The following is a 72,089-nucleotide window of genomic DNA, read 5'->3' as shown; positions in this document are numbered from 1 at the left end:
CTAGAGTTCAGTCATTCAAGGTCCCATTAGGTCACTAGGTTTTATTTTCCAAGGTCCAATAAAACAACATTTCACTACATAAGGCCAGCAAAGTATAAGAGTGAAGCAAACAATATCCCTTTTTCAGTTAAATAAGGATTTATAAGCATGTAACCATGGTTTCTAAAGTTGCAAATTTGATTTTAAGCCAGAAATTCATTCCAGTTCGTAATTTTATTTCAAAAAGAGAGTTGTAATATTTTTTATTTATTTATGTAATTTTATGTTTATCATATGTAATAAGTCACTATTCTTAGCTGTTTAATCAAACTCCATTGCTAATATCATCCAAACAAAAGTCAAAAGTGAAGATTGCCAAAGCTTCAACATCATCCACCTGCAACGAAAAAGTCAGAAAGAAAATTAGCAAAGAGGCCAAAAAGGGGTCAAATGAAACATTAGAAAGTGGGTTTCAAAAGAAAAAGATCAAACTCACTCATCTATAAAGGACTTCTTGGCTTCAAAATCAACTTCATTTGCCTCCTAGCACTCATTGAGCAAACCCCAAGAGAGACTTTTCACAGATCTGGGCAAAATCAGTAGAAATAGGGCAGGCGATGCACGTTTCTTGTTGGTGATGCGCGTTCTCTTTTAGCACTATGTGTTTACCTGGCCCTGCACGTTTCCTTAAGGCGGTGTGCATTCCCTTAAGGCGCTGCACATTTGCCTAAGGTGTTGTGCACTCTGCATAGGCGTTTTGCGTTTGTCCAACAACGCTCCAGTCACCTCCTCGACTCCTCCAAAATGATTTCAACCTCAATGCAAGTAGCAACTAAGGTATGTGATTTCCCCTCTCCTCAAGTCAATTCCTAAGTGTTTGAAAGGTTTCATTGAAAATTTTGTTTAATTGTTATATCTAAGCCCTAGATCTTCCCTAAAACTACCTTCCACTCTCATTCCCTTTTGCACACTTCCCTCCACCCTCCTTCCCTTTCCCTAAATATTTTTATCCTAGATACCCTCTAACCCTTTCTCCCAAAACCCTAAGTTCTAGGTGATACAACACTACCTAGGCTCCCAAACCCCTATATTGCAAACAAATTTCCCCATCCCAAACTATCATACTACTACCGTATACCCCTCTCCAATACACATATCCCTTCACCCATCATCTTCATATTTACCCTTCCCCATTTATTATTCCCTAAAAGCTATATTCCCCCTACCTTACACCTCCCTAGGGTTTGATACTAAACACCATGGTAGAGGAGGAATACGGACCATATAGTGAGGAAGAGGAAACAGATTGAGACGAAGATAGGGAATAGAGGAGGCCACACAAAGGAGGCCAAATAAATAGGTTTGAACCCACAGTTCTCAAGGAACTCTTAGCATCCCATATGATTGTGACATCCTTCAAATGGCTAGGCTGTTATGATTTTTGTGAGCAAGTGCAGGCAATCCAACATCATCCTGAGTTGACTAAGATCTTCATTTATAAACTCCAAGACAACAAGGTCACCCTAGCAGGTATCACATTTACTCTATCTACTTCCATTATATCAGCTGCCATCGGGATCCCAGATGTTGGGGAAAAATGGTTTAAACAAGGTGATTTGGAGAGGCATTATTATGAGCCTTACATGAAACCAAGGTACCGAAATGAAAGAAGGGGCTATTTTCCTTTTTCACACCTCCTTGACAAATATTCTCCAATGATGAAGATTATTATGAAATAATTTTCATGTGAAGGTAGATTCTCCAGGTTCTATTCTTATCATATCCTGCTCTTAATGCATTTCACTAGGGTAAAAATGCTCAATATACACTACTATCTTTTCCGGAGTGTTGAGAAGATGGCCTACATTGCCCAAAAGAGGGAATATAAAGATCAAATGAAGAGCCTATTTCATCATTCCCTCACTAAGATTATAGTCCTTTACCATCTCAAGGAACTCAACATTGCATGGAGTACCTTCATAGCTAATCCCATATTCACTCATCCATCTACTCAAAATATTCAAAGCATCCCTTCATCATCTCATCCATCCACCACCATTCCTCCATCTCAGCCCGCACATTATTCATCGTCATCTGATGAGTCAGCCACACCATCACCTCCATCATCACCATTTCATGATCCTATTCATTCACCTAGCAGAGATGATGGCAGAGAGCAAGAGCACATTGAACATGGTGAGATCAGCAAGCCTAAAGGGGCTGGTTTGGGTACCTTGACACATACATATCAGAGAGGGCATAGGAAAGTGTTTGCCCCACAGATTGTGGGAGGGGCCCTGCCTTCTTCATCAGCAAATCAGGTACAGAAGGGCACAGAAAAAGTGATAGAGGCAGAGATCCAATAACAAGAGGAGGCCCTCCATGAGATAGAGAAAGATTTTCACTTAGTTGACCTAAGTGAAAATGATGATAGTGAGAGCACAACCATTGCCCTCAAAGAGAAAGAAGCACTCATAGGAGAGCTCTAGGTCAATTTGCAAAGGGAAAAATATATCATCACATACTATGAGCATGAAAACAAGCAGTTAGAGACCAAACATGAGCTCATGGAGATTCAGCTCATCAAGTAAAGAGGGAGGTTGAAAAGGCTAAAGCCTTACTTGATGAAGCATATGGATAATACAATGATCATCTGGAGGAACAGTTGCCAAGAAAAAGGCCAAGGACTAGAGGCCTAAAGAGAGCTTTGGAGGTAGAAAAACAAAAGGAGGCTGAACTAGCTAATGAGCTCACTCTAAATGAGCAATTTTCCAAAACGGTAAATGAGAACTGGGAGAATTAGCTTGAGAGGGTGAACACCCATCTTGAAAACCTCTTAGATAAGGCCAAAAGAGACACTGACATTCAAAGAAAGATCAGAAAATATCATTTCCGAAGACACCAAATAGCAGGGGCAAATCTCAAAGCTGCTAAGGCAAGAATTAAAGCCCTAGCTCACCATGAGGAGAAGAAGAAGCTTGATATACTTGTAGATGCTTCACTCCATGCCTATCCACCTTATACATCAGCTTCTTGAACAATTTTGAAGACCCTTGACTCAATTTTTATCATCTTGCTTTTCCTGTCTTTTTAAGGCAATTTTTGTATCAACAGTTTGGTCAAACGCACAACGCCTTAGGCGTTATGCACTTTTTGGAGGAATGGCCACCACCATTGGATTCAGAAGGACCAAGAAATCTAGGAAAACCATGTTTCCAACCCTGGAAAGCAAAACTGGTGGGTGAAAAAGGAAAAAAAACCACCTAAAACTCATGTTTCTGCCTCATTTCTGGACCAGGCATTGCGTGTTTGAGTAGCCTTGGGAGAAAGGAATTTTGGAGGGGAAAATCAAGCCCATTTTGAAAACCAAGGGAAATTTTAGAAACTAGACAGGATAAGATTTCCAAGGAGCTATCCTAGGCTATATTTGGACATCAGCAAGGTGGGTGAAAGTGAGCTTGAAGATGGCAGTGCGCGTTTGACAGTCCGCCCAAATTTTCACTGTTTCTCTCCAATTTGATTTTTACCTATGGGAAATTAGTGTTTTACTAATGTAATTGATAAGGATGATGTAATTATTATGTTTTTACTCTTACTGAGGGTAACTACATTAGGTAAATGGCCTCTATGACTTGTAATGAATCATTTTTCTTAAGTTAGGGATGAGTCACTTTGACCACCCTACACTATAGCTATCAGTTCAGCTTTTGTTGCAACTACTCCTCTTCTCATGGATTCGACACCTAAGGCTAGGATGAGTTGGTTTGAGGCCTATATTATGTATTTTCTCAGTCATTCTACAAGTTGGACTCTATTGGATGTTGTACTAGTGTTTCTGACTTTGGCATGAAATATATTGGATGAGTTGTAGCTATTTTGGTGGGATTCCTGTGGCATGGTATTTTGATGTTGTTTCTTCTTCAGTTACATATGTATGAATGTTGCGTACCTCTCATGATTCATTTCACTCTAAGTATGTTTGATTTTCAAGGTGTGATAAGCAGAATTCATCTTGCATGCTCTTTTTTGGGAAAATCATCATAGATTGTTTCATTTCTTCAGTTTAAAAATAATTCATGATCCTCCTCCTCTTTTTAGAACCTCACTAGTCTACATCATCTCATCACTATACTACCATGTGTTAAAGTAACTTGCCTACCTTTCCCCATCAAATGTCTGCAATTCTGATTCTCTCTTGCCCTAACCTAGTTCACTTTCTGACCTAATTCACTCATCCAGTGACTACCCCAACCAAATCAAATCAAACAACCCCCTTAGCTACTATAACTAGCCTAAAACCCTAATCCATCTAGCCCTCTTGGCTGTGATCCTTTTGAGAGAGCCCTCTCTGGCTTGGTAGGGCTAGCTACCAAGTTAAAAGATTGGCCTGTGGTTACCTCAGCTGGACTCTTCCTCAGCCTTAGAGATCCGAAGGAGTATGTTAACATACTGGCGCCGTTGTCGGGGAACGAAAGGTTCATTTTCCATGGGTGTACGACTAGTTTTCATTGGAGTTTGGTCCTTTGGATGATGGGACTAAGCTTCATAAAGGTTGATTCAGTAATTGCAGTGTCAAGATCGTAGAGCTGGCCTCAAGGAGACAAACGTGACAAATTCTGCATCCTAATCCAATTGATTTAGTTGAAGACAGTCAAAGCTTGTTCAGAAAGCAATGAAGGTTAGAAATCACAAGTTCGATCAAACTTCATTCCATTGGTAAGCTCTCAATCATTACCAATTTTATATTTCGCTATTGAAGACTTTCCTTTGAAAATATCTCTATTCAACTGAAAGCCTTAGGCCTTTTACCTCATATAGTTTATGACCTTGTTAAGATACTGGCTCCAAAAAGATATACCAAGTCAAACCCTGACCCAAATCCTCCTCCGGTTGATAATCCTGAAAAATTGTTAAGAAATCCTAAAGTCCCTTTCCTCGAGACCAAAACCACAAAATTGGAAAGGACCACTTCCTTACCAGATCAAATACATAGTATCGAGGATATACCTTTCGACATCAAATTTGAGCTATCCCTTTTCCGTTCAAAATCTGAGTCTTGTCTTATAGAAGAATTTTTTGATCCCAGAAAGTTTGACTCCTACCTTCCTGCCTCAAAGTCTTTGTTTAACCAAACTTCTGCTGCTTCTCAGTCTTCAAAACTTGAGCACGAGGTTTGGTCTAATTTTGAGAAACTTCAAAGCCTAGATGATCAATTAAAAATCACTGCTAAAAGGCCTATATTCAGCATCAACTTGAAATCTTATCTTCTGCCATACTCTCTACTACACCTCCGGAAACATCCACATTGCCTCCTCCATCTTCATCTCAACCAACACAACCCATTGCAATTCCCATTCACCATTCTCTAGGAGTTATGGCAAGGTTTGCACCCTTAGTATTTTCTGGTCAGTTGGCAGCTTTACCTCGGACCTATGGCTAGAGACTTCCTCTTTTTTATTGCAGCCTAGGAGTAACCACACAACAACATATTGATAAGATGGCTGATTTCATTGACTTAGAGGAAGTCGATGAATATGATGCTAAAATGAGACTAATGGCTCAAATTTTTTCTGGAGATGTCAAAAAATGGTCTCGTGGTTTGGCAGCTCACTCCGTTGGTACTCCTCAGAGGTTGAATGAGTTTTTCTTAACCAGATGGTGGGAAAAGAAGGATCCATTGCAAATCTTGGTAGAATAAAACACATTGAAAATGAATCCTAACGAGATGGTTCAGGAATTCACTATAAGGTTCAATCAGATCTACAATTCCATTCCGAATAACATGAAACCTCCACCTAATTTGGCACTTCAACATTACCCAGATGCTTTTGATCTAGAGATGGCTTATTAGTTTAGGGAAAGAGATCCCACAAATTTGGAAGACATGTAGAACAATTTGGTAAGTGTGGAAGCAAACTTGATGATTAAAAAGTCTCAGTTGAAACATGAGAAACTAGAAAAGAGAGTAACCATCAAAGAAGAACCTTCTTCTTCCACCAATATTAAGCTAGATGCACTAATCAAAACTATGGAGAGAATGGCCAACCAGATGATAAATTTGGATAGACCTCAGGAGCCCTAAGTTAGAAATCCTAACTTCAAAAATCAGCAACAACCTCAGTACAAGATAAAACAAAGAGAGCAGAAATCTTCTGAAGCATCAACATCTCAGTAGCCAATTCGGACACCCTTGCAGTAGAATTATGCTTAAGGAGAATTTGATGATGAAACATACCCGATTGTTGAGGAAAATCACTTCTTTAGGGAATATTACCATCCCATTTTCTTGACTGAAAATGAGAAGTATGTCAAGAAGGTGGAGGATCCTAAAGATGAGGACTACATACTGGCAAGTGACAATGCATTGGAGACCCAAACCAATGATTATCAAAGAGGATATTTGAATGCACTCAGTTCTCAACAGAAGCAATATTCTTTGAGGAATAGAGATGTCCCAATCACTCCTATTCAGAAAAGGACATCACAACAGAAAGATACCCAATAGAAATCAAATCCTCAAGGTAATCAAAGCAAAGGTAAAGAGATGGCAACAGTCGATCAAAGCAGAGAAAAACAACCATCTACAAGAAATCCTAACAAGGATCATGACAGTCAAAAGAAGGATCAGATACCAAGAGATCTGCCTGAGAAGAGAGACAATGTCCAAAGAGAGTTAGACAAATCTAGTTCTTTCAATCTAGAAACTGAAATTTCAAAGTTGAAAGTATCAATCCCTCTTACCAAACTAGTCAAAATTAGCCATTACAAGTCTGATATAGTTAAAATGCTCAAATTTGATCCTATGTATGACATGGTTAATATTGAAAATGACCAGCCTGAATTGATTTTTGGTCCATCCTGTTACACTAAAAAATGTCACCATGACTATTTACAGTTAGTATGGCTCAATCAACAGTCATGCTACCCTCTTAAGCAAGTCTTATGCCTCTGCTCTCCATGTCAAACTCCAAAAAGAGAGAAAGCCTTTCTAAATGTATTTATCTCTGGGGACGCAGGTTCTCTCAACCTTACCTGCGGGGACGCACCCAAGGTTCACAAAAGCTGCGTCTTTGGACGCTCTGTATGTAAAGGTGCAGGTGCGTCCCCCTGAAAAGGTTAAAATGCGCAAGTTTCATCTTTAAAAAGTCACTTGTGGTTATTTCTAGAGCATTCTAGAAGGTTGTTCGACGTGTATTGAGCGCCTCCAGATGGTTCATGCACTCCTACCAAAGAGGAACTTATCCCATCAATAGGGGAGCTATCCCATCCAAAGAGGGGACTATCCCATTGATGGTGGACCTGATTAACTTCCTCTTGAGCACTATAAGTACAGGCATTGGGCCAGAAGGAGAGGGGTTGAAAGCTATAGATTTCTAAGGGTAAATGCTGCAGGAATTAGGACTCCCATTTAGAAGCTTGTGAGGAGAGATTGTCATCTTTACTTGTTCTACTTGGAAGTGGGGTGAGCTTTGTCAAAGTAGAGGAAAATCTTGAAGGACCCTTGGGAGGAACTTGCACAACACCAAGGCGCTCAGGTTGTAATCGTTCCTTTTGTTACCTTTAATGCAAATTAGTCCATTCTTCTCAATAACTTGTTGTTTATGGGTTGTTTCATGTGTTCCTTGGTCTACATGTTGAATATGCTTTGTTTTATGTTATAATCAGGTGCTATTTAATGGTTTGACTGTTGGTAATTGCAGGTTTTGGAGAAAAGGAGGAGCTCATCCAGATCAACAAAGCTTGGACTTCTACAACAGCATTTGGACAAAGGTAAGAGCCACGTACTTGATTTCTCATATAATAATGCATGTTTAGAGAAGGATAGCTCTACTTTGTTTTGTTTGTCATTAGAATGTCTTAGACTTCTAGGAAGGTCGGTTGTGTCCGCACTCTTGACTGATTCCGTGTGACAAAATGGCGACTCCACTGGGGAATCCATTAATGTGAAAGTCTTTTCCTTTGTGTGAACTTTGCTCTGAGAAAATCATTTTTATTTTTCTGGTTTTGGCTCTGTGATCTTGTCTCTGGGTGGGTTAGCTTAGGATTAGTTTTATTTTGGGTTTTCTTGAGTTTTTCAGTAGGACGCACCCTCTGAGTGCTGCACAGTGCGTCCCTGGACGCACTGTTGCTGTGTGCACAGTGCGGGCCCGCACCTGTTCTAACGGGTTGCCTGCGTCCCCTGCCAAAATTTGAGAAAATTCCATTTTTTGCCTTTTTTGCTCTTAGATTTTGTTTTTTCTTAGTTTTTACTGCCCAGATTCATTAGTCTCTTGCCAAAGATCTTCACCTAAGCTTGTTTCATTAGCATTCCTGTTTTAAGCTTTCATCAATTGGGTGTTTTGAGTTTTTTTTTTTGAGAAATTCTTGATTTGATTTCCTTTGGTCATTACTTGGAGGTTTGTCTCAGTCTTTTCACAATTTTGCATCTTTTTGCAAAAAAAATTCCCCCTCATTCGCCGGGGGGGTCTAAATTGTGTGTGAGTGTTAATCGCCTTTGAGTGTTTTTATGTTTTGATCTTTGGAACTCTCACCCAATTTTCTCGACTTGCACTTGATTGGTTCTTAGATCACATTAGAATCATCTTGTGTTTGAGAATTCTCTTGCTTAGATTACATTTGCATAATTAGAATTCTCCTTTTCGGAATATGAATGAAAAATGTGCATAGATTACATTTGCATATTTTTCAAGTGAATTGTGCATAGATTACAATTGCATAGTTTACATTCTGAAAAATCAATTGTAGATTTAGATCAGCTTTCTTTGATTTGAATTTACACAAAAATAAAAATAAAAAAGAGTTTGGAATTGATTTGCATTAGTTTTTCTTGATGAAATTAGTGCATTAGAGAATTTGTTATATTTTCTCTTAGTGATCAATTTTTTGCATTGTTGGAAGTGAATGGAAACTCTCTCCTTACTTTAGTTAGGATTCATCGAATTGAAAAGATTACATTATCATATTCGATTGCATTCAGTTGAGTCAGGTCATAACACCATTGGTTTCGTATCCATTTACCCATTTGAGTAATAACAGCCTTAATAACACAGCGCTTAATTAAAATTCATCTAGTAATTTTTACATTTCTAGGGCTCTGAAGCACCAACATAGCTTAGGCTAGTGTCTTGGAGTAGGTGAGTACTTAACTCTCCAAGACAGTAAAACCAAACAAGTAGCTGATCTTGTGATAGAATCAAATCCAATTGTTACATTTACACTCTGGGAAAGCTCCTCTTAAAGGAGAAGCACAAGCTCGTGTCCGAACCAGTGAGGGGATCCATCCTCCCTCGTTGGGAATGACGCCAGACAGTACGTATTACAAACGGTAAACCTCGGATTAACCATTGTCGAGGAGCCAGGGGTCACTTATCGGTAAACCTTGGATTACTGTCAAGGAGCCGGTAAGGGGATTGAGCTTGCTACTCTGCCCTTGCGTGCTATCGGAGTTTAGACTGTTCCCCCAGGTGTACTTGTGGCCGTTGGTAACCTTAGTGACCATAATCTTTAGGATTCTACCCAAGGTGACGGTGGAGGGAAGATCCCACTGTACCTGGAGCAGACGTCGGTTATACTCACTTGGATTTTCCGGGGGGTTCACTTCACTCGAGACGATTAAAGTGGAGGAACTTGGTCCAGTCTATTCATTAAGCAGGTTGCCGGGGTAACTGTTCCGCCCACCACTTCTGTACTGAATTCGGCGATGTTGGATTTCATCACCAACTAGTGTTTTCGGTCCGGAAGGCTACTATTTGTGTGTGGTTTGACTCCTAGATTTGATAGCGCGTGTTAATTTGTTTGCTTTTACTTTTAGAGACCATAGGTGTGAATTGTGAATTTTAATTGTTAGGTGTGAATTGTTAATTGTTAATTTTAGTTTTAAGATTGTTAATAAAATTCACTGAAGTTGAATATAATGGCAAATGTTCCGGAATTTATCAACCTAGGAACCCCTCCTAATGAGAATCCTAGTACTTTTCCTTACTTTGGAAATGTTGGTCCTCCTTATATGGCTACTTTGTCATTACCTGGATTTACAATAGGATTACCGATATGGTTATTTTCAACTTCGTTGGCCCAGAGTACTCCAATTGTTCCATCTCAACCGGATGCTTCACCTCAACAGAGTTCACCATCTCAACATCACCAACCTTCTGTTGACCCTTTACCTTCTTCGCCTAATTTTTCTTCCTCCATTTCTTCCTCTTCGCCTGGTAAAAGTCTTGATGCTAGTAACTAGGAGGCTAAGAAGAAGAAGAAAGGGAAGAAGAAGAAGAAGAAGAAGAAGCAAGATAAGAAAGAAGTCAACCAACCAACCACGACTGTAAGTGTTAGTTGTGTTGAGGAAAATTCCGACATGCATCGTAAACCCAAATACCCTTGCAGGCTTTGTAAGGGTGACCACTTCCTTGTCAATTGTCCTGGTATTCCAAAGGTCTTGGAAGTTTGGTCAGAAAAACCTCATCAACTTTCCATTGATCCATCAACCAGTGATAGACAGGTTCCTGGGAAAAAGGGTAAAGTTAGGTTTCCTTGTAAGTTATGCAAAGGGAGTCATCAAACTCACATTTGCCCTCACATGGATGAAGCCTCAACATTATTGGAAAAACTTACTGTTCCACAGCAAGAATTTCCAACTGGTTACCGTAAACTTTCTCCCAACCTACCGTCAACTGACGGAGTGATTGATCTAGATTCAAGTACAGTCGATCACACTCTCCCGTTGGAGAGTGAAACTCATGTCACTCAGGTTGATGATCAATTAGTTGATCAAGTGGTCGATTCAATTTCACATTCGGTCGATCACACTCTCCCTTTCGAGAGTAAATTTCATACCGCTGATGTTCTTCTTGTTACATCAGATTCTTCTATGCTGGGGGGCATTTCACCTGTTTCTACAGAACCCCCACCAAGCACTGAGGTCTTTTCCTTTGATTGGAATAGACTGACAGAACCTCGTCTTCCTTCCTCTATCCCTTTCCAAATCATTGTCAAGGCAGGTGGTAGGGACATACATCGTACACAGGTAGATGAAGGTGCTTCTGTTAGTATTTTATCCTCAACTGTTTGGAAAGCTTTGGGTTCCCCTCAGCTTGCGCCTATTACGCAGAATCTGAAAGCTTTTAACAGAACCATTAGTGAACCTTTAGGGATCCTTCCTAAGTTTTCTATTACCTTGGAAGGTAAAACTGTCTGTATTGATCTTATGGTAGTTCGAGGTCCCTTGGATTTCAATTTACTCCTTGGGCGAGACTATGTTTATGCAATGAAAGCTGTCGTATCGACACTCTTTCGCGTGATGTCTTTCCCTCACAATGGCAGTATTGTGATTGTAGACCAGCTTTCATTCCCTAGTCTTGTTTCAACTACCAATAATATGACACCCCTAAATGTTCCTGATTCTAAAGTGGTATCTACCCTGCCACGGGTTAATTATGTGGCAACTGGTCCCGTGTTTTCAGTTACCGATGTAAGTGAGCCTCTCACTGTTGATTTAGATCCGGTAATTGACATGGAAAACTCTATGGGATTATTTGAACACGATGTTCTTATCCCTTTTGAGTCCCTTGACGTGTGTTCCTTCCAAAAAACTATTCTTCCTTCTGATGAAGACCTCTTGGAAGCCATGATCAAGGTGTGTCCATTGACATGTCTTTCTTCCAGCTGGAAGCCATGATCAATGTTACGAGGAAAGTTCCTGTTACTGAGTCAACCTCGTTAAAAAATGAATCAGGTGTGAGGATAGTTTCTTCTAGTCTCAACCTCGTTAAAAAATGAAACTGGAAGTCATGAGCACAGTTCCTTGTCTTGTGTCAAGCTTAGTAAAAAATGAAACAAGGAGTTACGAGGATAGTTTTTTTCCTGTATCAACCTCGTTAAAAAATAAAACAGGCTAGCATGAGGATAGTTCTTTTACTGAGTCAACCTCATTAAAAAATGAATCAGGTAGATTTTAGGATATGTAGGTAGATGGTAGAAAGTAGGATTATGAGGACAGTTCCTGTTACTGAGTCAACCTCGGTAAAAAATGAATCAGATATGAGGATAGTTCTTTTCTTGTGTCAACCTCCTTAAAAATGAAACAACTCCCTTTTCAAGTTAAATATTGAAAGTAAACCTTCATTTCATCCAGCCGGCTGAATGCAATGAAGCCTAGGGGGCATGTACCTCGCTTTGCATCATTATGCTGGGGGCATGCGAATTTTTTGAGCATAGTTCCTTGTTTTGTGTCAAGCTCATTAAAAAATGAATCAAGGTTTTTAGAGCATAGTTCCTTGTCTTGTGTCAAGCTCGTTAAAAAATGAATCAAGGTTTTTAGAGTAAAGTTTTTGTTAGGTAGATGGTATAGAGTAGTTATGAGCATAGTTCCTTATCTTGTGTCAAGCTCGTTTAAAAAATGAAACAAGGGTTTTTGAGGATAGTTCTTTTCCTGTGTCAACCTCACTAAAAAATGAAACATCTCCCACGAGTCTTTCCAAGATCTTGAAAGTAAAGCTTCATTCCATCCATCTCATTGAATGCAATGAAGCTTGGGGGGCATGTACCTCGTTTTGCGTCATTATGCTGGGGGCATGTGAACTTATAACAAGCATAGTTTTTCGTTTCAAGCTTGCGTAAACATGAAACCGAATCCGAGCATAGTTCTTTTCCTGTGTCAAGCTCGTTAAAAAATGAAACAAACCCTCCTCTAATTGAGTCGAGACTTTGACTAGATCTCATTTAGGTTAGTTATTTCAGTTTTTTGCATAAATTTCTTACAGTTCTAGGTTGAGTCTTTCAAATGATCTCGTAACTGAACCTTCATTCCATCCAGCTTGTATTTGGTTGAATGAAATGAAGCTGGGGGGCATGCGCTCTAGCAATCATGCTTAGGGGGCATCAAGCACAGTTTTATCTCTGTTTCAAGCTTGTGTAAAAATGAAACTACTTTGAAGCATAGTTTTTGTCTGTTTCAAGCTTTTGTAAAAATGAAACCTATCTCGAGTCAATTTCAGTTATTTTTCAAGACTCGTTAAACTCATGAAAATACCGAGATTATTTTGCTATCTTTCATTCTCGTAAAACAAACGAAAATGCCGAGTTCTTTCCGTCTTTTCCTGCTCGTAAATTAAATTGAAAGTCGGCCATATGAGTACATTTTTATCATTTTTTTCGAACTCATTAAAATTTACGAAAAGTGAAAACCATGAGTACATTTTTATCCCTTTTTCGAACTCGTTAAAACTTACGAAAAGGTGAAACCTTAGAGTCATCTTTTAAGCCCTTTTCTGACTCCTAAAACATGAAAAGATTGCCGAGCGTTTCTTTTACACTCATTAAAACGGAATTAAAATACGGTCCCCTTATAGCTCTTTTCTGACCGTAAAAACAGGAAAAGATTGCCGGGTTTTTGTCGTTTCAAACTCGATACGGAAATAAAACGATGTGTCCTTGATCGCTTTTTACTTTTCAGGTCAACGACACTATTATGAAAGTACTCCTTGATCGCAAGATCAAGCGGTTCCCCCAGGTATTATTTTATACTTTTTCGGGCTTGAGGGACACAAATGTACGAAAAAGTTCAACTTGGAGTCTTCTTAAGTTTTTCAGACTCTCTAAAATTGAAAAACACCGAGTTTCTCCTATACTGGGCTCATTAAACATTTCACAGTAAAGGACCTGTTCAATTACAAACAGGAACGAACCACTCCTTCCTAGGGTTCGAATCAAAACTAGGTTGGACTCATCCGAAGGATGAGCTTATAATCAAGCATATGTTATCCTCCTCAAGCTTGTTAAAAATAAAGAGGTACTTGCCAGAAATGGTGGGGGAAAAGAGAGAAGAATGAACCTGTTTGTTACCTTTTGTCTCAAAAGAAACTTTATTACCACTCTTGAACACGACACTGTTTCATTCACCTGGGTTGGGAAATCTTTTACCTCACAGTTGATCAAACCACTTTGAAAGTCTTTAACCGGGTTCCGGGGATTAACTTTGAGTTATTCGTCACCAAGCCATCTGTCGTGTCGTTATGTGTTCAAGAGGTCTACAAGCAAAACTTTCATCTGCAAAATACTTGTCATCCATTTGACCATCCCTGAGTCAGTCCTTACAGCAACATTTCTTCAACTTGAACAATGATTTCATGTTGCGGGCTTGCCTGCAACGGGTCGCTTTCTATCGACATCGACACATTATCTAGAAAGATGACTTAGGAATCGACAATACCTTGAAGTCTGCATGCATCAATGGCAGGTTTCTCGCCTTTGACGTCAGTTTACATCATTGACTTTCGATCAAAGGATTCCGTGAAGTGTTCGACATCAAAACATCTATTCACATTTCACGGGTTGTGCTTGGTACTTTGAGAACCATTGACATTACTGGTGGTCTCTCTCACGCTTGTTAACAGTTTACATCATCGACTGGTAATCAAGTGGTTTCTAACATGTTCGACATCAAATCATTTAATCACATGGCTAGAATCGTACCAATTCGGGAAGTAGAAGTGAAGACCCTGGATCTAGTTTCTACCATCCAGGCTGCGAGGAGTTTTGTATTCATTATCTATGTAGACTAATCATAAACAGATGGTTGCGTCCATACTGTGTCTACAGAAGTCTATAAAAATGATGTACTGCAAGATCATTCCTGTATCAGAGTAGTTAGTCCATTAGTTAAAGTTTTGAATCTGAGTATGGGAATGCCTACCTCAGTGATGATATAATCTTATACATGTATTTTGTGTTGAAAATTGCAAGTTACAACCAGGTCATCCACAAGACAATCCTTGAAATGATAAAGCGCTTCACCCTTCCTAGAATTACAAAACCCTAATCTATTCCAGGCTTCGCACTTTAGGGGGCAATCTGTTACACTAAAAAATGTCACCATGACTATTTACAGTTAGTATGGCTCAATCAACAGTCATGCTACCCTCTTAAGCAAGTCTTATGCCTCTGCTCTCCATGTCAAACTCCAAAAAGAGAGAAAGCCTTTCTAAATGTATTTATCTCTGGGGACGCAGGTTCTCTCAACCTTACCTGCGGGGACGCACCCAAGGTTCACAAAAGCTGCGTCTTTGGACGCTCTGTATGTAAAGGTGCAGGTGCGTCCCCCTGAAAAGGTTAAAATGCGCAAGTTTCATCTTTAAAAAGTCACTTGTGGTTATTTCTAGAGCATTCTAGAAGGTTGTTCGACGTGTATTGAGCGCCTCCAGATGGTTCATGCACTCCTACCAAAGAGGAACTTATCCCATCAATAGGGGAGCTATCCCATCCAAAGAGGGGACTATCCCATTGATGGTGGACCTGATTAACTTCCTCTTGAGCACTATAAGTACAGGCATTGGGCCAGAAGGAGAGAGGTTGAAAGCTATAGATTTCTAAGGGTAAATGCTGCAGGAATTAGGACTCCCATTTAGAAGCTTGTGAGGAGAGATTGTCATCTTTACTTGTTCTACTTGGAAGTGGGGTGAGCTTTGTCAAAGTAGAGGAAAATCTTGAAGGACCCTTGGGAGGAACTTGCACAACACCAAGGCGCTCAGGTTGTAATCGTTCCTTTTGTTACCTTTAATGCAAATTAGTCCATTCTTCTCAATAACTTGTTGTTTATGGGTTGTTTCATGTGTTCCTTGGTCTACATGTTGAATATGCTTTGTTTTATGTTATAATCAGGTGCTATTTAATGGTTTGACTGTTGGTAATTGCAGGTTTTGGAGAAAAGGAGGAGCTCATCCAGATCAACAAAGCTTGGACTTCTACAACAGCGTTTGGACAAAGGTAAGAGCCACGTACTTGATTTCTCATATAATAATGCATGTTTAGAGAAGGATAGCTCTACTTTGTTTTGTTTGTCATTAGAATATCTTAGACTTCTAGGAAGGTCGGTTGTGTCCGCACTCTTGACTGATTCCGTGTGACACATCCATAGACGGTCAGTCAGGAGATAGTGATGTTCCTCCATTTTATCTCAGTTTAAGAATCCACCAATTCATTCTTCACAACTCCATGCTTGACTCCAGAGCCTCTCATAATTTAATGCCAAAAGCCATCATGGAAAGGTTGGGTCTAGATATAACTCATGAGTACCATGACTTGTATTCTTTTGATTCCGGTAAGGTCTGTTGTCTTGGTCTAATCAAAGATTTGGTAGTATCCCTGGATCAAATCCCTGCAAAGAATGTTTTAATGGATGTGGTGGTAGCTGATATACCACCACGGTTTGGCATGTTATTATTGAGATCCTGGGGAGAAAAACTAAGAGGCACACTGCAGTTAGACTTCTCCTATGCCACCATCCCGGTTTTCAGGCAATTGAGAAAGTTGTACCGAGAAACCAAAATGAAGTTCATGATAACTAGCAAGGAGAAACCTAATAATCATCCTATAAATGTTGTACATACATATTTAGAGTCATTTATTTTATATAATGATAGTGGACTGAACGATGTAGATAGTCAGCTTGTGGAAATTAAAGATGTACCAGAAATTTTCAACACTATAAGGACAATTTCAGATCAAGAAAAATAAGAGATTCTAAGTTCATCTGCACATCCATCAAACAAGGTAGAAAAAAGGTTCAGAACAGCCATTAGAGAAGGTAATGGAAACTTCAAAACCATTCGAAGAGAAAGTTCAGAAAATTGACCTAAAACAAGAAAAAGATGAACAGCTCTTGGAAGAGGAACATGGCCTTTGGACCATGGACTTTGATGGTGCTCTTGGGAAAGATGGAGTAGGTATTGGCATTTGGATTCGAAGTCCACATCATCATCAAGGTAAGCTCCCTCAGCATGTTAGATTCTGCTCATACAAGTTAGCTTTTGATTGAACTAACAATGAGGTGGAGTACGAAGCGCAGATCATAGGTTGAAAGATCTTGAAGAGGTTAGGTGCATGAAGAATTTCGGTGTATGGTGATTCAAAACTTGTGATCAAGCAAGTTAAAGGTGAATATCAAGCTCACCATCCATGAATGAAACAATATAAAAATGCGGTTTTAGATATTCTTAGGATGTTTCCTGAGTATACACTTTTAGTTGTACCAATGACTCAGAATCTTATGGCGGATTCATTAGCTATAGCTGCAAGTAATTTTAAAATTCCCATTTTTTCAAACAAGAAATTCAAGATTCATGTGAAGCATCGACCCTTTGTTCCTAACAACTTGTGATATTGGCAAGTATTCTGGGATGAAAAATATGTGAATAAATGTCTTCAGGGTGAAGGAGAGTTTGAAAATTGTTCTATGGACGAAGTTTATGATGAAGATGATAAAGTCATCGAGGCAGCTCAATTTGATATACTACAACTGAAAGATAACAATATTCTGAAAGGTCTTGTACCTTTGGAAGACTTGTTTGATTAGGATGATGTAACAAGGAAGCCTACATTGGTTCCTATAGAGAAAGGTGTCGAATACATGAACATCAGAACAACAGACAAACCAAAAATGATCAAGCTGTCCAAAACATTGTCCCCTGAGATAAAAGAGAAATACATTCATTTACTGTCTGAATTTTCTGATGTTTTCGCTTGGGATTATGCATATTTAAAGGAGTATGACAAGAAAAATAATTCAACATACCATCCTGATTAAGCCCAATCAAAATCCCTTCAGACAAAAGCTAAGGAGGATTAACCCAAGGTTGTTGCCATCCATATAGAAAGAAGTTAATAGACTTTACAAGGTGGGCATCATTGTTCCTATCAGATTTTCTGATTGGATATCGAATCTAGTCTTGATGAGAAAGAAGACCAAGGAGATTAGGCTCTATGTAGACTTCCGAAACTTGAACAAAGTATCTCTGAAAGATAATTATCCGCTTCCCAAAATGAACGATATCCTTCAGAGAGTTGTGGGTGCTTCTCGGCTGTCACTTTTGGATGGCTACTCAGGTTACAATCAACTTTTAGTGCATGAAGATGATCAGGACAAGATAGCATTCACCACACCTTGGGGCACATTTAAATATGCAAAGATGCTATTTGGTCTAAAAAATGCAAGGGCCACTTTTCATCGTGCCATGGACATAGCCTTTTCAGATGAAAAAGATGTTTTCTTAGTTGTATACTTAGATTATGTAACCGTATTTTCACATTTAGATGACGAACATTTGAATCATTTAAGAGTCATTTTTCAGAAGTGTAGAAAGTTCGGGATCTCTCTCAATCCAAAGAAAAGTATGTTTACTATGGATGAAGGAGAACTTCTTGGCCACATCATTTAGAAAGACGACATCCAGATTGACCCTTCGTGAGTAGAAGCCATTCAACAAATTGATTTCTCTCACAGCAAGAAAGAAATCCAAGCATTCAATGGTAAGATTAATTTCTTACGTAGATTTATTCCTAATTTAGCTGAACATCTTAGAGAAATGACCAATATGTTGAAAAAGGATAATGAGGTGAAATGGTCCGAAGAAGCCCTCAAGTCCTTTCATGCGTTGAAGCTTGCCTTAACCACTGATCCTGTTTTGATTAGTCCGGATTAGTCCGATGATTTTATTAGATTTTCATTTGCTTATAAGCATACCATGGCAGCAGTACTAATGCGAAAGAGGGATAAAACCGAGCCGCCAATAGCATTTTTCAGTTGCAACATCAGGGTGCAGCCCTTAAGTACAACATCATTGAAAAACAGGCCTTGGCTTTCGTAAAGGCGATCAAAGATTTCAGAGTTTACATTTTACATTCACATACTCTTACGAATGTACCTAATGCAGTGGTAAAAGAAGTCCTTGTGCAGAATGACCCGGAAGATAGAAGAGGTAGATGGATAGCAGCATTATTAGAATATGACCTTGAGATCAAACCTACAAAGCTGATCAAGGGTCAAGGCTTAGCCAAACTCATGACCGAGTCAAACCTTCATGCTCTAGACATCAACCTTGTAGCAGCATTGTCTGACAATTAAGTAGAAGTGGATCTTATTCAGGTATCTGAATTTTTTCTATCATCTCCGTGATATTCTGATATTATTTATGTGCTTCAACATCTAAATCCCCCTCCAAGCATATCTAAGGCTAAGATCATGTCATTGAAGTTGAAGGCTTTCAAATATTGTATCATGGACAATGCACTTTATTGGAAAGATCCCAAAGGTGTGTTGCTGAATTGTTTGACTGAGGATGAATCTAGACAAGTAATAAATGACTTCCACAAAGGAGATTGTGGGGGCCACTTGTACTAGAAGACCACGGACAACAAAGTACTAAGAGCAGGTTACTATTGGCCTACACTTTTTGTAGATATCTACAAGGCAATGATGAGTTGTCATGAGTGTTAATTTTTCCAAGGTAAAAGAAAGCTTCTTCCTTTGCCTCTACAACCTATATCAGTTAATGCACATTTTCAACAGTGGGGCCTAGATTTCATAGGTGAGATCAATCCATCATCATCCGCACAACACAAGTGGATATTGATAGCTATGGACTACTTTACTAAATGGATCGAAGTGATCCCAACTAGGCAAGCAATATATTCAATTATCATTTAGTTTTTAGAAACAAATATCTTGTCCCGTTTTGGTTGTCCTAAAAAGATTACCACAGAAAACATGGCAGCATTCAAGTCCAAAAAGATGACTGAGTTTTGTGACAAATACAACATAAAGTTGGGGAATTCTACAACATATTATCCACAAGGAAATGGTTTGGCGGAGTCCTCCAATAAATCCTTAATCAACATCATCAAGAAATTGTTGGAGGCCAATAAAAAGAATTGGCACAAAAAGTTGATCAATGCATTGTAAGCAGATTGGGTGAGTAGTAAGAAATCTCTTAGGCTTTCTCCTTTTCAAATTGTGTATGGAGTAGATACTATTTTTCCTTCATCATTAGCAGTCTCGGTCATGAAATTGTTACAAGAAGTGAGAAGTGAAGAGAATCATATTCAGTTTCGGATCAATCAAATGATTCACTTAGAGCAGACACGTGATGAGGTATTTTAGAACACCTCCAAGCTTCATGAGAGGATAAAGAGGATCTATGACCGAAAACCAAAAGGAAGATGATTTCACAATTGGAGATGTGGTGCTTCGTTTGGATTCCAGAAATAAAGACAAGGGTAAGCATGGTAAATTTGAGAACCTATGGAAAGGCCCTTATCAGATTTCAGCTTTTCGAGGACAAAATACTTTCTTGTTGGATGAGATGAATGGAGAACCATACTTAGGAGGACCAGTAAATGGTAGGCTCCTGAAGCATTATCTTTTTTGATTTGTCCTGGTTTCATTGTACATATATTTTAAATTTTCTGCAAGTGTGAAGCAAAGATCATCGGAGTTTGGGGCCCGAAGTGAAGGCCATGGAGCTTCACTGATTTTCTGTCATTCTTAGTATTCAGTCCTTAGTCATGTAAGTCAGTTTTGAGTTAGTTTTGAGTCGTTTTTGAGTCAGTATGAGTTATTTGAGTTGTAAACATTTACTCATACATTCCAGTTTGAGTTTTTGACTGTATTGTCCTATATGGTTAGGGACTTGGTCTACGGTGTTCTTGGCACCTCCAAGGAGCTGCCATCCCCAAATAAGGCCAATGTTAGATTTAGTATTTGCATACTACCATCAATGATCAAAACTCCTCCTTTATATCATATTAGTGTCCCACGTTGAAATCTTTATCATTCCACCTAGGTCATCATGTAAAAATTTACTCACTGATGGTAGCCCAAGTTGAAACCCCATCCCTTCTAAAAAAAATTATATTTGCTGGCCCACCTTCATGTGTCTTGCTGAACATACATTGACTATAAAATCTTATTTCATCATGTTTTGTGTCAGTCAAGTCCACCTGGAGTTCAGTCATTCAAGGTCCCATTAGGTCACTAGGTTTTATTTTCCAAGGTCCAATAAAACACCATTTCATTGCATAAGGCCAACAAAGTATGAGAGTGAAGCAAACAATATCCCTTTTTTAGTTAAATAAGGGTTTATAAGCATGTAACCACGGTTTCTAAAGTTCCAAATTTGATTTTAAGCAAGAAATTCATTCCAGTTTGTAATTTTATTTCAAAAAGAGAGTCGTAATAATTTTTATTTATTTATGTAATTTTATGTTTATCATATGTAATAAGTCACTATTCTTAGTTGTTTACTCAAACTCCATTGCCAATATCATCCAAAAGAAATTCAAAAGTGAAGATTGCAAAAGCTTCAGCATCATCCACTTGCAAAGAAAAAGTTAAAAGGAAAATTAGCAAAGAGGTCAAAAAGCGGTCAAATGAAACATTAGAAAGTGGGTTTGAAATGAAAAAGATCAAACTCACTCACCTATAAAGGACTTCTTGGCTTTAAAATCACCTTCATTTGCTTCCTCGCACTCATTGAGCAAACCCCAAGAGAGCCTTTTCACAGTTCTAGGCGAAATCAACAAAAACAGGGCAGGCATTGTGCATTTCCTTCTGGCGCTGTGTGTTCTCTTATAGCACTATGTGTTTACCTGGTGTTGTGCATTTCCTTAAGGCGCTGCACATTCCCTTAAGACATTGCGCATTTTCCTGACTCGCTGCACACCCTGCATAGGCTCTACGCATTTTTCCAACAACGCTCCAGTCACCTCCTCAGCTCCTCCAAAATGCTTTCAACCTCAATACAAGTAAGTAGCAGCTAAGGGATGTGCTTTTCCCCTCCTCAAGTCAATTCCTAAGTGTTTGAAAGGTTTCATTGAAAATTTGGTTTAATTGTTATATCTAAACCCTAGATCTTCCCCAAAAACTACCTTCCACTCTCATTCCCTTTTGCACACTTCCCTCCACCCTCCTTCCCTTTCCCTAAATCTTTTTATCCCAGATACCCTCTAACCCTTTGTCCCAAAACCCTAAGTCCTAGGTGATACAACACTACCTAGGCTCCCAAACCCCTATATTGCAAACAAATTTCCCCATCCCCAAACTATCATACTACTACCCTATACCCCTCTCCAATACACATATCCCTTCACCCATCATCTTCATATTTACCCTTCCCCATTTATTATTCCCTAAAAAATATATTCCCCCTACCTTACACCTCCCTAGGGTTTGATACTAAACACCATGGTAGAGGAGGAATACAGACCACATAGTGAGGAAGAGGAAACAAATAGAGAAGAAGACAAGGAACAAAGGAGGCCACACAAAGGAGGCCAGATACACAGGTTTGAACCCACAGATCTCAAGGAACTCTTAGCATCCCCTATGACTGTGACATCCTTCAAATGGCTAGGTTGTTATGATTTCTGTGTGCAAGTGTAGGTAGTCCAACATCATCCTCAGTTGACTGGGCTCTTCATTTCTAAACTCCAAGACAACCAAGTCACCCTAGTAGGTTTCGCATTTACTATATCTGCTTCCATTATATCACCTGCCATTGGGATCCCAGATGTTAGGGAAAAATGGTTTAAACAAGGTGATTTGGAGAGATTATTATGAGTCTTACATGAAACCAAGGTACCAAAATGAAGGAAGGAGCTATTTTCCTTTTTCACACCTCCTTGACAGATATGCCCCAATGATGAAGATTATTATGAAATATTTTTCATGTGAAGGTAGATTCTCCAAGGTCTATTCTTATCATATCCTGCTCTTAATGCATTTCACTAGGGTAAAAATGCTCAATATACCCTATTATCTTTTCCAGAGTGTTGAGAATATGGCCTACATTTCCCAAAAGAGAGAGTATAAAGACCAAATGAAGAGCCTATTTCATCATTCCCTCATTAATATTATAGTCCTTTACCATCTCAAGGAACTCAACATTGCATGGAGTACCTTCATAGCTAATCCAATATTCTCTCATCCATCTACTCAAAATATTCAAAGCATCCCTTCATCATCTCATCCCTCCACCTCCATACCTCCATCTCAGCCCATACCACATTCATCCTCATATGATAAGTCAGCCACACCATCACCTCCATCATCACCATTTCATGAGCCTATTCATTCACCTAGCAGAGATGAAGGTAGAGAGAAAGAGCACATTGAACATGGTGAGATTAGCAAGCCTAAAGGGGCTAGTTTGGGTACCTTGACACATACCTATCAGAGAGGGCATAGGCAAGTGTTTTCCCCACACAATGTGGGAGGGGCCCTGCCTTCTTCATCAACAAAGCGGGTACAAAAGGGCAAGGAAAAAGTGACAGAGGCAAAGATCCAGTAGTAGGAGGAGGACCTCCATGAGATAGAGAAAGATTTTCACTTAGTTGACCTAAGTGAAAATGATGACAGTGAGAGCACAGCCATTGCCCTCAAAGAGAAAGAAGCACTCATAGGAGAGCTCCAGGTCAATTTACAAAGGGAAAAATATATCATCACATACTATGAGTAGGAAAACAAGCAGTTAGAGACCAAACATGAGCTCATGGAGATTCAACTCATCAAGGCAAAGAGGGAGGCTGAAAAGGCTAAAGCCTTACTTGATGAAGCATATGGAGAATATAATGATCAGTTGGAGGAATAGGTGCCAAGAAAAAGGGCAAGGACTAGAGGCCTAAAGAGAGATTTGGAGCTAGAAAAACAATAGGAGGCTGAACTAGCTAATGAGCTCACCCTAAATGAGCAATTTACCAAAATAATAAATGAGAATTGGGAGCATTGGCTTGAGAGGGTGAACACCCATCTTGAAAACCTCGTATACAAGGCAAAAAGAGACACTGAAATTCAAATAAATATGGCAAAATATTATTTCCGAAGACACCAAATAGCACGGGCAAAGCTCAAAGCTGCTAGGGCAAGAATTGAAGCCCTAACTCACCATGAGGAGAAGAAGAATCTTGATATACTTGCAGAGGATTTACTCCATGCCTAGCCACCTCATACATCAGTTTCTTGAACAATTTTGAAGACCTTTTACTCAATTTTTGTCATCTTGCTTTTCCTATCATTTTAAGGCAATTTTTGTATCAACAGTTTGGTCAAACGTGCAGTGCCTTGGGCATTGCGCACTTTTTGGAGGAATGGCCACCACCATTGGATTTAGAAGGACCAAGACATCTAGGAAAACCATGTTTCTAGCCCTAGAAAGCAAAACTGGTGGGTGAAAAAGGAAAAAAACCACCTAAAAATCATGTTTCTGCCTCATTTCTGGACCAGGCGCTGCGCGTTTGAGTAGTCTTGGGAGAAAGGAATTTTGGAGGGGAAAATCAAGCCCATTTTGAAAACCAAGGGAATTTTTGGAAACTAGACATGATAATATTTCCAATGAGCTATCCTGGGCTAGATTTGGACATCAGGAAGGTAGGAAAAAGTTAGCTTGAAGATGGCGTTGCACGTTTGACACTGGCGTTGCGTGTTTGACAGTCAGCCTAGATTTTCACTATTTCTCTCCAATTTGATTTTTACCTATGGGAAATTAGTGTTTTACTGATGTAATTGATAAGGATTATGTAATTATTATGTTTTTACTATTACCTAGGGTAAATACATTAGGTAAATGGCCTCTATGACTTGTAATGAATCAGTTTGCTTAAGTTAGGGATGAGTCACTTTGACCACCCTACACTCTAGCTATCATTTTAGTTTTAGTTGCAACTGCTCCTCCTCTCATGGATTCGACCCCTAAGGCTAGGATGAGTTGGTTTGAGGCCTACATTATGTATTTTCTCAGTCATTCTACAGGTTGGACTCTATTGGATGTTATACTAGTGTTTTTGACTTTGGCATGAAATATATTGGATGAGTTGCAGCTATTTTGGTGGGATTCCTGTGGCATGGTATTTTTATGTTGTTTCTTCTTCAGTTATATATGTATGAATTTTTTGTACCTCTCATGATTCATTTCAATCTAAGTATGTTTGATTTTCAAGGTGTGATAAGCAAAATTCATCTTGTATGCTCTGTTTTGGGAAAATCATCGTAGATTGTTTCATTTCTTCAGTTTAAAAAGAATTCATGATCATCGTGCTATTTTTAGTGCCTCACTAGTCTAAACCATCTCATCACTATACTACCAAGTGTTAAAGTAACTTGCCTACCTTGCCCCATCATATGTCTGCAATTCTGATTCTCTCTTACCGTAACCTAGTTCACTTTCTGACCTAATTCACTCATCCAGTGACTACCCCAACCAAATCAAATCAAACAACCCCCTCAGCTACTACAACTAGCCTAAAACCCTAATCCATCCAGCCCTCTTGGTTGTGATCCTTTGGAGAGAGCCCCCTCCGGCTTGGTAGGGCTAGCTACCAAGTTAAAAGATTGGTCTGTGGTTAGCTCAGCTGGACTCTTCCTCAGCCTTGGAGATCCGGAGGAGTGATAACAGGGGGCACTATTTGACTGAACTTCCATTTGTCCAAACCCTCATAAGGGGATGGTTCACACTGCACTTTGCAAGGGATGAACATACCACATGGGTTTTATCTAGATTCTGGCATATTGAGCACACCCCTGTGCTACTCAAAAGATGGAGCCCTCTCTTTGACCCTGAGAGGGAGCAGTTGGGTGTAGGGCCATTGTGGGTTAGATTACTAGGTTTTCCCCTTCACTTCTAGTCCGAGGATATTTTTCGGTGCATTGGGAACGCCTTGGGAACCTATCTGGAGCATGAAAATTCATACCTAACCTCGAGAAACATGTCCCTTGCAAGGATTCTGGTTCACCTTGACACAAGGGAGGGTTTGGAAGAGCACATTACTCTGCACTGGAAACATTACACTTACATCCAAATTCTTGATTATGAGGGGGTTCCTTTCCAGTGCAGGAGGTGCCACAAGGTTGGGCATTTATTCAAGGAATTCCCTTTGAATGGGACAGCTAAAGTAATGGATCATCGGAAGATAGAACCCATCAAAGACACAGGGGTACCTGAACAACGAGCCAACACCGATGTTGATCAGAACAAGGCAGCCTCAGAGAATCCGAAGAAGCATGGAAATGCTCCCATTTGGCCACCCTCTCCTCCTATGACCAAGGCCCGAGTGGCTGCTGCGGCTACACTCTCTTCGGGTATGTCTAAATCTACACCTTGCTCTTTTAATTTCACTTCTTCATCTTGTGCTTCTTCTGTTATCTCTTCTGGCCATCATTGTTTTGTATCTACCTACCCGACTCCTCGCTCCTTGGCCTGCTCAATGCAGCCACCCCCTCCCTCTATCTCGTGCACCCCTCCATCCTTCCCTGAGGTGACCTTCTCTGCACACTCCTCTGACTCCAATTCAGGGTCTCGCTCACACTCTTACCATCTCAAATCTCACTCTCAGACAATGCCACTTGACTCTATTGGCATTGGAATCATATCCCCTCCCATCCCTCCCAAACCTCCCCGGGGCAGACCCTCATCCCTCTCTAAGGCCAAGCAGTAGGTGGGTATGGAGGTCGTTGCAGGTCGTCAACTAGCTATTGACCAGGTTCTTAGAGCACAGAACACCCTGGTGTCCTCTCCCTCATGAAGCTGCTCTCCTTCAATTGTCGTGGGTTAGCTAGTCCCGAAAAAAACTAGCATTCCGGAGGCTCCTAAGCACCGAGTGGGTGGATGTCATTTTTCTTCAAGAGACTTTAGGTTTAGCGGAAGCCATTACTCACCTCCTTGAATCCATGCTTCCTGGATGGCATTTTCATGCCCTAGATGTACACGGGAGATCTGGAGGCATTGCGATGGGGTACAACTCCAGGACTATCAAATTATATAACATTTGGCGATGCTCAGGTGTCATTGGGGCAGACATATATACATATGATTTAGGCACTGATATAATATTGATCAATATTTATGGTCCTTGCCAAAATCGGGGCCCTTTCTGGGAGCATTTTCTCAGCTCTAGCCTCCTGCAAGTGGATAATCTCATTCTGGGAGGAGATCTAAATTTCTCAATTGGATATTCTGAATCATGGGGCCATAACGCTCAGATTGATTCACTATCAGACTACTTCGAGAAAATTTTGGAGGACCATGGCCTTATAGATATACCATCTGCTAGACTACAACCCACCTGGAGGAACAGACGGACTGGGGATGCTAGGCTGGCCAGAAGACTAGATCGCTTCCTCCTAAAAGAACGACTCCTAGGTATGGGGTGTAACTATAGGCAGTGGGTTGGATTGGGGGGTTTGTTGGATCACTCGCCCATATACCTTGAAATTAGTGGATGTGTGAACAAGCCTAAAGCGCCATATAAGTTTAATGCAACATGGTTAAAAGATGTTGACTACATTAAGCTTGTTACTGATTACTGGAAGTCCCATCCTCCTGTAATGGGAGGAAACATAGCAGAAGGATTTGCCCACAATTTAAGCAATCTGAAGCGACTGTCCAAAATATGGGCTCACAACAAGAGACTGATAGATGATCAAATCCTGAGAAGCACTGAAGCTGAGATAGCTTCTATGGAAGATGAACATGGAAGGGGATATATATCTCCTGAGCATAAGGAGAGGCTCACTACCCTGGTAGCACAAAGGGACAAAATTCTAAAAGACAGAGAAGAATCGTGGAGGTTGCAGAGTAGAGCCATTTGGCTACAAGAAGGTGATGATAACACAAAATTCTACCATAAGTTCGCCAATGGACGAAAAGCAATCAATACCATATGGCATTTGAATAATGAACATGGCATCAGGGTAAACTCCTTTCAGCATTTAGCCTCCCTTGGTACCTCACACTTCAAGCAACTCTACAAGGCCCCCCCTAATGCATCACTGGCTGAAATCATCAGAGTGGCACAATTATTCCCCTGGTTTGTTGATCAGGAGGATGCTGAGGATCTCAATAAGGCTGTCACTTTGGGGGAGCTTGAAGCCACTCTGAAATGGTTCAAGAAAGACAAGAGCCCTGGACCAGATGGATGGACGGTTGAGTTCTATACTGCTTTTTTTGAAATCCTTGGAGAGGACCTTCTCAAGGTCATTGAAGAATGCAGAACCTCAGGGCGAATGTACGAGGCCTTCAACTCCACCTTCATTGCGCTCATCCCAAAATCTGACAACCCCGACTCCTTCGATGATTTTTGCCCCATCTCCCTCTGTAATTGTATTTATAAAATCATTGCCAAAATCATAGCAAATCGCCTTCATCCCATCTTATCCTCCCACATTTCCTCTGAACAATTTGCTTTCCTTCAGGACCAACAGATTCATGAAGTTGTAGGAACTGCTCAGGAGGTCTTGCATTCCATTCAGATGAAGAAATTGAAAGGTATGATACTCAAAGTAGATCTCTCAAGATATTTTGATCATGCTAGTTGGTTATGTATTAGAATGCTATTAAATCATCTCAGTTTCCCCAAAGAGTTCATAAATTGGATTATGTGTTGCATAACAAACATATCTTTCAGTGTCCTTATCAATGGATCGATGTCCCCATTTTTTCACTCGAAAAGGGGCCTCAGGCAAGGATGCCCTCTCTCCCCTCTATTATTTTTGCTCATAATGGAGGGACTTAGCAGACTCATCTTGGAAGACCACAGGATGGGGAGATTTCAGGGAATTAAGATAACAGATAATTGCATTCTGACCCATCTTCTCTTTGTTGATGATGTCCTGCTTTTCCTTAATGGAGGTATTGGGGACCTGACAGATTTGCAAAACATCATGGCCATATTCAGAACAGCAACAGGAATGGAGATCAACTGCATAAAGTCCACCATCACTGCTTCGGGTTGCTCACCTCACGAAATACAGTATGCTCTCCATATATTCCCATTCACTCTTCAAAATCTGGATGATGGACTTAGATATCTAGGTTACAGACTAAAACCTCACTGTTACAAGATTGCCGATTGGATATGGCTGGTATCCAAGCTTGAGAGAAGACTTAACATATGGCATCATAAATATCTCTCCAGAGCGGGACGACTGGTCCTTATTAAAGCCATTCTCAAAGCCACACCTGTATATTGGATGTCCCTAGCATGGATTCCTAGGGGCATTCTCTCCAGAATTCAAAATCTTTGCTGCAGATTCCTTTGGAAAGGCAAACAGGCAGGAAGAATTTTTGCCTGGGCTAGATGGGAGTTACTTTCTCTACCAAAGAAGTGGGGAGGTTGGGGAATTAAAAGTCTGGATCATTTTTCAACTGCTCTGGCCGCTAAATTGGGATGGTAGCTGGTCACTTCATGCAGTTTATGGATGAGGGTGGCCTACTCGAAATACATATTTCCCCACAACTTGATGGATTGGATCAGACAACCCAATTGGAACAAGACAGGGATATCTATCATCTGGAAAGTGGTAATCAACTCCCTGCCTCTCATCCGAGATGGGATCACCTGGAAAATACATTCTGGCTCCTCGGTGCACATTGGTTTGGATCCCTGGATTGGCAGTGGCAACTCACACAAGCTCCCACAAGATTTAACCATGTTACTCAACAATTCTGGTATCATCTATATTAATCACATTGCGGATTCAGAGAACACTACTCTTTTCCAACAGGCATGGAAGACCGCTCATCGTCTAAACCTCCCACAGATATGGCATCACTATTGGGATAATTACATCTCTGCTCTTGCTGAATCACATGTCAGGATCACAGAGGGCAAAGATGAACTAGTATGGGCCCAAGAAAAACATGGCAAATATTCACCCAAAGAAGGATATCTATGTATCTATGCAGACCATCGACCACCAATCACTGAGAATTGGTGGAGCCAGCTATGGAAACTAAAGGCACCCCCCAGAACATGACTGTTCATGTGGACAGTGCTCAGGAACAAGGCCCCCATGGGGGACAATCTCAATAAGCGAGATTTTCATGGTCCATCTTGGTGTTGCTTCTGCAAGAATAGTTCAGAATCCATTGACCACCTCTTTCTATTTTTTCTGATCATTGTGGACCTGTGGCTTACAACCCTCCTCGCCATTCACATCCATAGATGATGGCAGGGCACATCTATAAAGGATGCCTGGCTATCCTGGTGGACATCAACTGACCCGACCAAAGCCAAAAACCTTCCCCTCCTTATTTGTTGGGCTATCTAGTTAGCCTGGAACCAATACATATTCCAGAACATCACTCCTAATTGGCACTCTATCTCTGCTCGCATTTTGGCCACCTATTATATCATCCTTGATGACGACGCTACTCCACCCACTAGAATTATAGTACCTGAGGCCATCAACCGAGACTACCCTTGGGCTTATTTTGACGGGTCTGCCCAGGACGGAGGGTGTGAGGGGGGGGGATATTCTCTATCTCTCTGATACACATTTCTTTAAAATACAAATGGGGTTGGGAAGGGGCACCAATAACTATGTCGAGCTCATTACTCTCAGACATCTCCTTCATTTTTCCTTGGAAAAACAATGCAGGAATATACAAATTTTTGGGGACTCAAAGATTGTGTTAGGTAAACTTGACTCAGGATAGAGTCAAAGTTGACTAGGTTAAACAATGATGGTTTTGGGGCACATGGTATTGTGCACCCATAGTATTCTTCCTGTGGTATTATATGTAATGGAGCTTATAAAAGGTTGGAGGGACTTCATTGTAATGCAAGACCTGGAGGTGAGCGATGAAGGCTCACTTGGTCAGATTGGCCAGGGTTTTGGCCAATGCTAATGAGATCTTATTAGGTTGGGTTTTTCCCCGGATTTGGGGTTTTCTCGGATAAACATTTGTGTTTATGTGTTTATGGTTGTTGTTGGTTATTTTTATATTTATTCCTCTCAGTAATTATTTATGTTTTGCAGTAAATTTCTTAACAACTGGTATTAGAGCCAGATATTGGCTTTAAAGGGATTCTTTGATGCCGGGGGTTTATAGTGCCTGATGAGATCAATGTAGCCTTTTTACAGATCTGAGTCTGAAAATAATGGTGGAACAATCGTACGCAGAAGAACCTTGAGGACAATGTGCGGAAGATAGTGCCGTAACTACCAGGGATTGCAGTAGGCGTGGGCTGCATGCAGGTCAACAGAAGAAAAATTTTCATGCGGCTTCGAAAATTGTTCGTTTTCTACTACGTGAGGCCATCGGTGCTGGAATCTACGAGGTTCTCATTGAGCTTGCAGTTGGAGTAGTTTGATAGAAGTTTTTGAGCAAATCAAATTGAGGGAGGATGGATCAGAATCATAGCAACAATAAACAAATATATATATATTTAATGAAGTGAAAATTATTACATGTAAATGGGCATACTATTGTAAGACCTGGTAAGGCATGTGTACCCCTCGGTGATCACCAGTAAAGTCCGGGTTAGACCTAGGTGATAGGGGGGATGTCAAGTTAACAATACCCTGGGTAAAAACTCTGAGGGGGGTAAGAGCTAGAGTGAGCGGGATTGCCTCACTTAGCAAGTTTGGCTGGAGTTAGTTAAGGAACCCCAAGTCAAGTTTAAGGGGGGAATTGTTAGGTAAACTTGACTCGGGATAGAGTCAAAGTTGACTAGGTTAAATAGTGATGGTTTTGGGGCACATGGTATTGTGCACCCATAGTATTTTGCCTGTGGTATTATATGTAATGGAGCTTATAAAAGGCTGGAAGGACTTCATTGTAATGCAAGACCTAGAGGTGAGCGATGAAGGCTCACTTGGTTGGATTGGCTAGGGTTTTGGCCAATGCTAATGAGATCTTATTAGGTTGGGTTTTTCCCCAGATTTGGGGTTTTCTCGGATAAACATTTGTGTTTATGTGTTTATGGTTGTTGTTGGTTATTTTTATATTTATTTCTCTCAGTAATTATTCATGTTATGCAGTAAATTTCTTAACAGATTGTTATCAACTGGATAAACAATACATTTAATTGTCATGCTTATACTCTGAGACCCATTCTGGAAGAGGCACATAGATTCATTGCACTTTTTGATCACTTTGTTTGTCGCCATATATACAGGGAACGCAACCAGATTTCCGATCAACTTTCCAAGGAAGCTGCGAACCAGCCTCGAGGTACATGGATGATACAGGAGCAGAGGGATGGTGATCACTATCAATACTACCACCACCCATACATGGACTTCAGAGCATAATTTGGGCCCGGAGGGGCCTGTCTTTACATGGTTTTATTTTTCTGCATAATTTATCAGTACATATGTATATCTCGTTTATATTAGTTGTATATATTGGCAGATTAAAAAATTGTACTCCCTGTGTGGAGCCACATAGACCTATGATATATTTTTATATATTGATGGGCGAATCGCCTCACTATATAGCATATGTGACACAACATCTACAATATGTAATTTTCTTACTATCAATGAAAATTACGATTTTTCCTTAGGGGAAAAAACCTCCTTTACATTACACAAATGAACAATTCTTGGATGATACAAATGACAAAAACTCCTTTCTATAAATAGGATTCTAAGGGGTCACAATATAATCCAAGCCGACATAACAATAATAATATAAGGGCACAACAATAACAATAGTGGGCTTCTATGGGGCACAACAATAACAATAAGGGCTACAATGACAATAGTTAATGGGGGAATCACTAGTATTATAGGGACTTAACATGCCCTTCTCCTTTAAAAAAGTGTTGTCCTTAATGCTTGAGTAGTTCTGGATGCTTATGTATAAAATTCTCATCCTCCCATGTGGAATCTTTAGTGGGTAAGTTCTTCCACTTGACAAGATACTCCAAAATTGATCGATTTCACAACTGTTGAGTTCTTTCTTCTGTGACTGCTTTAGGTTCCAATATGATTTTTCCTTCCTCGTCAAGTTCTGGTAATATTGTTTGAACTAAAAGCTTGTCACCAATAACCTTCTTTAAGCATGAAACATGGAAAACTATGTGCACTCGGGAAGCTGCAAGAAGCTCCAATTTGTATGGCATAGTACCAATCTTTTGCAACACCTTGTACGAACCATAATACTTTGGTGATAATTTATTATCCTTCTTAGCTTGCTTGAGGTACATTTGTTTATATGGTTGTAGCTGTAGAAATACCCATTCACCTATATCAAAAATTCATTCATTGCGATGTTGATCTGCCTGTTGTTTCATTCTATTTTGTGCCAAAGTTAGGTTATCCTTTAAGAGTTGGAGAACTTGTTGTTGATGTTCGATGTGATCTTCCACTACTTGAACCTTAGAATTTTCTCTTAAATATGATGTGATGGATGGTGGGTGATATCCATAAAGTGCCATAAATGGGGTCATTTTTGCTACAGAATGGAAGGAAGTGTTATACCACCATTTAGCGAAAGGAAACCATTTGACCCATTGTGTCTATTTATCAGATACAAAGCAATGAAGATATCCTTCCAAACATTTGTTTACTATCTCATTTTTCCCATCAGATTGAGGATGATAAGATGAACTATGAGCTATCTGAGTACCAAGACAAGAAAATAATTCTGTCCAAAAATTTCCAGTGAAAGTGGGATCTCTGTCGCTTACAATAATCTTTGGGTTTCCATGTAGCTTTTGAATTGTTTCCATAAATGCAGTAAAAACTATACTAGCTTTAAATGGATGAGATAATCCACTAAAGTGTGCATACTTGGTAAGTCTGTCAACTACCACCATGATGACACTATTTCCTTCAGACTTGGATAAACCTGTAATAAAATCCATTGGAACCTCCTCCCAACGTTGACTTGGAATTGATAAAGGTTGTAATAGACCCGAGGTCTTAATTGTTTCAACTTTATTTTGTTGGCAAACCAAACATTCCACCACAAAATTTTGAATATCAGATTTAAGGCCATCCCAAAAAAATTCCTTCTTAACCGTGTCGTAAGTTTTTAAAAATCTTGAGTGCCCTCTTAAGGGAGAGGCGTGCAATTCCATCAGAATCTTTTGTTTGATTTGGGAATTTTGACATAGGTATAAGTGATCTTTGTACCATAACGAATCATTTTTCTAGCTAAATGTATCAAATGTACTGGGATCTTGTTGTAACATTTGAATGAGTGCCCACACTTCTTCATCATTCTTCCATTCCTCCCTTGCTTCGTTTATCCAATCTAGTTGGATAGTGGAAATGGCACAAAGCAATGCTTCCACATCCTCATGCTTTCTTAAGAGTGCATCTGCCACAACATTTTGCTTCCCCTTTTTTTATATGATTTCAAAGTCATAACCCAACATATTTGGGACCCATTTTCGCTGCTCTTCTAAAGATAATCTTTGTTCTAAAAAGTATTTAAGACTATCATGATCTGTTTTTATTTTGGAGTGTCTTCCCATTAGGTAGGGTCGCCATTTCTTAAGTGCACGTAGTATTGCCAACATTTCTTTCTCATAAATAGCTTTGTGTAAATACTTTCCTTTGATTGGACGATTTTTGAAAGCAATGGGTATTTCTTCTTGCATTAAAACAACACCAATTCCATTTCGCGAGGCATCACATTCCACAATAAAGGTTTTTGTGAAATTCGGCATAGCTAAGACCAATGCTTGGCACATTGCCTCTTTAAGGTGTTCAAAGGCCTTCATTGCTTTTGGAGTCCATAAAAATGCATCTTTCTTCAATAATGTTGTTAGAGGTGGTGCTATTCTCCCATAATCCTTAACAAACTTGCAATAATGCCCTGTCAACCAGAGAAATCCTTGCAAATGCTTTATGGATGTGGGGATTTTCCATTCCTTAATGGCTTTAATTTTTATAGGGTCTACCTTAACACCTTCATGAGATACAATATGACCCACATATTCCACCTCCTGTACTCCAAAGAAACATTTGGAGCTTTTTGCATATAATTGTTTCTCCTCCAATAGTTTGAACACCCTGTCAACATGTTGAACATGATCCTTCCAAGACTTGCTATAGATTAGTATATCATCAAAAAATACTAACACAAATTTTCTAAGGAAGGGTTTGAAAATGGAATTCATCAACCCTTGAATTGTAGAAGGTGCATAGGTAAGGCCAAAAGGCATGACCAAAAATTCATAATGACCCTCATGAGTTCTAAATGTTGATTTCGGAATGTCCTCAATATTCATTCTAATTTGATGATATCCTGAACAAAGATCCAACTTCGTGAAGTAAATTGATCCATGCAATTCATCCAATAGTTCATCAATGACCAGAATGGGAAATTTATCTTTGATAGTGAGCTTGTTGAGCTCCCTATAATCCGGACACACGTGCCATGATCCATCCTTCTTTTGCACCAATAATACTAGAGCAGAGAAAGAACTTTGGCTAAGTTGAATTATACCAGCCTCTAGCATTTCTGCAACCTTACATTCAATTTCACTCTTTTGGGCATAGGGATATCCGTAAGGCCTGATGTTTGGAGGAACAATTCCTAGAACCAAATGAATAGCATGATCATGATCATGAATATGTGGGAGACCTTTGGGAGTCTCAAATACCTTGGAATGATTGTCCAAGACTTTTTGGAGATCTCAAGAAATAGATGATTTCGATGTGGGAACCTCTAGCAAACATAATTCTGCAATTATGCCTCTTTGTTATTTCTTTAGAAGCTTTATCATTCCATTAGAGCTTATTATCTTTCATGGTTTCCCTGCAATACCTCTTACTTCAAATTCCTTTCCTTCTGAAGAAAATTTCATGAAAAGTTATTGAAAATTAAAAACTATTGTACCCAAGGATTGTAGCCATTGGACTCCTAGTACAACATCAGCACCACCCATTGGAATGGAAATCATCAGGCTATTCAATACATATTCTCCCATGGATAGCTTGATATTATGGCACTTTCCAGAGAAATTTATGGTTCCTCCACTTGCAACCATCACTTGACGCTCTGGTGCTGGATATAGGAAGTAATTCAATTCCTTGGCTATCTTACAATGAATAAAATTATGGGTACAACCCGAATCAATCAACATTATTACCTTTTTCTTCTTGATATGTCCTTCTATCTTGATAGTTTGAGGAGTGGTAATTCTGGCCAATGCATTACAAGATATGGTTGGATTCATTTCTTCTTTCTCTAGGGTTTGTTCCTGGTGTATATCCTCTTCTTTCTATGTTTCTTGTTCCTTTTCTTCCTCCTCTTCACAATCTGTGTAAAATAATTTCTTCTCAGCACACTTATGACCTTTAGTGTATTTGCTATCACAACTGTAACAAAGCCCTTTTGCTCTTTTTTCTTCCAATTGTTGGGGTGTTAACCTTGAAGGTTGTGGAAGGATAGGGGAAACAACACTTCCCTCCTTATAGTTGTGATTGTTAGGCTTCCTTGTTGCTGTAATTTTTCTTTCTATTTTTCTTTCCAACCTGAATGCCTTCTCCAATGAGTCAGGTTCTCAGAGGTGAACATCATGTTGGATGTTATCCTTTAAAGTCCCTATGAACACATCAATCCTATGCTCCTATGGAATATATTTTACTCTTATATTCAATTTTTGGAAGTCCTCAATGTGTTCCATCATTGAACCCTTTTGTTTGAGGTTTATCAATTGGCTAAAAAAAGTGTTGCTTTTTCTATCCTCATAATGTGCTATCATTTCTTCTATAAAAATTACCCAAGTGAAAATTTGTTTACGAGAGCAAAGCCATCAATACCATACAAACTAATTTGGTTCCAAATATAAAGTTGCAATGCATACCTTTTGTGTTTTGCACATTATGGAGATCGAAATATTGCTCCATCTGTAGTATCCAAGTTATGGGATCCTTGCCATCAAACTTCCTCATATCGATCTTTGGAACATGGTGGGTCTTCAATCCAACGTTAGAGTCTATGAAATCATGATTAACATTTCTTTTGTTCTCATCATGAGTTTCCTTTACTACCCTTTCACCATTAGTAAGCATTTTTTGTAGCAACTTAGTCAAATCTATCTTCAAATCTACCATGTCGCCTTTCAGAGTTTCTTCTATACCATCCATCTTATCTTCCATGCCATCCATCTTAGCTTCCATGCCATCCATATTAGCTTCCATGCCATCCATATTAATTTTCACACCATTCATATTAGCTTCCACACCATTCATCTTGGCTTCCGCGCCTTTCTTTAAACCATCAATATTAGCTTATGTTACCTTTTGTGGGAGTGAAATTTGTTGCACTTGGTCTCGTAATTTTTATATATCATGTTGCATTTCTTGCTCTTATTCATGATTCATGCTAGAGATTTCAAGTTGCTTACTAGGTGTTTCCATTTTCTTTCTTCGAGGCATCAATTAATTATAATTATGCTTCACTATGCCCTTTGAACTTCAAAATAATTTTTCAACCCAAACTTATGCAAAATTTTAAAAAGACTACACACATTTTTTCACCTTGTAGAAGCTTGATATTGAATCTATTGTATCTCTGTAATTGCATATTTCCAAGGTTTGAAATTGCTTCCTGAGGTAGCCCTCAGAGTCCTCTTTCCAATGCCACCAGTCTAATCAAAATTGGATTCTCCAAGAAAGAGTTATGCCCAATATCCCACGATGACCTGATTATATAATGTTTTAGTAGAGCGAACTTGTACGACATGCCATGTGTCACTGTTTCGATCTTCGGATCCGAAAAAGATACACAGAAAACTAAAGCCCATCTTCTTTTTGTAACTTCTTACAAAATTTCAATTTGATGCTAAGAGCGAAGGTTATGATGATTTTCCCAAGGTCACTTGTTTGGAATGTAATTCGGTAGTCTGCAAAAACCCTAACTTACTTAGATCATATCTCTGAAAATATAGTGAGACAAGATCTAAAATTCAGACCCGAGGTTCAGAATGATTTTCGCTCAAATGGATTTTTTTTAGCTTCGGAAACATTGCAGAAAAAAAATTATAGTGAAAATGTCACGATGACCTATTTGGAGCAACAAAACCTTAGAATCCAAAGCTCTGATACCAAATGTTATGAAACCATCTCACAAAAAGATAGAAAAGAAAGATCAACGCCTTATAAATCATCCTCTTCGAGGGAGAAACCTCCTTTACATTACACAAATGAACAATTCTTGGATGATACAAATGAAAAAACCTCCTTTCCATATATAGGAGTCCTAGGGGTCACAATATAATCCAAGCCGACATAACAATAATAATATAAGGGGACAACAATAACAATAGTGGGATTCTATGGGGAACAATAATAACAATATGGGGACAATAGGGGCACAAAAATAACAATAGGGGCTATAATGATAATAGTTAATGGGGGAATCACTAGTATTATAGGGACCTAACACCCCCTGAGTCAATTCTCTTTGATCTCCTGTAACATCTTTTTCGCCTCTGCGTAGGGACTGGTCATATGGACCTAACTTGACTGTGAGCTTCATGTCATTCCATACTTCCATTGCAACCCATATTCTTCCCACAACATAAGATATTGTTGTGTACTCCTCATGTTGGCTGCACTCCTCCTTTTCAATGTTGATACATTCAAAATAAACCAATTTATTTTAGTAATCAGCAAGAAAACACTGCCATACTTTCATTAATCAGATGCACCTTTCTGTTCATTCTCCTTGGCTTCCTACATCTAACTTATTTGGTCTCCCTTGAGGCCCTTCTCTTCCTTCACTAAAGATAAATAGAGGATATACTCCCCCTGAGAATATCATCCTCCTTCTTCATCCACACCTTCAATGGTCGAGTCCTGACAGAAGCATTGCTTTCTAGCTTCTTCTTTGCCCTTGTTTGGGCTTCTTCTCCACTACACATGGGTAGAGGAACCTTATATTTTAACTCCTCGTTCTTCACAAAAATCTTTTTGATTCCTTTCTGCCTTACAGAGAGGTCCATCACACAGGTAATAGGGTCATTCTCCTTATTTCTTCCTCCTCTTTTCATCTTGCTCTTATGACACAAAGCACTGAAGACAAGTCTGTATTTCTCAACTCCATTCTTTCTCCTTGTCTTCAAATCCAAAGCTATTGTATACACTGAGAATCATTCCATTTCTTCTCATTTCTGCAACTAGCACTCTTTTGCCCAAATTTGCAACAATCATAGCATTTCATTTGGCCTAAGAATGGGGCAGAGGAGTTACTCTTTTTGACAATGTTTTTGCCAAAACTCCTATCGTGGTGTTGATAGTCCTAGACCCACCAACAAAGGAGATCTCCTCGATGTGAAGTCCCAACTAGGCCTCACACCATTTGGTGTAGGATTCCCATCTAGTATGAAGGCCCAATGTCCATATACTTAGATATATTGCTTGGCTCTAGCTGTCAGCACATGACAGTGTTACATTGGTATCTTCAAATAGCAAGGTACGTGTGTCTAGTGAGTGTGTAATGTAATTGTGTCGAGCTTCTCTTACTACAAAGGGGGAGAGTAAAGTGAGTCTCTAAATGAGAGGTAGTAGTACCACCCAAGAAGATACACATGTGAACCAAAACGGTTTGTCCAATACCCAGCGGAATATTCCATAGTGGATGCGGCAGTCATTAAAACTGAGGTGAAGGGGACAACACATACACCACCAAGAGGAGTATTCCACACAAATGTGATGGTCATTATAACCAGAAAACAAAGATGGTCTATCAAGTATCTCGCAGAGTAGTCCACAAGGATGTGACACCGTTGCAGCCAATACACAAAGGTGTTTTATCTAGTATCATGCGAAGTAGTCCATAGGGATGAGACGACGGTGATAAGAAATACAACACATATTCAATAATGTAAGTACTAAAATAACCAAATTAGTTCAACTATCTTAGTAAAGGTTAAGAAAACATGCATTACAAATGTTTAAATAGTAGTCTTACAAACATCTACAAAACATGCGTGAAAACATGTTGGCCTTGACAGGCTTCTGAATTAAGCAAAAGTCCCAAGACACATTTGTACACCATATATCACTAGTCCCAGTAGTGGGACATTGGAACCACTCCTTTCTCCTCAAAGAAAAAACTATAGACTCTCAAGGCTATGCGGGAGGAGCCAAGGTGAAAATTCCTTGCTCATACAATGGGAGGGGTATATATAGTGAAGGGTGATGCTTGACCCTTGTGACTCTTGGACTACCCTCATGAACGTTAAACTTCCAATGAATTTTCAACTAACATGACTCTTCAACTTCTTATGTACATCCATTAGACTTCACTTTACATTACATTGAGTTACAATGGATATGGCCCATAGTGGTGATGTGGCCAGACAGTTCATGACACAACTCGACATGACACTACTGACATCTACTAGTTGACTGTGGTGTCCATGTCAAGCTGTTGAGTTGTTGAGTGATGGATGTACTCTTGGTGTAATTTTTCTTCTCCTATTCATGGCATAGTGTTGCGGGGTCTTCGATGGTCTTGGTCTTGCATGACGGTTCAATGCATATGTTCATTTCACTTGTTTCTTGATGTGCTTGGTACGTCCATCTAGTTGTAAGCAAGTCTTCTAGCATGTGTGATCCTTCTTCATTTTGTTCGTCATATCACCATGATCTATCAGCGTACCTGTTCTTATAATTCACTCATGACGGGATGACATCAAATCCAAAACCTCCTAGTCCAGCATGATGCATTTTTCTCGTGTTCCAGGTGACAGAGAGGGAGGACAACTCACCGATATAGCACAGCGTGCAGCTCAGGCTAGAATGAGGAACTCCAAGAGGATAACCTACATTGTTAGGAAAAAATACGTAGTGACCACTTGGAGGTAGAATAGCGTAGTGAAGGACACAAGTGGTAGCTACAAGGTGGGACCCTGAAGGGCACTTTTGCACAGTTCCTTGAGGGAAGGCAAGACAGGGCTGCAGGGGACCTACTGGGAAGTTCTACTCAATTTTCAAGAGAAAAGCATTATAGGGCTGCAAGGGACCTACTCACCATGACTGCACAGTTTTGGAGAATAATGAAAGACAAGTAGCAGAGGGACTGCTAAACATGATTGTGTAGTTTTAGAGAACAATGCAGGACAAGCAGCAGAGGGCCTGCTAGGCATGTCTGTGCAGTTTCTGAAGGCAGTACAGAGCAACACAATAGAGGACCAGCTGGACATGTTTGCGCAGTTTTGGAGATCAGTGCAAGATAGGCAGTAGGAGGCCTGTTGGACATGTCTGCAGAGATTTTGAAGGCAGTGTAGAGCAAGGCAGCAGAGGACCAGCTGGACATGTCTGCATAGTTTTGGAGATCAGTGCAAACCCAGGTCATTAGGGGAGTTTTGAGGTCTAAAATGGGCCTCCTAAGGAAATTATAAAATAATAGTGGAATAATAAAATAATATTAGATTACATCATCAAATTTTAGAGGGAAAAAAGAAAAAACTATTTTTTCAACTCGTATTTTCAACATATCTCCCTATGGGTTTACTCAAATTTCAAGTGGCCACACTCATTAGATGCAGAATTTGATTCGTCATCCAAGGAGTACCCATGTTTCATAATTTCGATGGACCCTGCTACACGAAAAATGAGAAATACATGAAAAACATTATTGTAATCACATTTTATCATGTATTTTTCATTTTTCGTGTAGCAAGATCCATCTAAAGTATGCAACATGGGTAATCCTTGGATGAGGAATTAAAATTTTCATCCAACGATTACTCCCGCTAGAAATTTGAGTTAAACCTTAGTGAGATAAGTTGAAAATATGAGTTGAAAAAGTAGTTTTATTATTTTTATTATTTTATTATTTTTTAATCTGTTTACGTTTTTACTCCAAAAATGGTGAATCATCCCCCATGGTTGACATAATCATCTTGAATCCTATTGGTCCTTATAAAGTATAATTTGGTTGTACATTTTTCTTAGGAGGTCCATTTTAGACCTCAAAATTCCCTTAATTCTTGGTGCAATGCAGGGCTCTAGTAGACCAGAAGGAGGCTTTATGACTGTGCTTGAGAAATGCGAATTTCATTTTGACATGGCGGAAATTTATGCACAGTTCTGGGAGGAAGATAAGGTCCTCACCTCCAAGATTTTGCAGTGAAACTGACCTGGAGGACAACCTCAAGCAATGCGTAGTTCTGAGCAGTAGAGCAAGGTCACTGGGGGTTGAGATTGCACAGTTCAGCTTAGTCAGGATCCAGTGGAAGAAGGTTGTTCGGTCAGACATATTTTTAGGAAAATGGCTAAGTGTTGAAAGCAAGTGAACTTGTGCAAACTTGACATTGTGATCATACACTTAGCATACTTCGACGATGAGACAACACATACCACCAGTACAACAAGACAAAATATGCCCTAAGTGAGATTGTCTTAGAGTTGAAAGCAACAAGCGCGACACTTGAGATAGACCTTTGAACGACCGTGAAGACACTTGCGCGACAGTGCTTACCACTTTGTGTGTGAGTACGATGGATGTTTACATAGTGAAGACAACCTAAACACACAAAGACAACCCTTCAAACTCACCAGAACAAGATTGCAAGCATGGCAAAGCAATCAATAAGCCAAAAGGTGATTGTTGATCAAACAAGAAAAAGGGTGGAAAAACTTCACAAGAGCTCATGGGGTGAGCTCGAGTGTTTGTAACCATCAAAGGAAAAACCAAGGAAGGCTCCAAAATTTGGATGTAAGCCAAAATTTTGGGAGGGTGTTGCAGTCGCTACAACACATGGCCAGCATGTCATTTTCTAGCATTTTTGTGCATTCTTAGGTTACTACTACCCAACACATTTTGTTTCCTTGAATGCCATCTACAGTCTATGGCTTTATGTCCAAACTTATTGAGAGAAAAACAATATCCATGAAAAAACATTTGATGACAAAGGTTACCATTTCTTTGAGGGCTTTGTCCTTGAGTAAGAAAGGACCTTTGTTGGCTCTTCATGTGCCTTCCATGATAGTTTGCATTACTGCCATGTACTCTTTCTTGCTGATGCCTATACCTCTTCTGCTACACTATTAGTTGCTGCTTATTAGCCTTCTATTAATGCCTTTCCTTCTTTTTTTGTTGCTTCTTTCCATGTTGTTGTTGCTATCCAACAACCTTTCTTTCTTTGTTGTTGTTGTTGGAACCTTGGACTCTCTTTACCTAGGAAATTCACCTTTCATCCTTTGCATTATTGGAGCTAGGTTTTTCCTTGAAACCCAAACTAGTCTTGCTGAGAGGGGATATTTGCTTGCCTTGCATCTCATCCAAGACTTTCTTGCTCCCTTCAATATTTTGATATTGAGACAATTCTTTATTTAATTTTTCTAAGTCATGTCTCAATGACACTACTTCATTTTGTAGTCTCTCAGAGTAATCTTCCTTCTCTCTCAGCTGATTGGTTAACCTCCTAGTCAATTTTCTAGCCTCTTCTTATTGAGCATTTAATTCACCTAATGTTTTGCTCAAACTTTCATTCTCAAGCTCATAAATTTTCAGTTGCTCCTCTTGCTTAAGATTTTCCTCTGATAGGTCCTTGATCTCCTTTAGAGCAAAGATCAACTTCTTTCTAAAAAGGATCCTTTCATTTAGATCATTTTCTTCACTATTAGAGGTGCTAGCTCAGTTATCACAGAGATATAAGCCAATCTTTGTGTCCATGGAGTCTTCCATGGGTCTAAGGGTTATCCCTTCATCATCACTACCTGAGGTATTCTCATTTACTCCTATGGATGAGCACACCAAGAATCTCTCTTCATCTTCAGAGGATCCCTTATTTTCTATTTCTACTAAAATGGGTCTATCTTCATTAAAACTACTAGATGCATGGCTCTCTCTATCTTCAAGGGATTCACATGAACATCTAGATAATGAATGACCTATTTCTTTACACTTATCACACAACAATAGCTTACCTTCTGAGCAGCAAGATCTCCCTTCTAAGACTTCTTCATCACCACCAGGAGTGTGATGAGCAGCAACTTCTCCAAGTTTTGGTTCATTGCTTGAGCAGCAGGGCTCCTCAGCCTCTCCTTGAGCCACATGGCTATCTCAACCATAGATACATTGTATTCTATCCAGCACTTCCGTTGTTGACTCACAATTCCTTACTTTATCAACATCTGGATTAGACAACCTTTTCATGATGACCTCCTGGGATTTTTCATTCTGCTCATTATTTTCTCTATACGCTACAAAGAAATACATATCAGCATCCACAAACATCAAATAGACTTCCATTATAACCTCCCAGATTTCATACAAGAGCTCATGGCATGATCTATATAGAAATGGAACTATTTCTGCTGTTAGCCAAGATATATTAGCCATTGTTTCCCTTTGATGTACCTTCTAGCAATTAAGTTATTCCTGAAGGAACTTGGCTCTGATACCAATTTTTTGAAACAATGATAATACTGAGAGAGGGGGTGAATCAGTATTAAGGATAATTTAAAACTTTTTATGCCAATTTACTTTTCTAATTCAAACTTGGAAACCATCAATATAATGAGTAGCAATATGAAATCTACACACAAGCATACACACCATGAGCATCATACACATGAGACACAAGGTTTTACATGGAAACCATTTCGGGAAAAAAACACCATGCTTGTTGTTGTTATTGATGTAAAATAAGAGTGCCTACTCTATTACATCAATTTCTTTTGTGATCACCCACTCACAGGAAGCACCAACTCCCTTTGATTGTTTTCTAGCACCGACTAGCAGGAAGCACCAACTCCCTCTTTTTGTAGACACTTGTCTAGCTTACCAGAAGCATCATGTGAGGCACCAACCTCACGGATTGTTTGCAAGAACCAACTTGTGGCTTCTTGGATTTTTGAAAGCCAACTTTTAGGAGGCACCAACCCCGAAACTTTCTCAAGCACCCACTAGAGATGGAAGCACCAACTTCCTATATGTAGGCACCAACCCACACTCAAATAGGAACTGTATGCTCTCTATAATTTGGCAACCACTCTTCCTGATATTAGTTATGTTCTCTCTGCTCACACTACTCACTTTGTAGCATCCCACTAATTTGCTCAACAACAGTCACTCATCGCAGTCCTCACAGTTCTAATTTCTTCTCTTCGTCAATAGTCACTTAGCTCTCGGCCTCTTTCTCTCCAAGGCACACACACAACTCTCAGCCTTCTTTCTCTACATAGGCACCTTCAGCCTTTCTCATAGAATAGGAAACTTCCACCTTTACTCATAGCACACAGGAAACTTATGCCTTACACAGAGCACACAGGTAACTTTGGCCTTACTCACAACAGCGTAGCTCTATGGGTCTCTTACCTCTGCATAGGCACTCTTAGCCTTTCTCTGCAAAACAAGCTCTCTATTAACCTTACACAGCAATGCACTCACACAAATATTTTTCCACTTAGCTCTTTGGCAACTATGCTTCTTTCCCCTTATTTTCTCATCTGATATTTTGGGATTTGTTCCTCTACTATCCCTCGATAGATGTTGCCTCACTATCTTGCATTCACACTGCATGAGTGTACCTCGGCATGGCTCTACCATTTTTTTTTCACTTCTGACTTAGTCTCTTCCACTGCATTAACCATGAGAATGGGAACTTGACTATTTCTCCATACTAAGAATGAATTTTCAGTCCACCTACACACTCCAACGAGGCACGGTCCTCTCTGTGTGCAAATTTCCTATCACTGAGGCTCTCCATGTGCATTCATGTTTTTGCACAGCTTGGTTGTACTTTGGCATGGCTTCTCTATGGACCATTGTCCTTGTTGCCTTGTCTCAGAGTTGTTTGTTGATCTTTGACAGTCGCCATTTATTCCAGTGACCAACTCCTCTATACTCATTTACTCTTCAGCTGCTAACTCATCCAACCTTCAATACTCCTCTGTGTTGTTATATCTGAGCTTTTACACCACAGTGAAATATTAGAGCCCAAACCTCTCATAAATCTATTAAGAAGATGTTATGATATTACCATGCTCCGATTGGCCTTTAGCCCCTTCTGTTTAGCTCCTTATCACATCTCCACCATAGGACCGTTGCCCGTGACCATCGGTATAGCACTTAGGTGCTAATTCCTTTATCATCTTTCCAAGGACCTCTCTCCTCGTGTTATTGCTCTGTGCCCTTGGTTTTTTGGGCTCCACGACCAAGCGCCAACAACATCAGAAGCTTCACATATCGTAACTTTCTCCAAAATTCATTTAAAGTGGAGTTTTGAAATCTCCAACCTCCGATATGCTCCATAGCACTTAGGTGTTAAGCCTTGCTCTATGCCCTTGGCTCCATTAGTTTCTGTGACCAAGTGCCAACACATCAGAGCCCCTTATTGGAAATTTTTCAATAACCAACTTTTATAAAGTTCTAATATCCTCAATCCACTGATCGCCGACTTCCAATATGATGTCATCACTGCCACATGGCGACTCTTTAGAGGTGACACATGTCACCTTGTTATGGCCCATTAGACCACCTAATATGGTTGAATATGTCAACCACATGTCCTACCGTACTACCACTTGTCCCTTATTGGAGCCATCCAGGCGTTGCCATGTGTCCTTATCAGAGACAATCACATGCTGCCATGTATCCTTATCAGAGCCAATCATATGCCACAACGTATCCTCTTAGAGGAGGGAGAAAGGGGCTTGCACACCTTTGGTTTTGCATGAAATCCTTTATTAATCTTCCTTTGGCATTCCTTGGTGCTTTTAACGCTATCAACGCTTTACCCATATCGTAACTTTTTAAAGGGTTCACACAAAGAGTTCTCGATTCTTCAATTATTGATATGCCTAATGTGCTGATATGCGATCGTAGATATGCCTAATGCTTTGATGTGCAATTGTCGATATGTCTAATGTCATTGGACCTCCTATATGTGATGCACTGGTATGCCCAACCTCTGATATGTGATCACCGATATGGCTAATCTTCAAGGTTGCGATCACCGATATGGCAGATGCTCTAATTTTGCGATCGCTGATATCTCTGGACCTCCGATATGCAATCTCCATTAAATCAGACCTTTGATATTCCTTCCTAAGGCTTCAATCCTTGAACTTCAACAGACCATATCTTTTGATCCAAAATTCCATTGTTGGATTTCCACATATCATTGGAAAGCTTTTTCAGAGAACTATCCAATGGGGAGGGTCCAATGTACGCTTTAAGTCCATCTACTACCTCTAATATGGCTCCAAACTCTCCCCCACTCTTCTTCTCCTTGATTCTCCGGACAGCTGAAATCAAACCCACCATGGTGGTCCTTTGCATCAAGCCTGTAACTATCATGGACTTCCAACTGGTCCATCATTGTAATCATCATTTTATGGCTTCTCCAATAAGCTTGCTGCTGTGATTATTTTCTACATTAAGACTGCAACTACCATGGACTTACATCTGGCTCATCACTGTAATCATCATTTTATGACTTCTCCACTAAGCTTGGTGCTATGATGATTCTATACTTAAAGCTTGTAGTTATCATAGGAATCCTTCTGAGCCATGAACAACCATGGGATTCCTCCTAGGCCATCACTGCCAACATTTATTGCAACAAGAATCCGAGCTATTCTTGTTGACATCAATGCCTTCCAACAGTTAGGAAATGCCAACTACCCAACACATCTCCCCAACATGACTGTTGACATCAATTCCAACACACTTACAGATGCCTTCACTAGGCCATTGGCCATCCATATAATGCCAATTTTCCAACACATCATATCAATAAGATACTTAATTTAGAAGAAGAGTGTTAGAATGTCAAGCATAGGATTCATAAGCACCAATCCATAGTTAAGTGTTGGTTTGACAAAATTATGTTGGCAATAAGAGGTTTTAAGTAGGAGACTTAGTCCTGAAATGGGACAACTCCAAGGAACCAAAAGGGAAACATACTAAGTTCTAAAACCTTTGGTTTGGGCTATTTTTGATTAAACAGTAGCTCGGTCCTAGTACTTTCAGACTCAAACCCTTGGAGAGGAGTTTAGAAGATATCCCTAACAATGTCCAATTATTAAAGCACTACTGTGTCTGACCACTTGTGTGGTATTGTAGTTTTCTATATAGTAGGTTGTCTTTTATTTTCCCTTCCCTATAATTATAGTATTTTTGTAAAAGGTTGTCACCACAAGTTACCCTAATTACTCCTTTTTAGAATATTTAATTCATAGCACCCAAATGGCCTCTTACTAGTGGAATGTATTATAAAATCTCGATTAATCTGTTGAAGAATACCTACAAGGAAATATTTAACTACCAAAGTTAGTCATTAACATTACCCCTTGTTTGGTAGAACTCTCACCTACTCTTAGAGCTTAAATGTTGAATGAGACCAATGTACCACAGGGACCCTTTAGGTGTTATATGAGGACCCTCACCTAGTTCATATAAACAAAAATAAAGGCAAACCTTGCATTTTGACAATTTTCTCATGAGCATAGTGCATGAGCTTCGAAACTCACAAAAAAAGAAAAGAAACTCTAAATACTAATCATCTCACACATTTAAGGGGCTTCTTGATAGATCCCCCAACCTCACTAGGTGGCCTCCCCACAAAAGATCATAAAACCTAAAAAAGGGAGAACTATATTTACATATCTATAGAGGATCTATGGCTTTGGAAAGCATCACACATATGGTGACTAGGACATGGGTCTAGGTAGAAAGGGCTTAAGGAGAAACCCTATCTATGGCATTACATGCCTATGGGTAAGATGGCTCTACTCGTAGGCACCCTCACTCAAAACATTATGATTTCTTTGTTGGGTTAAGCCTAGGATTGTAAAAAAAAAATTTAGTAAGAACTAATAAATCACATATCTTGGTCCATAAATAAAATCGAAAGGGCCTACCTTCATAAAATTTTATGATTCAAGTCGTTATTGAAAATTTACACTAGGCAATGTGAGACACAAAGAGGAGGATACTTAAACTTAGCTAGAGCTCATATTTAGCCTGAAAAAATACTCAATATGATATCCAGATAAAAGTAATAGACAAGATAATTTCTCCTCCTAGTAAGGCATTGATTTCGTTTGCCCAACAACACCCCCCCCCCCAATTGAAAATTTGTGTGGGGCCCCTCCATAGATGCCTTCCCATCGATCTAGGACCTCTTGCAAAGGAAAAGGATGCACTCTAAATAATCCCCTAGGCCTTAAAATTACCTCACCGGGGAAGTTTCTTGTTTGATGATGTCCTATTGTATCTGAGAACGAAGATCGAGATCTTTTGCATCCATTGAAAAATGAATCCTTGCTATTTTCCCAACAATGGTGACACAACAAATTTCCCCCCTTCCCTCCTCATAATACTATATATCGGTGTTCAGAAGTTGGAAGGAAGTGTTGCTAAGGTTTTGATACACATTCACTCTCTTCGATTTCCTAATTCTGACACTATAATGGGAAAGATTTAGACGTAGAGAACTTTTTTATTAATGCTTAATCTTATTCGTCATCAATATTTGTCCTTGTCTAGAATTGATCAGGTTCTTTGAGGCATTTGTCTTTAAACTCTTTTGTAGAGGGTGAATATTATCTTTGTCAAGGGAACCTTCCACTTTTTTTATCTAGTACACCACTATTAGCCATAATGACTATTGGTGCGACCTCATTGCATTAATATCAAGATCCCCTGAGTGCATTCCTCAATACTCGCACGCACCTAACATTAATACATAGTTTAGTGTGACAACTTTCCTAGGCGGCATTAATGGTTAACCTATATCATATTAACATCTTGCCTCAATTTCCCCAATTTCTTCCCATTCACATTAATTCCCTTAGTGGTGGCATTAAAGCCTACCTTGAGCTATCATGTTTCCATGCATCATTATAAAGTTAACATTCAATACCCCTCACTCCTTTTGAGTTGTGTGATCGTATTATCTCTTAGGTCCATTCTCTCTCTCAGCACTCTGACTTGTGCCCATAGCTCAAAGACTCCCTAGTATTCAATTTGATTCCACTCAAAGTAAGCAATTATATTTGAATTCTTCTTTGGATTATACAAACGCTATGTATTGTGAAGCTTACAATGGTTATTACATGCAAGTACCTAAGATATAAAAGGCAACATGATGTCGAATACACACAAGGGAAAGGGACAAAATCTCATATTGTCGAGCCCATAGTGTTAGATCCTGTGTGAGCGAATCCTTATATGGGAATACCATAGATTTTGATGGGAGTGATATACACACTAATTGGGCAAGAATCTATCACACCTACGCCAACTCCCATTTCGACACATGAGATGAGGACTATCTGGTGATGTGTAATATCAAGAATTCTGAGATACATCAAATCACCACAAGGTTGCTCGTGATTCCATACAATGATATGACCAAGTGGGATATGGCACAGGTCAACCTTTAACAAGCAACCATAGTAAACAACAAAGGTGAAGTCGTAGCCTCTCTAAAGGTCGATGCTTTCAACGAGATGTACCATCTCAAGCCATATGAAATAAAATTGAACAAGAAATTTTGGGATGATTTATTCGCAACCCACCCAAAATTCATCAATATTGTGAAGGGTCAGTGTTAGGATAGTGATTTGTTCAAGGAACGGGCTAATAAGTAATCCCACACATACCATCTACGAGCACCATTCTGTCATCTCACGAAAATAATCGACAAGCTCTATAGTGAGTTCAATGCTTCACTTTTGAAAATTGAATTTCTTCCCTTGGCTGCAAAAATAGTTTCAACCAACCATATATTTAATTGGTCAAGTATTTTGTCAAACAATTTGTTGAAAGTCTTTTCTAAAGTAAAGGAAAACTTGGTAAATCAAATATATTTATTCTATATGTTTACCTACTTAATAGACCCTTTCTACACCACAAATGAATTACGTGGAATGAACTTCTATGAAATTTGTGACCATTTCTTGGCTCAAACTCATCATATCCTCTTTTATTTTCTAGCGCACAGGATATCCGAAGAAGCAAGGAATATTATCAAAGGAATAGGAAATTGCTATTGCAAGGAGATTATACCTACATCAAAATATTTTGTTGTTCAACACCCCCTCACCTAATGCATCAGTTGGACCCCAACCATATAATGATAAGGGAGATCACCTCTCAGATTGTGGGAGTTGGGATAACGTTATTTCTATCCAACAACAATAAAAGTTCATGATTGGACTATCCTATCAAAATAGGCCACTATGCTTTGAAATGTTTTCCCAAGGAAGTAAAATAAGTTACAGTATTAAGGAGCTCAAGCTCCTCAGAGGAATGTTCAGAAGATATGACCCCCATGGTATAGTTAAAGAGCATTGTAGGCCAATGAAACTCTCACATCCATATGAACATGAGTCCTTCCCTGATGACTTAGTGTTGCAAGACATTCTCACATATGTAGAGTTGAGGTAAACAATGCAACAAAGAATGGGTGGATTTGCTTCCTATCCAAAACCTTGAAATAGGGAAAATGGAAAAACAAAGAGAGAAACACTCTTTAGAAATAAAGGTTCTGTGAAAATCTAAAGATGAAGAGGAAAGGCTTAAATCCAAGGTCCTAGAGAATAAAATACTTGAACCTGAAATGAGAATATAACAACAAAGGTTGGCCCAGGCCAGAACTATGGTTGTTGAGCAAATAACTATTGACGATGATGAACCATAAGCAAAGATACATGTATTATAGAATGATATTAGAAAGGGGAAGATCCATAACATTCCTCAGAATCTTCCTGACAACAAGAATAGCTGGAGCCAACTTCTTTAGTAGTGACTCTAGAGCAAGGACCTATCATTCTGCAAAGTTTGATTACCTCCATTCTTCCAAACACTAAATAGATAGCTATGGCACCTCTTTTTGACCATCATAGGGACCTTGATGACGAAATCATTGAATTAAGGGAATATTACTACAGAAAATCCAGGAAGGCGATCATCTTCAATGTCCCCAAGAGGATAAAAAATGGAACCGTTGGGGAGGAAGCAGTCATTCCAGAAGGCCCAAAGGAGAGGATAATATGGAACATAGCCAGGTAGAGAAGCCAAAAAGTTTTAGTGGACACAATATTGGTTTTAGGAGCTATGGCTACAAAAAACAAATCCAACACTCATGGAATAGTTGAATCAAAAGGTGGAATCATTGCAACAATAGCTTAAAGACTAGAGGTAACAAATGGACATTGAATGACAGGATGAATTGGGGGAAAAATGCATAGGATTGTCAAAGTCTTTCATAGCCCAACAAGAACAACAAACAACACAACTAAAGGAAGTTCACATTAATTGGCTAAAGACATTAAGAGAAAATCACAAAAGGGATGTTAGCATGAAGGAGGAATAGGCCCAGAAGACCCATACCAACCTTCAGGTATTGAAAACCTAGGATATTAAATTTAATAATGATTTTCAAAATATTCAAAGCTCTTTTGTGGGAAAATTGTAAGAAATCTAGGGCTAATGCACACAATTGGAGAAGATAGCTAGCGAAATTTATGCCAAATTGGAGACACAAAAATAAGCTAGTGAAGCTCTCCACCATATCATTGAATGGAAAATTAACTATTGGGATTCTTTGGACTCCTTACCCCAGATGGACGAACGAAAAAAGATGAAATATTGATCCCTAATCAATGTTTGGAGATAGGAGTGCGGAGAAACTAAAGCAATAGTGGACGAAGCCATTAAACTGGCTAAGAAAATGTGGGACATTACTGATGAAATCATGGAGGAATTGGAACTTGATACAATGGAAGATATATCTAATTCTACCCCCAAATCGATCCAATATCCAAGAAATAGCTAAGGTCAGGGCCAATACAATCTCTGAAACTAAGAAAATTCCAAAGGTGGATGAAGAGTTTATAGATAAATTTATCATCACCTCTACCAAAGAGACCACTCAGCTCAACTATTTCACTTCAAACATGAAAAGGCATATCAATAGGTTGTCAAACCAAGCACTAAAAGGAGATTGCAGTTACTAAAAATGGGTATCCCTAGAATTCTCGACATCTTGAGCATCAACACAGCCTAGAAGTCATATTGCTAACAAGGAACGCTTGTTAGCACTCTGTAATTTTCCTAGGTTGAGGAAGAAAACTACAAAGGTAACCCCTTCTAGATTCAGAGAGGGTTCTCTTTGTATGATTTAATTAATGAATTCAAGGTTTTAGGCTAGATATCGAAGTTTGAGGTGGTTTTTTCAAAATTTTGGTTGAAAGATGTTGGAAAATTCCATTAGGCATGGAGTCATAAATGTTTGGGTAATCAATTACAAATTGACGAAGTAGCTGTAACAAGGCAGGGTAGGCAAACCCTTGGATTTTAAGATATTTTATGGTGTGGCTGAGATGAAAAGGGGATGATTAATCAAATATAAAGCATATTTAAATGAATTTTATACTTAATCTCATGAGGTAAACATTAAGATTGTTTAAAACAAGACAAAGAAAAGTACACTTAAGTAAATTCAACTCTTAATCTTCTTGCAACAATCAAGAAGGAAAACCATATGGAAACTAAGAAAAAAAACAATTTAACAAGAGAGAAACATCACCATTTTTTTGACACAAGAATCCTAGAACAAAATTGCCTCTATATTTCTAAAAATTGATTACTTTGAGTACAATCCACAACCTACATCAAGGTAGAGCTCTTTTCTTCATACATAATCCAACCCTTTCTAAGTCTTATTACAAAATATTTATAGACTTCCTATTGAACTAACTTTGGATTCCAAAAAGGAATTGATTACAAAATAATATCTAACAAAGATATAGATATTTCTAAAACAAAACTAAATAATAGGAATTCTAGACAAATTCGGTTGTTCTGTTGAATATTTGAAGGAAATTTGTTGCTAACTGTGGCTATATTTTTGGAAAAAAAATCTAAATAATAAACTAAAGATAAAAACAATCACTGGAAAAGTGCAGGAAATTTGGAACTGCTAGAAAATCTTCAGCCTTCAAATCTGGAAATTGGTTCATTTATGTTGATCCTTTGCCTTGGAATCTGGAGTGGTTGAAGTTATTTTCACAAAACTTGTTAGCTTCCCTTTAAAACTTGATTAACTCTCTGTATTATCTTATTGGAGAAATTCCACATCATTGCTTCACAATGGTGCTATGTTCTGATACTCCTCAGTCCCTTGGCGCTTAGCTCCTTTGTTATTTTCTTTCTCATATGACCGGGTCAGTGACCATCAGCTTAATGCCATATCAGACCCCCTTTGTATCGTAACTTCTGCAAATTTTTGATTTCATCTTAGCTCCTTCTGCTTACCTCTGCCCACATTTCTCATCATAGGACCAAGATTTGTGACCTGTCACTTAACCTTAAGGTGTTAAGCCTTCAAACTCTTATCAGGGGCCATTCTTCCTTTGTTAACTTCTTTGTGCACTTAGTTCTTTGAACTCTCGCGACCATGTGCCAGCCCAATATCGAAAGCCCCCTTTATCATAACTTTTCCAAACTCCAATTGTTCTAAAGTGCCGACGTTTTCAACATCTGATATGACATCATCACTCCATGTGGCGACTCCTTAAAGGTGACACATGTCACCTATTTCTGGAACATTAGACTACTCAATAAGGTTGAATATGCCTACCATGTGTCCTGTCGTACTACCACATCATGCTGACGTCAGATGCCACTATAGCTTATCGAAACCAATCATATGTTGCCATGTGTCTTATAGAAGCCAATCATATGTTGTCATTGTAGATTATCAGAACCAATCATATTCTCCCATGTGTATTATCGGATCCAATCATATACTGCCATGTGTCCTACTAGAGGAGAGGGAAGAGGGCATGTCAACCTTTGGTTTTGCAATAAAATCGTTCGTTAATCTTTATCGACATTCCGTGGCACTTTTTAATACTATCAGCACTTTATCAATATTGCAAATTTTTAAAGGTTCCTTACCTTAAGAACTTTTGATACTCTGATATGTCGATGTTCTAATGTGTCAATGCTTTGATGTGCTGATATCACGATGTGTCGATCTTCTCCAACCTTTGATACAACCTGCTTCAATATGTTGGACCTAGGACATTCCAATATTTGATATGTCGATATTCCTTCCTTCCTAAGGCTTCAAATCTCTAAACTTTAGTAGACCATATCTTTTGATCCAAGAGGCCACTTTTGGACTTCCACATATCATTGGAAATCTTGTTCAGAGCACTTTCCAATGGAGAGGGTCTGATGTAGGCTTTGAGTCCTTCTTCTGATTGGAAGATGACTACAAACTTATTTTCTCATTGACTTTTTGGATAGCTGAAATCACACCCACCATAATGATCCTCTACATGAAGCCTACAGCTACCATAGGAATCCTTCTAAGCCATGCATTTATTGCAACACACATTCTTTCCAGTTTGGTTGACATCAGTGCTAACATTCATGCACAATACTAGCACAACCACCATCAATTGTCCAACACTCACTCATGACACCTCAATGATGACCCCTTAGGGACCTTAAAATTAAAATTAAGACTAATGGACCTATTTTGACACACATATTTCCAATGACTTCATCAATTTGAGACCTTTGTACAAAGACAATTTAGATTATAATACTTGGTGAACTTATAGGCTAAACCTTACTAGAAGATTCCCAAAATAAATAACTGGACAGATAGACTTTGATTAGCTATATTATAGGATCCTAACAGTGGCTCCAATGGGGATGACATCCTCCCTGTGAGGTGTCAAGAACACCGTAGACTAGTAGCCTAATCCATTGGGAAATTATTTCATCATCAAACAACTAAGATGTGACTAACATGTTTAAACTAAAAAATCGTAGATATAGTAGCAATTCATCTGAAACTTAGGGCCTTCACTCCAAGCTTCAATTTATGATGAAATCCACACACACCTGTAGTACTTGAAATAATAAAATGATATATACAATTTTGTGTTTCTGTGACCAATTGAACTTGGGTGAAGTAGTGCTTGGGCAACCTGCCATTAACAGGTCCTCATGGCAGTGTTTCTCTAGTCATATCTTCTAATAGAAATGCATTGGTTCCACAAAAAGATACAATCTTGTAAGGGCCTTTCCATAAACTGTCAAAATTTCCATGTTTTCCCTTCTCCTCATTTCTGGCATCCCATTTTAAAACAAGGTCATTGAGCTGTAAATCATCTTCTTTGATTTTCCTATCATGAATTATTTTGATCTTATATTGAATTATCTGTGTATTGTTGTAGACTTCTTCTCTGGTCTTCTAAAAATGTATCATTTAGTTTATCCTTCTTTGTGTATCATTTGGTTCTGCTTCCATTTCCTGCAACAATTTTAGTACTGGAATTCCTAAGGAAGTAGGGAGCAGCTTCTTTATGATGTTGACCAAGCTCTTATTAGAAGATTTTGCTAACCCATTTCACTAAGGATAATAGGCAGTAGAATGTCCTAATACTATATGATATTTGTTGCAGAAATCAACCATCTTTTTAGATTTAAAAATCAGCAGCATTATCTGTGATGATTTTGTGAGGACAACCAAAATTAGAGAGAATATTACCTTCCATGAATTGGATAATTACAGAATCTATAGCCTGCCTAGTTGGAACTGCTTCTATCCATTTGGTTAATTAATTTGTAGCTACTATAATCCACTTGTGTTGGGCTGAAGATCTCGGATGAATTTCTCCTATAAAATATAAACCTCGTTGTTGGAAAGGCACCTCCACTAAAATAGGCTTCAAAGGCAAAGGTAATAGTTTTCTCTTTCCTTCAAAAAATTGACACTTATGACAAGTTGAAACCTTTTTATGAATATCAGCAAACAAAGTAGGCCAGTAAAAACCAACTCTCAGGATTTTGTTTGTTGTGGTTTTCCAGTAAATATGTCCTCCACAGTCACCTTTATGAAATTCTTCCATTATCTTATCTACTTCATCTTTCAATAAACAATTTAGTAAAATTCCTCCAGCATCCTTCCAATATAAGGCTTGATCTAAAATGAAAAACTTTACTGCTATAATTTGAGAAATCTTGCCTTGGTTTTTGTCAAACTAGGTGGAGCTTGTAAATTCTGCAGAACATAAACAATATATGTATACTAGGGAGAAGTAACAAAATTTTCTGATACCTATGGAATCACTAGCTCCTCTTGTCCATCAAGAGCAGCTACAAAATTGATGTCTAATACATGAAAATTTGATTCAGTGATTAACTTGCCTAATCCTCGACCTTTGATAAGTTTGTGGGCTTTATTTCAATGTCATACTCCAAAATTATTGTTTACTTCTATCCATTTACCTCTTTTTCCATTAGGATCAATTTGAGTAAGGATGTCCCTTACTACTGTGCTTGCAACAAAAGAAATTATGTGAGAATGTAATATATACACTCTGAAATATTTCAAGGCCTTTATGAAAGAAAAATCTTTCTTTTCCATGGTATTATATTTCAAAGAATCATTTCTTAATCCTCTACTGAAAAATGCTATAGGTTGATCATGTCCCTCCTTGTTTTTCTGTAATAATACTACAACAATAGTATGTTCTGAAGCAAAGGAAAATATAATGAAATCTTTAGTGTAATCAGGGCTAATCAAAATAGGAGCACGGGTCAAGGCTGATTTTTCATCACTGAATGATCTTTTAGCTTTAGCATTCCATTTTATTTCACTATCCTTTCTTAACATGTTGGTGATAGCTCTTAAAATTTCAACTAGATTTAGGATAAACCTCCTCAGAAAATTAATTTTACCAATGAAAGATAATATTTCCTTTTTGTTTCTTGGGGGATCAGTTTTCATGATAGCTTCAATTCTACTTGGGTCAATTCAGATACCATCTTTGGAAATTATATGACCTAGAAATTTACCTTCTTCTAGACCAAACAGATACTTTTTAGGATTCAAGGAAATACCAAATTTCCTACATTTCTCAAAGACTATTTTTAAATGAAACAAATGATCTTCATCAGTTTTGGAAAACATAGTGATGTCATCTAGATATATCACAATGAATCTTTCCTTTTCATCTACAAAAGCAATATCCATTGCTCTCTGAAAATTTGCTCTTGCATTCATAAGCCCAAAGGGCATCTTCACATACATGAAAGTTCCCCATGGTGTTGTGAAGGTTGTTTTGTCTTGATCATCTGGATGCACTAAAATTTGGTTGTAACCTAAAAAACCATCAAGCAATGAAATTCTACTAGAACCAACTACCCTCTGTAGAACATGATCCATTTTTGGTAAAGGGTAATTATCTTTGAGAGAAACTTTGTTAAGGTTTCAGAAATCCACACATAATCTTATTTCTCCAGTCTTTTTCCTCATTGGTACTAGATTTGATAGCCATTTAGAAAATCTCAAAGGTACAATAATCTTGGCATCAAAAAGTTTCCTTACCTCTTTTTCAATTAAAGGTAAGAGAATAGGATTCACCCTTCTTAATTTTTGTTTGAAAGGTTTCTGGTCCTCTTTGATGGGAATAGTATGTTGAATAATGTTGGTATCATAGGCCTTTAAATCTTTGTATCCCCATGAAAAAACATCAGAGTATTCTTTCAATAAATCAATGTATTTTTGTTTTTCTTTAGGAGGTAAAGACTTGGAAAGATTTACAATCTTTGGATTATCTTCAGTCCCTATGTTACAATCCTCAACTTCAGCTCCCACTAGTTGCATCTTGGGATTTTGAGCCACATCATTAAAATAAAATAGTTCTTCAAGTGGTACCAGACCTCTTGGTATTACATTATCTTTTAACTGCAAGACTTCAAGTTCTGTTTCATCTATATCAATAGTCTCACTGGTTTGATCCAAAACAGTTTGTTGTCCATCATCTTTAACAGTATTTTCTATATCAATATGAAAATTTTCAAAGTCTCCCATTAACTGTAAAAAATCATCTAACCGTTTGTCATTGTCAAACACTTTCCAGTACCTTATATTATCCAGGACAGTAGGTTTATGTTTCACCTTAATCTCATATTTTATTTGGGTGGAAAGGAATTTAACATGTACTTGTTGAGGTAGCCAGTGCATCAACTAATACATTTGACTTCTAGGAATCAAATACAACGGATACTCTTGAAAACACTGCAAAAAATCTAAGACAACATTTATGTATTCTCTCAACCTAGGATGTTTGGCTGAATACTCACCTTTGATTTGATTTCTGATGAGTTCCGAATCACCATTAATTAAAATTCTTTTAGCTCCTCATCTCTTCAGTAACTGCAACCCCAAAATGAGTGCCTCATACTCAGGGACATTGTTGGTACATTGGAAATTGAGCTTGTAGGAATATGTCTTTGATATGCCTGATTTTGAGTTTAAGATCCATACACCAGCCACTGCTCCTTCCTTACTGAATGCCCAATCAAAATCCATATTCCAAAGGCCTTCATCCTTATCATCTTTTGTTTTAGTCTTTGACTTCATATCCTCTATTTTGATTGATTGGCTTTCCATATCTTACACTTCCTCCTCTAAACATATGTCATTATACAAAATAAAAGAATCCATATCTGAATGTACAAAATACAATGGGTAATTATCGGGTTTGTCTTGGTTGCTTACCATGTATTTCATCATAGTCTCCTTGTACAACCTCCTTTGTTGACCAAAGACAACAATAATTGCATATGTCATGTCCATCTTCAAAGTACCCTACAAATTTTCTCCCCAAGATCTTGATAATAGGATTCCATATTTAGGAGGTATATCAGGTACAGCAATATCCATGACCACACTTTTGCTAGGATTTGGGCCAGGGTTACACATAAATCCTTGATCAAGCCTAAGCATCTCACTCTACTAGAATCAAAAGAGTAAAGGTCTTTATAGGGTTTGGTTATATCTAATCCAAGATTTTCCATAATGATTCTAGGAATAAGATTATGTGAAGCACCAGAATCCGGTATGGCATTGTGAAAAATGAAATCATGAATGTTAAGACTAACATAAAAATGTGGCACATTACCATCTTATGATTTTCCCTCAGCCTCTAGTCCAAATAGAAATTTAGGCTGATCATCACTTAAGTTCACAGTATTTTTTCCCTCTTCTATTTTTATTGCCTTTATCACTTGACTTCTATACACATCCTTTTTCACTAATTCAGTTAGAGAAACATAAATTTTAACTTTCAATATTAAAAGAAGGTTGAGTCTTTTCTACTTCCTTTTGAGTTGTATCTTGTGTTTGAAGAATTTATTTTGGAGAATCAGTTTTCGTTTGACTTGTAGAAGGTGTATCACTTTGGACCTTTGTAGGAGGATTTGTTGGAACTTTCTTATTTCTCAGATTATACTATTTGTGTGCTTCCATAATGGTGTTTTGATAACCATTTTTGTAATCCTCTAATTCAATAGGCATAACTTCTTGTCGTGCTAGAAAAAATAAATCTTGTTCCTCCCTAGTCAAGAAAACATCACCTATTTCTCCTTCACTAAAAATATTAATTTAGTTCTCTTATGGATCATCTGCTATCTCATTTTCTTCCTCTACATAATTTTCCTAAAAATGAGGTTTGATTTGTTGTTGATCTACTAGGGCACTTTGCTCTCTTTGTTTATTTTGGGGTTGGTTCCTTCTAAAATTTGGATTCGTGACTTGAGGACCCCCTTGCGGTTCTCTTGGTGGAGCTCTATCTATCAAAGTCATTATTTCCATCCTCCTTTACATAGTTTTTACTAAAGTGTCCAACTTTGCATCTGATGAAGAAGAAGGTTCTTCTTTAATGATCACTCTTCTTCTAGCTTTTCATTTTTCTCTTTTGACCAATAAATTTTCCTCTACACTAACAAAATTTATTTTCATATCTTCCAGAGTATCTGGATTTATTTCTCTCAATTGATAAGTCATATCATCATCAAATCCATCTGGAAATCGAATTAAAGCTAGTCCTGGTGGAGGTTTTATTGTTGTTGGAACCGAATTATAAATATTGTTAAATCTAATGCAATAATCCTAAACTGTTTCACCTAGAGCTCTCCTTAGACTTTCATATTCTCCAAGGCTCTGAAAGGATTATTTTTCACTTCCCATCTTGAAAAGAAGTTCTAATGAAATTGTTGTAGATATTTTATACTGCCTACTGGCAACCCTCTGTACCATTTTCTAACTTCCCCAGCCAAAATTTTTGCAAAGAGCCTCATTTTCACATCATCACCATCAACTTCTTCTAAATCTGTGAAGTCATTCATTTTATCTATGTATTGTTGTGTTGTGATGGGCCATGTGCTATCAAATTGAGGTATGTGTTGTCCATAATTATGTGGAATGGCATTTAGTGGTGCTTGTAAAACCAAAGGGGCATAATGAGCTACCATGATTGGAATATGAGAGGAGGATGAAACTGTAGTTGTGCTTGATGTTAGGGGTGGTGAAGGAGGTGGAACTATGACTTTTTGAGTTGGTATAAAAGGAGTCTAGATGAGAGATGAAATGGGAATAGTGGAAAAAAGTGAAACCACAGGAGGGGTCAATGATGAGGCAGAAGAAGAAATGGTAGTTTGTTGACCTATAAATGGTTTCTGAGCAGCCTGATTCAATTGAGTCACCAGATCTTCAAGTTTTTCAAACTATTGTATAACATCTTTATCAGAATCTAAAATGACAGGCTTATGTGTTGAGATATGAGGTTTCAAAATAGTTTCATCAAAGACTGTCTCAAGGACAAAGCTTTCTGATTTGTTTCTGAAAAGACTATGCTCAAAGGGTAAATCAAATTCAATATCCTCAACTGTTATAAAACTTTCTGGAAGTGAATTAGCTCTCGGCAAAGGATTATTTCTTGCTTGAATTTCTGTAAAACTCTTTTTCCTAATCAACTTCTCAAGATTATTTACAACTTTAGGTGGGTTAGGATTTGGGTGGGATCTAGTGTAGATTTTCCTGGGAGCCATATCTTCAAATAGATTATTTACAACTAGGTATATATACAAATTCTGGATGGAAATTTAGCCTAATAGCTTCTACTTCACTGTCACCCACAGGAAATATATTTTTGAGTTCTTAAATCAATATTTACCAGGGAATTTTATTTTTTTATCGTCCCCAGTATGGTCACTAGAATGTTAGCACTCTGTAATTTTCCTAGGTTGAGGAAGAAAACTACAAAGGTAACCACAAACCACTTTTAAAGTTGGGATCTAGCCCTTCCAACTTCAGAGAGGGCTCTCTCTGTATGATTTAATTTCTGATTTTGATATTTTAGGCTAGATATCAAAGTTCGAGGTGGGTTTTTCAAAATTTTGGTTGAAAGTTGCTAGAAAAGTCCACTGGGCATGGAGTCATAAATTTTTGGGCAATCAATTACAAATGGATAGTGTAGTTGTAATAGGGTAGAGTAGGCAAACTCTTGGATCTTAAGATATTTTATGGTGTGGCTAAGATGAAAATGGGGATGATCAATTAAATATACAGCATATTTAAATTAATTTTATATTTAATCTCATGAGGAAAACATTAACATTGTTTAAAACAAGCCAAAGCAAGTACACTTAAGTAAATTCAAATCTTAATCTTCTTGCAACAATCAGGAGGGAAAACCATATGGAAGCTAAGAAAAAAATCTTTTAACATGAGAGAAACATCACCATTTGTTTGACACAAGACTCCTAGAACAAAATTGCATCTGTATTTCTGAAAATTGATTACTTTGAGTACAATCCACAGCCTACATCAAGGTAGAGCTCTTTTCTTCATACATAATCCAACCCTTTTTAAGTCTTATTACAAAATATTTATAGACTTCCTATTGAACTAACTTCAGATTCCAAAAAGGAATTGATTATGAAATAATATATAACAAACATATAGATATTTCTTAAACATAACTAAATAATAGGAATTCTGGACAAATTCAGTTGTTTTGTTGAATCTTTGAAGGAAATTTGTTGCTGACTGTGGCTATATTTCTGGAAAAAATTGAACAATAAACTAAAGATAAAAACAATCACTGGAAAAGTGCAAGAAATTTGGAACTGCTGGAAAATATTCAGCCTTCAAATCTGGAAATTGGTTCATTTATGTTGATCCTCTACCTTGGAATCTAGAGTGGTTGAAGTTGCTTTCAAAAAACTTCTTAGATGGCCTTTCAAACTTGATTAACTCTTTGTACTGTCTTATCAGAGAAACTCCACATCATTTCTTCACAGTGATGCTATGTTCTGGTACTCCTCAGTCCCTTGGTGCTTAGCTCCTTTGCATTTGCTTTCTCATATGACCAAGCCAGTGACCACCGTCTTAATGCCATATTGGAGCCCCTTTTGTATCATAACTTTTGCGAAGTTCTGATTTCATCTTGGCTCCTTCTACTTAGCCATCCCTACATTTCTCATCATAGGACTGAGAGTTGTGACCTATCGCTTAGCCTTAAGGTGTTAAGCCTTCAGACTCCTACCAGGGGCCATTCTTCCTTTGTTAACTTCTTTGCACCCTTGTTTCTTTGAACTCTCACGATGATGTGCTAGCATAATATCAGAAGCCCCCTTTATCGAAACTTTTCCAAACTTCAATTGTTCTAAAGTGTCGACCTCGTCAACCTTCGATCTACCGACCTCTAATATGATGTCATCACTCCACATGGCAACTCCTTAGAGGTGACACATGTGACCTGGTTCTAGCCCATTATACTAGTCAATGAGGTTGAATATTCCTACCATGTGTCCTCTGGTACTGCCACATCATGCTGACGTTAGATGCCATTGTAGCTTATTGAAACCAATCATATGTTGCCATGTTTCTTATCAGAGCCAATCATATGCTTCCATTGTAGCTTATCAAAACTAGTCATATGCTTCCATGCGTCTTATCAGAGCCAATCATACGCTGTCATGTTTCCTGCTAGAGGAGAGAGAAGAGGGCCCGCCAACCTTTGGTTTTGCAACGATATCCTTCATTAATCTTTATTGGCATTCCTTGGCACTTTTTAATACTATTGGCACTTTATCAATATCGCAACTTTTTAAAGGTTCCTCACTTTAATAATTTCTGATACTCTGATACGCCGATGTTCCAATGTGTTGATGCTCTAATGTGCCGATATCGCGATGTGCCAATCTCCTCCAACCTCTGATACACCCTGCTCCAATATGCTAGACCTCTGACATTCCAATCTTTGATATTCTGATATTCCTTCCTTCCTAAGGCTTCAAATCTCTTAACTTCAGCAAACCATATCTTTTGATCCAAGAGTCCACTTTTGGACTTCCACATATCATTGGAAAGATTTTTCAGAGAAATTTCCAATGGAGAGGGTTCAATGTAGGCTTTAAGTCATTCTATTGCTTAGAGGATGATTACAAACTTCTCTTCTCATTGAATTTTTGGACACTTGAAATCACACCCACCATGATGATCCTCTACATGAAGCCTGCAACTACCATTGGAATCTTTCTAAGCCATGCATTTACTGCATCACACATTCTTTCTAGTATGGTTGACACTAGTGCCAACATTAATGCACAATAATAGCACAACCACCATCAACTATCCAACACTCACTCCTGACACCTCAATGATGACCCCTTAGGGACCTTACAATTCAAATCAAGACTAATGGACATCTTTTGACACACATATTTTCAATGACTTGACCAATTTGAGACCTTTGTACAAAGACAATTTACACTATAATACCTAGTGAATTTATAGGTTAAACTTTACCAGTTGATTCCCAAAATAAATTACTAGACAGAAAGACTGTGATTACCTATATTATAGGACCCTAACAACTCTGAAGAAGTCCTAACGACACAGTAGTTCAAAGATGTTACAAGAGAATAACTGTTTTTGTAAATATACTTTAATATATAAATAGGACAACCCTCCATTGGGAAAGAGAAGAAGAGGGGGGAGGAGGAGGAAAGGGGAGAAGATTGTAAGACTAAATGTCAAGTTTGTTGAAGGGTCCTTTTTGCAATATTTTTTTATGAAGGTCGTGTTCTACTAATCAATACAATTAACTTGTCCAAGATATATATGTGTCCTTCATGTATGGTAATTGTTAATGTTATATTATATGAGTCTTGCATGTCGACATAAATTTATGAAAACATCAGGGATCAAATAAAATTAATTGATTAGTTATAATTATAATCTCATTTTCCTTGGTTGTATTTGATAGGTTTGTAATCGTTATTCACTCTGCTTATATTTAGGCAAAGATTTTGGTCCATGTGTCTTTATTTTATTTTTTAATTGTTGTGCGATCTAATGATCAATCTCCCCAATCCCAAATGAATCATTATTAAAAAACTCAAAATAACTAAAGCATCACTAACAATAGATATATTATATACTTAGTATATACTTCACATAAATTATTCCTTACATTCAAAGTGCAATTTGGCCCACATACTAGTCAAAGATCACCATGCCAAATGAAAGAAGGTCTAATTGGGGCTTGCAATCATGTTTTCTTCCCTTGTTGATGATTGTTCCAGAAAAAGTCATATTTTACTCCTCAACGACCAAATGAAGGCAAAAGAAACTAATAGAGTTGATAAATAAAAAAGTACCAAGTAGATTTGGTTAAAGCATAAACAACTAACAAACATTGTGAAGAGGCAAGCAAACTCAGTGAAGTAGGTTGGTACGTGTGAATATTAGCAGTAGTGGGGATTAGTATCTTTTGTAGGTTGGTGCCTACAAACAAGTAGAGGGGATTGGTATCTCATGTAGGTTGGTGCCTAAAAAGTAGCAAAGAGGATTAGTGTCTCCTGTAGGTTGGTTCCTACAAAGAAGCATGGGGTATTGGTGTCTCCTATAGCTTGGTGCCTAGAAAGAAGTAGATGGTATTTATTTCTCTTGTATCTTGGTGCCTACAAGGAACGAGGGGGGATTGGTGTTTCATGTAGGTTGATACCTACAAAGAAGTAGATGGGTTGGTGTCTCTTATAGCTTGGTGTCTACAAATTGATGTAATAGTAGCTTGGTGCCTACAAGATATTTCATAAAAATAAGTTTTGTGGTTTTGTCCCTTAAGGGTTTCCATTTATGTCTTATGTAATTTGTTCATTTTATGAGATTAATTTTTTATGATGTTTGAATGGAATTAAATAAGTAAAAAATATCATTATCTTGATTCACCCCTGCCCCCCCAACTCTTAGTATAATTGTTAAATCCAACATTTTCTTATCCTTGATAATAAGTTTGAATCTCATTTTATTCTTGAACTTGACTCAACTTCTTCTTCAAGAAACTCATTAGGTTTCATAATGGATAGTGTTTCTACAAATAATAATCTTGGAAACAAAACAACCTCTAACTCATTTATCCTCCTCTTCAATATTCTATTATCCTTTTCTTATTCACTTATTAACTATGCTAAAGCAACTCCAATGGCTTGGTGAAATTCCAAGTCTCTTGAGGGTTTGACCCCTTTAATTTCTATTTCTAAGTTCCACTTTCCAATGACCCTTTTTTTCAAACTGACTTTTCCAATTTGCAATGTTTTTTATTCCTTATGTAATTAGCATTATGTAAAGTGATTTTTACTTCTTCAAAGTTAATTGGTCCATGATGAACCAACTCTTCAACTAAAAACCTACTTTTATTCAATTGTGTCGCTACCCATTCAGACACTCTAGATACAACATCAATTTCTATGTCTTAGAATTTATTTCACATTCTTGAATATCTTTAACCTTGCTCTACACAAGGTCTCTTTTCTATTTGGAACTTGTTGAGATAGTATGTAATATTTCAAGTTATTTGGGAGGAAAATCTCCATCACCTCCATCACCAAAACTTCCACTTGTAGTTTCCTTCTAGACATTAATGTTACTATAACTCCTATGAGTAATCAAAGAACCTATTTGAGAATGAAGAGGGTAATAAATAGTATTACCTATGTTGCTTATTTAAAATTATCATAGTGTTAATACCATCTTAAATGATTTGTTTTTAACTTCAAAATCATGACATACTTCAATATTTTCTTCTAAGTTTTGATTGTCTCATGCTCCTTCATTCAATTCTAGTGAATTTTTAAAATATGAACCATAACTAATAGAGATCATGCAGGTTGAAAATATACCTTTTGGTTCATAACCCTCATAAGATTGAACCTCCTTAATTTTAAATAAACCAAAGTAAAAATTAATTTCATTGAAGTGATATATCTCTTTTACCTTGATGTCCTCAATTTGAAATGCATTGGGATGAATTGGCTTTTCCTTCTTTAATTAAAGAAATGAGTTTAGGATTTGTATTGTCTTCATATTTTTGCTACAAAACATATGAAAGACAAAATAAGGAAGAAGGAAAGGCTTTCCTTCAAATCCAAATTATTAGATGTAAGAGAATTCCTTTTTACATTCAAAGATTCCCTTCACAAGCTAGAAATTCTTAGTTGCTTGAGAGAATCTATTTTCTATCGAACCAATAATCATTTTTTTATCATTTTGCAAAAAAAAATTGAACTTGATTGTTGGAACCTAAGATTATGTTGGTTCATCACATCTATAGAGCTTATAGAAATAGTTATTCAAAGTATTGACTAATAGGACAATCAATCAAGTGGTCAACTAATAGAGTAGTCAAATGTACAATCAATTGAGTGGTCGATCAATCGTTCAAATGGTTAACTAGTGAAAAAATCGATTGGGTCAAACGAATGAAACAGATGGTTGGGTTGACTTGAGCATTCAACTAGCCAATGGAAATTGTATCAACTAGAACAATCAACTAGCTAATGAAACCATGTGGATTTCGTGGAATGGTTGAAACTATCAATGCTTATTTGTGGACCAAATCTTACACAATTCAAGGAAGTTTGTTATATTTTGACACTATAAATAAAGGATATTATGGGTTGAATATTGCATCAAATATATTGAATACCTTGTTGATTCATTATCATGGATTGTGATGTTCTAATCATAATGCATGGTTCTTAACTATTGTAACAATGTCTTTAGACACCACCCATCATCTTATAGCATATTTACTCTTTTATTTATTTCTTTTAGATTTTGTGTTATGGTCTCTTTCCTTAGGTTCAATCCTCAACATAATATTAAAGCTATTGGTTTTGACCTAACCCTATTGTCTTCAAATCATGCTTAGTCAAATCTTACAATGATTGAATCTGGCTAATTGATTGTTGACTAGAACTTGATTTTGAAGCGATTATATCTATTATAAATTTGAATATTTATTCCAATATTGATCATGTCATTTTGGATGGACAAATTTATGTTTTTTAGGAACTATAAATGGAAACCTTATTGAATGGAAAAGGGCTATGGTAGTATACAAATACCATTATTGCATATCCAAAAGATGACCACATGAAGCTTGTCATTGATAAAAAGAAATAAGAGGTCGTTGGGGTCATTATGAACTATATTGTTTAGGAGAATATTTTTCATACAAGTGGGATTAACTATGCTCATGAGGTTTAGAAGGAGATAAAGTTGTTATTTGGAAAAGTCGATGAAAATTAGGTCATGTAGTTAGAGAAAGAGTTGATCTCTCTTAATCCCCATTCCTTTGAAAGGATTGAGGACTATTTGGATCATGTTAAAGAGCTATAGATGAAGTTGGGCAAATGCAAGGTGAATTCCCCTAAAAAATATTTTAAAAAAATCATTAAAATAGTCTCGTTGAATCAAATAACATTTTATGATGTGTTATGTTCCTCATTGCATATGATTGGAGATCACACAAGGAAAATTGTAAAGACTACAACTTTGACACCATCTATGATTTGTTGATGAAATATTAACAAAGATTCCTTAATGAAGGGAACTTTGGTAGTGAACACGAAGCCCATTTTCTTAAGGGAAAGGGAAAGTCAAATTAGAAGGAGAGAGGAAGTGGGATAGAATGCCTCAACGAAAAGGCTAAAGGGAGAGTGACGGATTGACATTGATTAGTAAGAATCAAAAGAAGAAGACATGTCACTACTACAAAAAATTTGGACATGTTGAGGAAACCTGCTGGAAGAAGTATGATGACCTATGGTATAAGGTTAGGCAACTTGAAGGAAACATGTCAGTTGAGAAAACAATCAGCCGGTCAATTGACAAATTCACCTTCTCTATTTGAACTCAAGCATTGCACACTCATACTGTGTATAATGAATAGGTAGATGATATTGGATACACTCATCATATGGTGAAGGATGCTTCTTTATTTTCTTCCTTAGATAAGGTTCTTAAGCAAAAGATTTATTGATAAATTGGTGTTTTCTCTCAATATTTCTAGTCATGGTGACATACCTTATTGACATGGAAGAATTGTAAATGTCTAGCATGTACCTAGTTTGAGTATGAATCTATTGTCACTTTCCAAAATGACATAGATTTGTAAATTTGTTGAATTTTGGCTGGATTGATTCATTGTTAATGTTATAAAGAAAGAAAAGTCAATCTTTTCCAAAGGAATTCTTGTCTCAAAAGATGGATTGTATAAGTTTTGTGACTTTTCCCAACCATATCCTAAATCAACTACTCCTATTGCACATATCAATGACCATAGCATAATCTAGCATGAACAACTCTTAACATCTAAATTTTTGAAGTATGAAGAGAATGGAAAGATAAAACATGGTTTCTAGTTTACCAAAGTCCTTCCACCTGATGGAATTTGTAGAGGTGTTCTAGGTGAGTGTTATTAGACACCTTTCGACTTTAGAAAACCATGGCATGAGAAAAAACCACTAGAGCTTGGTCATAGAGACCTTTACCTCATTAATAATACTTCATTAGAAAGTGTGAAATATATATGTGCAAAAGCCACTAGAGCTTGTTCATAGTGACCTTTTTCTCATAAATAAGCCTTCATTAGCAAGTGTGAAGTATGTTTTAGCCTTTATTGATTTTTTCTCAAGGTTTCCCTAGGTTTATTTCTTGAAGAATAAGATTCATGTCTTTGAAAGATTCAAGGAATTTGGAGCCTTGGTTGAAAAGTAGCGTAATCAACCCATTAAATGCATGAAACATGCTAATGGAGGAGAGTAAGTAAATTGACCATTTGAAGAATGCTTTATTTATTCGTATTTGTTGGCAAAGGTTTTTCCCTTCATAATTGTCAGCATAATGGTGTGGAAGAACGTAAGAATCGAACCCTTGTTGATTTGGATCGATGTATCTCTAATTTTTTGGCTAAAGTTGTCTATTGTGCCAACTATCTCATGAATCTTGTCATGACTAGAGATATTACTTTTATGATTCCAATTGAGAGATGGTGTGGTAAGAAACCCTTAGCTAGTTGACTTAGAGTTTTTGGATTAGAATTTATTTCCAACAATTGTAGAAAGATATTTGACATAAATAATCATGTTTGCATCATGATGGGCTACTTTGAAGAGTCGAAATGTTATGAACTATTTGATCTAGTCAAACAATAATTATGAGGAGAAATGTAATATTCAATGATAAGTCTTCTTGAATTAAGTTGTTTAATTCTTCCTCTAGATTATTTCAAAGTGATCCCTTTGATATTGTTGAAACCAACAAATTGATTGTCCCTTTTTTTAGTATCTCAACCACTTAGTCAACCACCAATTCTGAGTCGACTAACCAACAGTCATATTTGATTGATATTGTAACCTATCTTGATCAAATTTATGAAGTAATGATCATATCACCTACTTTTTGTTTACCTTGGTGGATTTTTAAAACAATTGAAGTTGTTGAACCTAATATTGGTGATGTTTCCTTAGGCCAATAGACTTGCAATCAAACCATAGCATGCCAACATTACTTTGATGGCTCATGTTCATGACACTTGTGATCTGAATTCTTATGTTGATGCACAAGGACAACCTAAATGGGAAAAGGCTATGTATGCTGAGATGTATTCTCTATTGAATACTCAACCTTGGGATTTAGTTCCTCAACCATAAGGGAAGAATTTTGTGAAGTGTTGATGGATATACAAGACCAAATTCACTTCTAAAGTTGTTGTTGAGCATCATAAAGCTCATTTGGCTGCAGAAGTTTTTTCATAGTAAGAAGGCATCGATAAATATTGTTCAACTGATTCTTTCTCTTGGTGATCATTCTGGATGGAAAAGTCATTAATGTTAAGAGTGTATTTCTTCATGGTGACTTATCTAAAGAAATTAATATGAAGCAACCCCCAAGTTTTGTGATAGATTCAAATGTTGTTTGTTAACTTCAGAATTTGTTGTATTGTTTAAAGCAAGCCCCTAGGCTTCGTATGCTAAGATTAATTTATTCTTTCTCAATCTTGGGTTTAAATGTTCTGAATCTAATCATGTTCTTTATGTATTACACATTAATGGTGATACTTTGGCTATTGTTGTATATGTTGATCATTTGGTCATAACTAGTAATAATATTAATCAAATTCTTAGATTGAAGAGTCTACTTGTTAACACCTTTGGGATGAGAGATCTTGGTATTCAACATTTCTTTCTTAGTCTTAAAGTTTTACCATTCAATGATGGCCTCTTTCTATCTCAATATAAATATGTATTGGACTTATTGAGACAATTCAAGAATGACAGTTTTGAAACATGGACAATATTATCCACTTGAGAACATCTTTCCTATACTAAATTATTGAACATCTTTTTACACAATAATAAACTAAGGAAAGAGTTTTATTATTTAACTATGTAAGGAACTTATTTTCCTCACCATTTAAAGTAGAGTGAATAAAATAAAATGACTCGCCCATATAAAATAAAATGAATTAAATAAATAAATAAATCCAAAGATATTTAAAAACATTAAAAAATTATAATATTTTTTTAACTAACTTGAAAGTTTATTTTTTTTCAACACACATTGTCGAAAATCCTTGAAACCTTGCAACTACTAATGTGAGAAAATTGATCAAAAAAGACATAAGATTTTTCTACCAAAAATCTATGGAAAGTAAACATAAATAGAAACACAAGCACACATAGAACACAAAATATATCTTGGGAACCCAACTAAGAAAAATCCTTTGCTTGATGAGAATTTTATTGATAGCGAAAATTGAGCAATTGATATCTTACAAAATGGTAAGGTGGCAGCCCCTTCTCTTAGTCCCTTACCACTAACCACACCTTGTGGGATTAAAGGGTTTTCTCACTAACTATAGGTAGGTGTAGGTGGTAGGGTCAACAAATCTCTTACAAATAACTTTGTCTCAATAGAAACCAATATGATTTCTCTGCTAGAACTAAGCTTGAAACACCTGCAAGATTGTTGATATCTACTTCCCTTTACCAACATGTGCACAAGCTTCTCTTGTACACTCTTCCTCTCACAAGCTCCATGCACAAACTCGTGCTTCCTATTGCTTGGTCTCACCAACTCGTGCTCACCAAAACAATGATTAAACTTGTGCCTTTGTTCCTCCTTTTAAAGGAAATTTGAATGGTTTTGTGATTGATTAATTTAGCATGAGTTAATTTCTCATGTAACTTGTTCTATTTCAATTCAACCACTTGAAACTCAATCACTTATGTTTTTCCTCAATTAACTCACACTAGAAAATCAAGAACTCGGCCTTCAATTTCAACACATCAATTAAATGCCACCTAAATTATAGGAACTCATCTTAATTTATAGGGAATCTCCTAATTTTTAGGAACTCGAGTCATGCACAAGAAGGAACTTGTTCTAGCTCCTATGATTAAGGAACA

Source organism: Pinus tabuliformis, chromosome X (genome assembly GCF_031772625.1).
Source record: "Pinus tabuliformis cultivar Carrire ecotype Pingquan chromosome X, CPIR1, whole genome shotgun sequence".
Taxonomy (NCBI): Eukaryota; Viridiplantae; Streptophyta; class Pinopsida; order Pinales; family Pinaceae; genus Pinus; species Pinus tabuliformis.
This window is presented reverse-complemented; position numbering follows the sequence as displayed.